This window comes from Phaseolus vulgaris, chromosome 7 (assembly GCF_051622355.1).
Source record: "Phaseolus vulgaris cultivar YP4 chromosome 7, ASM5162235v1, whole genome shotgun sequence".
In the NCBI taxonomy this organism is placed as follows: domain Eukaryota; kingdom Viridiplantae; phylum Streptophyta; class Magnoliopsida; order Fabales; family Fabaceae; genus Phaseolus; species Phaseolus vulgaris.
In genome coordinates this window covers 16,148,730-16,213,972 of record NC_143504.1, presented here as the reverse complement: position 1 = coordinate 16,213,972, position 65,243 = coordinate 16,148,730, and the positions used below count along the sequence as shown (strand labels likewise).

The 65,243-nt window shown below is 33.1% G+C and overlaps 3 protein-coding genes and 1 long non-coding RNA gene across 6 annotated transcripts; 3 read left to right on the top strand and 1 right to left on the bottom strand.

Annotated features, from left to right (window-relative positions):
• Nucleotides 1-17,316: 17,316 nt before the first annotated feature.
• LOC150025812 (uncharacterized) lies at nt 17,317-19,128 on the top strand. The gene has a single exon (XM_090304747.1). It carries the CDS (start codon nt 17,317-17,319, stop codon nt 19,126-19,128), a length of 1,812 nt encoding a protein of 603 aa, XP_090160873.1.
• Nucleotides 19,129-19,350: 222 nt separating this feature from the next.
• On the bottom strand, nt 19,351-20,409 carry LOC137828017 (uncharacterized). The gene is made up of 2 exons (XR_011083805.2): nt 20,346-20,409; nt 19,351-20,263 (listed from the first exon to the last, which is right to left on the bottom strand). It is a non-coding gene; the product is annotated as an uncharacterized LOC137828017 (long non-coding RNA).
• Nucleotides 20,257-24,950, top strand: LOC137828016 (SET domain-containing protein). Of its 3 annotated transcripts, none has more exons than XM_090304896.1 (5): nt 20,257-21,944; nt 22,141-22,513; nt 22,811-23,011; nt 23,700-23,973; nt 24,113-24,950. In XM_090304896.1, the coding sequence occupies exons 3-5, from the start codon at nt 22,992-22,994 to the stop codon at nt 24,791-24,793; spliced, it is 975 nt and encodes a 324-aa protein (XP_090161022.1). In that variant the 5' UTR covers nt 20,257-21,944; nt 22,141-22,513; nt 22,811-22,991; the 3' UTR covers nt 24,794-24,950. The 3 variants fall into 3 exon arrangements, with proteins under 3 accessions (XP_090161022.1, XP_068490513.2, XP_090161023.1); XM_068634412.2 differs by having other exon boundaries at nt 21,565-21,944; nt 22,815-23,011; XM_090304897.1 differs by lacking the exon at nt 20,257-21,944 and having other exon boundaries at nt 22,074-22,513.
• Nucleotides 24,951-58,198: 33,248 nt separating this feature from the next.
• Nucleotides 58,199-59,197, top strand: LOC137828200 (zinc-finger homeodomain protein 4). Its single transcript, XM_068634671.2, has one exon. It carries the CDS (start codon nt 58,465-58,467, stop codon nt 59,056-59,058), a length of 594 nt encoding a protein of 197 aa, XP_068490772.2. The 5' UTR covers nt 58,199-58,464; the 3' UTR covers nt 59,059-59,197.
• Nucleotides 59,198-65,243: the final 6,046 nt, after the last annotated feature.

Sequence of the window (65,243 nt, the reverse complement as noted above, 5' to 3'; positions counted from 1 at the left end):
TGCACTTTAACTTTCACTTCAACCCACTGCATTATACAAGACAATCTTACCCAAGAGAGGATTGGTACAGTTAAAGCCATCGCTGGCTTGTACCTTGTCACTACCTTGCCTGCTTCTAGTCGTTCTAAACCGCATTGTTTTGTTCCTTTTATTAATTGTAATATCACAGACAAAACACTATGGCATTATAAACTAGTACACCCTTCACATGAAAGATTACATGTCTTAAGCAAACAATACTCTTTTATTACTGTTGATACTCATCATGTATGTGACACTTGTAGTCGTGCAAAACAGAGAAAACTTCCTTTCACTTTAAGTAATATTGTTACCTTTGCTATTTTTGATCTTGTACACTTTGATATTTGGGGACCATGTTCCATAATTTCTATGCAAGGTTTTTGTTATTTCTTAACTATTGTTGATGATTACTCGCGTTATACATGGGTTATTCTGCTGCATAACAAATCTGAAGTGCGTCAGCACATCATTAACTTCACTGTTTTCGTTCAAAATAATTTCAAAACTAATATCAAAACGATTCGTACTGACAATGGTGTTGAGTTTGCTATGTCAAATTTTTATGCTTCAAAGGGAATTATACATCAAAAATCTTGTGTTGAAACACCACAACAAAATGGCATTGTAGAACGTAAACATCAACACATACTAAATGTAACCCGAACTTTACTTTTTCAAGCAAATCTTCCTCCTATTTTTTGGGAATTTGCTGTAAATCATGTTGTTTTCTTAATAAATGTTATTCCTACTCCATTACTTAATAACATCACTCCTCATGAAAAGTTGTTTGGAAAACCATATGACATTTCCTTTCTAAAAGTGTTTGGTTGTCTCTGTATGCTAGTACCATTACTGCACATAGGAAAAAATTAGATGATAGATCTATCAAAGGTATTTTTCTTGGCTTCCCATAAAATACAAAAGGTTATATTATCTTAAATTTAAAGTTTCATAGCATAGAGATATCAAGACATGTAATCTTTCATGAAAACCACTTCCCATATAAATTGGACAGTGGCTTGCCTAAGGACCCTAACACTTTATCTCTCCCTATTTCTAATGCATATAATTCTGCTTTTGATTTTTTTTCTGATATTGCACCTCCTGTCGAGCCATGTGCCTCTACTCTGCACCCAATACTGTCCCTCCACCAGCCTCATTATCCTATGATCTTCCAACAAATAGTGCCTCTGCTCCTGCATCCAACATTGCACCTCCATCAGAATTATCACCGCCTGCATCTCCAGGAAGCATCTCACCCCAATTTCCAAGAAGATTAGCTCGTCCTCACTGACAACCTGCCTATCTTGAAGATTTCCACACTGCAACCAACACTGTAAGTAGTAGATATCGTATTCATAATTACTTGTCTTACAATTCCTTATCTTCCAATTTTAGAAATGTTATTTCCTCTATCAATTCTCATCCTGAACCTCAAACATATAACGAAGCCTCCAAACATGCTTCTTGGCAATCTGCCATGCAAGATGAGCTTCAAGCTCTTACGGCTAACAATACTCGACAACTTACCCCTCTCCCTCCAGGAAAGAAAACTATTAGTTGTAAATGGGTATATAAAATCAAATACCATTCTGATGGCACTGTTGAGCGCCACAAAGCTAGAGTTGTTGCCAAAGGGTTCACCCAACTTGAAGGACTTGATTTCTTAGACACTTTTGCACCTGTTGCTAAACTCACTACCCTCCGCCTTCTCCTTGCTATTGCCACTACCAAAAATTGGATTTTAAAACAACTTGATGTCAATAATGCATTTCTTCATGGTGATCTCCATGAAGAGGTATACATGACCCCCCCACCTGGCCTCTCTCTTCCTTCTCCCCAGCATGTTTGCAAGCTTCAACGGTCTTTGTATGGCCTTCGTCAAGCTGGTCGCCAATGGTACGCCAAACTTTCTACTTTTCTTTTATCAAATAATTACTCTATTTCTATTGCTGATCACTCTCTTTTTCTTAAATATAATAATGATAAACTCACACTCACTGTTATTCTTGTTTATGTTGATGACTTGGTCTTAACTGGTGATGACACAGAGGAAATCAATACAATTACTACATCCCTTCACCATCACTTAAAGATAAAAAATTTAGGTAATCTCACTTACTTTTTGGGACTGGAAATTGCTCGCAACAGTACTGGTCTTTATTTAAGTCAATGCAAGTATACTCTTGATCTCCTTCAAGAAACTGGCATGCTTGACTCTGCACCTGTGGCCACTCCTATGACTCACACCTCCCGTCTCTCTCCCGACCAAGGCTCACCTCTCGATGTTGATGCCACTTCCCAATACAGAAGTTTCCTTGGACGTCTAATTTACTTAACCAACACACAACCAGACATCGCCTTCACTGTCCACAATTTAAGCCAATTCATATCTGCACCCACAACTCATCATCAACAAACTGTCTCACGTCTTTTGCGTTACCTCAAGGGCACCCCTGGTGAAGGACTATATTTTTCTCACACTAGTTCACTTCACCTCTGTGGTTTTAGTGACTCTGACTGGGCAACATGTCCTACCACACGCAAATCTGTGACTGGATATTCCATTTACTTAGGAGACTCCCTAATATCATGGAAATCAAAGAAGCAGCCAACTATCTCTCGCAGCTCCTCTAAAGCCAAGTATAGAGCCCTTGCCACCACCACATGTGAGTTACAATGGTTGTCTTACCTCCTTCAGGATTTACATCTTCCTCTCTCTCAGCCTGCAACCTTGTACTGTGACAACAAATATGCCCTTCAAATAGCTTCCAATCAAGTTTTTCAAGAACGAACCAAGCACATCGAAATTGATTGCCACCTAGTTCGTGAAAAACTTAACTCTGGTCTCCTCAAACTACTGCCCATTACTTCTACAATGCAAGTTGCTGACATATTCACCAAGCCCCTTGCTTCCGCACAATTCTCTACTCTAAAATCCAAGCTGGGCCTGACAAATATCTACTCCCCAGCTTGAGGGGTGCTAATATATTTAATTTTCTATTTTAAATTATTGGGCTTTGTTTGTTTGGCCCAACTTTCCTTTTCTGTTTCAGCTAGGTCTTAATCTTTTTCTTATATATACACCATGTATTTTACTCTCTAATATACAAGTGAATAAAAGTTTCTTTTATATTTATTTTTCTCTACAATTAGGGTTCATCAAAACCTCTTTTTCTTCATTACGATTACGTACGTTACATTAAAGCATCACATCAGACAAGGAATATTCATCTTCATTTACTGTAATAACACATACAAACCCTCTCTTTGGACTAATCAAAAAAGTTTTTAACCACAAAGAAGAAACTTCAAAAGAAAATTACATTATTATCAATAAAATTTAACTCTTTATAATTATAATAAGATTCTTTAAAAAAATAATAGAAATTATATAAAATTAGAGGAAAATATTAAAAAAATTGATGTGATTACATTTTTTTTTAATTTAGCAATTCTTTTCTTCAATGGAAAAATTTGAGCAAGTGGGCGGAAGAATTGAAGCATAAAATTCTTAAATTTGTTCTAGAAAAGCAAACTTTAGTAATTTTCACATACTAAAAAAATATGAAAGTTAAGGTGTTTTCGTATAATATCTCGCAACACTAATTTAATATTGTTTCAAATAAGAGTACCAAACTTAAAACATTTAATATAGTTAATAATATGTGAATTTTTAGTTTGTGTGTAATCTTTTTTTTTTTATATATTTTCTTATATATACTAAAATTTCCACTCCAATTCTCTCTGTATTTGGTCTTGTTATTGACATAACTCAATAATAAATATTATATCTTATTTAATATTAATTATCCAAAATTCTTTAATTTGTACTGACATTAATAATTTTAAATATGTATATTGATAGGATAATTATAATGTTATGTGAAAACAATTGATATACTTACTAAGGAGAAGGTTTTGCGTACATATAAAGCAAATGCATGTTGAATGTGTGAGCAGAGTGCGTGCCCCTTTTTATCTGTCCCTCTTTAACATGACTAGATATATTGTTATAAGATCTCTTGTAATATTGTGTTTTGGACTGTAGGATTGGTATGGAGATTGTACTAGGTATTTATTATATAAAGGAAGCACGTTTGAAGTGTCCTTTTTAATATTTTGTTAAAAAAAATAGTAGTTTAATTTTACTAAATTCAGTTGCTAAGAAGTGGTAGATATTCTGCCTGACTTCGTTTCTTGGAATGCATCTCTCCGATTTCATAACATTTTAAAAAAGATTAAAATTTTATTCAATATTAATTAAGGTTTTATTACATAATATGAATAATAATTTTTAATTAATATTAAATATTTTTTCTGATTATTTTTAATGAATTTTGTTATAATTGTTTTTGAAATGATGTTTAATCAACATTATTTTTGTTTAAAATACTTAATCAATTTTATAAGGGTTTTTCCCCAATGTTTTTTAGTCACAAACTTTAAAAAAAAATCAAATTATTAATTTTATGATTTGAACTTAATAATCATTGTTGTTTGAATGAGCAAAGTGAACCTGAATGAGTAATGTGTCAATCTCAACCTTAATACATTAGTGAGATACCCAAGCTATATATGAATAAAATCACAAATATACTAAAACATACATAAATAAAATCATAAAACCATGTTTAGCTCATCTAAGTTTTAAATATCACAATAAACCTTGTTTTTAAATCAAACTATATTTACTAACTCAAGCTAATAATAATTATGCAACACTCAAATTATACACAAAATAACATAACACAAAGACTAGTACCAAATTTCCTATAAACTTTTAATTATCTCTCAAAATATTTAATCTATAAAATTACACCTAAATTGGTCCCTATTATTAAGAGTTTATTCCTCAACGTCAAATGGAATATAAAGTTTCCACGTGAAAAGATAAAGATAAAGAAAACACTACAAAAGAAAAGGTTTTAACGGAGGTTTAATCCTTGTTAAGTTCCAAAGGTTATTAAAAAACCTTAGCAAAATAACAGAAGTGTTTTTAACCTTCGTTAAATTTTAAAAGTTTGTTTTAAAACCTCAACAAAATAATGAAGGTTTTTTTTAACCTTAGTTAAATTCCAAAGGTTTATATATTCTAAAGCCTCAGCAAAATAACAAAAGTTTTTTTAACTTCATTAAATTCCAAAGGTATTCTAAAATCTCAGCAAAATAACAGATGTTTTTTAACCTTCGTTAAATTTCAAAGACTTTTTTCTAAAACCTCATCAAAATAACGAAGGTTTTTTTAACCTTCGTTGAATTCCAAACATTTATTGTAGAACCTTTATAAAAAAAACTCCAGATTTTTCAAACTTTAAAAATAAATATAATTAAATCTATTTATAAATAAATAATTAAAAACTACATAGTTTTAATATATTTTATAACTAAATTCTCTAAAATTTTGAAAGTGTAACTTTACATTACAAATAAGTTTTCTAAAGTTTCAAAATTTTATTTTAAAAACTCGGCAAAATAACCTTGGATAATAAGTATATCAACCTATGAATAGGCTTCCATCTAGTATGTTCTTAGAATTCTTTTATGAATATGTATAATCTACCTATGTATATTGTTAATATATGAGTTTTGGTCTAGTCCTCCCATATTTTTTTTTGTATTTTTTTTAATAATACTTTTTTCATGTGATGACAAATGATTATTGTTACTTGAGGTGTCAGCTTAGCTAATATGTGAAGTTGCATAGTGATGTCTAACACAAAACCTTTTATTAAAAAAAAGTATATCAACCACTAATCTTGGATAATAAGTATTTCAATAGTATTTATATATTTTTTATGATTGATGGTAGTTGGTTTATATAATTCCTACTTTTTTTTGTTACGAGCTCATACTTCAAAAAACTTGACTTATTTTATTTTAGTTTTTGATATACATATATTTTATGTGCAATTTTAGTTTTAGTTATGATTGCTAATATTTATTTCTCATAATTTTGAAATATTTTTAATTAAGACCTTTATTTCAAAATGTATATAATAATTGATTCATCGTGAAAGTGAGAAGTGATAAAGTTAATTTCTTCTCATAATATGTTCTTGCAATCTTTAGCCAAGAACACACATGACTTTCAAGCCCACATTTGATAGATAATGCAGTTATTTAGGATATATAAAGTAGAGATAAACACTAGTTGTTATCAAGTTAGGTGATGAAAACTCATCCAGCCTCGAAACATTCAGCTAAGAAGATTGGAAGTAGGAAAAGGATCTCAAAAGACTCTAATCTCAGGGAGAATTAATTGTTGTCTGCTCTTCCAATTAGAGAGAGACATTTATCCTTCTATGAGTGGAGAGTTTTTAGGGTTAAAGCTTGCACCTTGGCTACCCATAGCACTATAAATACAAGTGCTAGCCCCCTTGTAAATGAGCTTTGAATAGACTATTGAATTGCTACCAAAATTTCAGTCTCCCCTAGTCTCTTAGTTCACTCTTTGCTAGCCTTATTTCTAAGTGTTTTAGCAAGGAACCTCTTAGGAGTTGGCCTAACCTCTCTTAAGCTTCATTATCATTCTCCATACACCAATATTTCACAATTTCTTTCACTCATTTTAGCCACCCAATCTCACCAAATTCTGCACCCAAAATACAAAACAAAAGACTCTTAACAATGCAAGCTAGGATTGCATCATTAGGTAACAATGGCTTGTGACCCAATTAGGGACATTAAGGTGATGGAAGAAACAATATTGGAGTAAAAAGAAGATACTATATTATTTAGTGTTTCTTCTCCTTAGATATAATAGACATAAGTGTGGCTGAATTGTGATTCCTTGTTAGGACTACCTTCGGCGGCCATTGAGCCTGTGCTAGAGAGTAGTGTGTATACAGTTGATACAAACCAAGTAGCTACGAAGATGACCAAGGAATCCAAAGACAAGGCACGTGGTGAGCAGTCATCTCAACAAACAATTCAAGATCTCACCAAGGATCTCATGGACCTCACCAGAGGAGATAGGCATAAACCGGAACACCAATTATTCTTTCGTCTGGTCTTCTTAAAAGATAGAATATGTTGTAAATATTTTGGGCTCACTTTAGGGGTCCAAATAGCAAAGATAGGCTAGAATAAGGTGCCTTTAGCGTAATAGGGGGTGTAGTTATCATTTTAGTTTGTTCCTAGCCTTTTAGGAATGAAATTTGACCTAGTTTCTAGAAGGACAAGCCTAAGGTGCGATTTTGACTTAGTGAAACCCTAAGGCTGCCCCTTTTTTTAGTGTTTCCCATCTTACCCTTCATGCTTATTCTTTAAGGCTCCTTCACCTATAAATAAGAGACCTACATTATTGTATTTTACATGTTGAATTTTGAGAAGTAAAAAAACTCTGCACAATTTGTGTGAGCTTATAGTGAGGCTTGTTTCCTCTTTACATGGTCTTATCTTGAAGAGTGTGAGGCTCTCAAGTGGCGACCCTTCCACTCATCTTGGTGGCCTCCATACCCCAAGTGGCGTGATCATCCTCACCATCCCTTCCCTAAGTTTCTTCTTCCATTTTCCTTTCCATTCCATTTATTCTCTTGATTTTCATATATTGTTCCTTGAATTGTGCTATTGGGTTTTGGCTCATTTATTGAGTATGAATCATCATTTGGTTTGGAAATAACCACCATTGATGCTTACCATGTTCTCATTCCATTTCCGCAATTGCATTCCATATTCACCATATCTTGTTTTTCCATCTTTACCTTTGTGAAGTGAACCTTCACACTTACTTAACCATTAGGTTAAGTTCGTATCCAGTGGGAATCTTCCTTAGGTCCTAACCATTAATTGCTACAATCTCAATCCTAAGTAAAGTGTCACACCTAAAAATGGCTAAATCTAAAATCAACTCACATCAATGGTGGAAGAGAGAAGTTAGGAGGATCGTTAGAGATGGAGGAAAATGGGACTGAAGGTTATTTCAAATGACAAGTCATTTTACTGAGGTTCTTAAACCCATGGTATTTTATGGAGGTTCTTAAATCCATGGTATTTTACGGAGGTTTTTAAACCCATGGAATTTAACAAAGGTTTTGGAACCCATGGTATTTTACAGAGGTTCTTAAACTCATGGTATTTAACAAGGATTTTGAAAGGCTTTTCCTGAGGTTTAAAAAACCCCCGGGAAACATGTTCCCCAGAGATGGTTTAGTGGGGGAAATTGAAACTCTGGGTAAATGACTTAATAAAGGTTTTAACCTTGGGTAATGTAAAAATAAACCCCCGTTAAAATCATTTTTTCTTGTAGTGAAAGATAAGGAAAAAGAATTAGAACGAAAACAAAAAATAACAAGATTAATATTTTGATCACCTTATTTTATGTATAGTCTTCTCAATGTGTGGTCTAATCTTAATAAAATTTGATTATAGAGACTAAAATTTAAATAAAACAAATTTTTTATAGTTTTAGAGAAGTACGAGGAGAAATAATATAAAACAATGTGTGAGAAGGTATTGGTGGATTTGTCTTGGCCCTGGTCGGATTCATGGAGAGGTTTGTGATATGGAAAGGTGCTTGGATTGCGATTGTGAATCATATCTCTTGGTCGGATATCGAAAGATGTTTACCAACACCCGTAGAATTTGACAAGTCGTTATAACCAACCTATATTATTGGCGAATTTTCGATAAACTATCCAAAAATTTTGGAAATTGTTTTTTATCCTCCCGCTCTACACGGGAAATCTTGACATATAAATAGAGAAATTGTTTGATGTGAAAGGGATAGAAAATTCTTTACTCATTTGTGCCCGGTTCATAATAAATGAATAGATAAAAATTGAACACATTAAGCGAATATCCAGAAACACATTTAAACCAGAACAAATTGGAGTTCGTCATGGGGCAGAAAAAACATTTCCTACTCCATAGAAATCCAAACTAGCTCCATTCCTTAGGAAAAGAGCAAAAACCACGTGTTTTACCTTTGAGTTAAGACGACATGAGAAACCCAAGGCAAGGCGTTCCAACAAAAAATGAGGGAAATGACAACCCTCTCTGCAACAAATCATGGAGACCGTGCAAGAACTCCAACGCGAAAATGTAGAGAACAAAAGACAAGGAGAAGACATTTGCACATAGCAAGATCATTTGCGCGAGGAGTCGCGATTAGAGCAAGAGAAGACTAGGAGATGAAGCAGAAATGTTCTGGCAATTGATGGAAAAGGTCGTCAAAGCCAACGAATATCTACAGAAAGTCAATATGAAATTGTGATGATCATCTCGAGATCAGACATCGCGACAAGTTATGGTAAACCCGTGCCAATAGACGCACAAGAAAACCCACCATCGTTCTCCCAGGAAATTATGGATGAGTCGGTTCTCGCATTACCTTAGGCAACTTTTAGACAACCTCGAGGTATCTAGCAAGCTGAGTTTTTCTCGAAGGACCAATCATCTTCTAGGACATCGTCGAGATGCCTGATATGAATTCCACCAAGCGCACGGGCACAATACAAAGAGTTGTCATGTTTTGGCCTCCTAACTTGCCAGACTAGCGGGGGACGGACTTTTGCATAATTACTTGAAGACGTAAAGAGGGGAGAAGCTACTCTGAATGTCACATCTCGCGTTCCTTAGCACGAGATCGCCATTCTGGAGGATTTCAACACCATAACGGGAGGATTTTCGGACAGAGGGACGACCACCTCAAGCCACAAGCTCTATGCTAAATCAATGTTGTCTTTGAAGACTTGTCAGGAGAATTCAACAACCCCATATGTTTCTCATCATCCGATCTGAAAGTGGTCGCCCCACATAAAGATGACCGATAGTGTTATGAGTGATCACCATGGGACACAATGGACATCGGGTCCTAATCGTCTAATGTAATGTTTTGAATTTTAGAAGAGTTGATTTGGAGCTGAAATTGACCCAAGAATCATGGTTTTTTTTTTGTTTGATCGGCGACCCAAGAATCATGGTAGAAGCTATTGAAGAAGGGAAACTTGATTTGCTTCCTCTGAAAAGAAGTAGTCTGAAAATGTTTCTCTGGGAACCCTCTTTCACTTCTTGGTAGAGAGTCTGGACAGCCAAAGTAGAATTCCCAGGAAATTTGAAGCACCCCACTTCTTGATGCACCACTTTAAGAACCACCAACTCACCAAAAGGTATTGTGTAATGGCGGAAGCCAAAAAAAAATAAAGCAAAAAAAGCAAAAATTTAAAAAGCTAAACTCAAAGAGAATAAGATGTGATAAACAAGAATAGAGAGCCAATAAAAGACAAGCAAAAAAAATAAATAAGGCAACCAAGAAAAAGTCAGCACAAGCAAAAAGACCTAATAAAAGCTTTAGAAAAGATGAAAAACAAAAATTCTAGAAGAGACTGGTAGGGACTGTTCCAAAATTTATATCTATTTTTTTCACAAAGATTTGGAATATGAAAATTTTATGGTATATCGTGAGCTTAAAAAGGAACAAAATGCCACAAATTTGAGGGCAAACAGATATGTATACGTGGAGAAACAAATAAACCAAACTTGTAAAAACGCAAACAGTTTAACAGCCAAGGAGAAACTGGTTTCAAAACTGGCAGATTGGATTGTACAATTTATAGTAATTTTTATACAGCAAATTGTAAGCTGAAATTTTAACTGTATATAGGTAACATATGAAAAAATATATGGTAAAAGTTTCAGGCTAAAACACCAAGGGAGGTTCGGAAAATTTAAAACCGAGAGAAAATTAGCATTGAAACAGGTTGTCAAATAGAAAAATGTCATGACTTTTGAAATTTATATCTTTTTCGTAGTTGAAACTAGGATGTGCCTTTTTTTAATGAGAATTGGTAATAGGTTAAGGTCTTTACAAACAAAATTTCACAAGGTTTGGATACAAATTGAGGTCAAGATAAATTTTGCAAACTAAATATAAAACATAAAATTTTGGACACTGAACAGAAACCTAATGGAAGAAAGAACAATGGACAAAACTCTCAAGAAACAGTGACAAAACACCAAGGGAATTAGGTGCAGAAAATTTAAAACTGAAAGCAAAACTGGCATTGAAACAGGTTGTCAAATAGAAAAATGTCATGGCTTTTGAAATTTATAACTTTTTCGTAGTTGAAACTAGGACGTGCCTTTTTTAATGAGAATTGATAATAGGTTAAGGTCTGTACACATTTTTTTTCACAAGGTTTGGATACGAATTGAGGTCAAGATAAATTTAACAAACTGAATGTAAAACATAAAATTCTGGACACTGAACAAAAACCTAATGGAAGCAAGAACAATGGATAAAGCTCTCAAGAAATAGTGAGAAAAGAAATGCAAGAACGCACCAAGGAATGAATAGCAAGTGTGGATACTCAATACTAGGCAACACAAGAAAAACAAAAGCAACACTTTAAGCAAACAGTTTGTGTGCACTAGAGAATTTTAACAAACACATTGTAGACAGCAACAACACATGAATGATTTTGACAAAAAGAAGCAATATTTGGACGTGACAGTGGACATGCAAGAATAAGGAACACTAAACAACACCTAAACACACACATACACTAAACACAACAAACAACAAGAAACACAAGTTGAAATAATAAAAAACAGCAAGAACAACACAGTTTGGCAGGGTGATGTGCGGACAATGTGGACTTGATTTAAGCGAAGATAAACCGAACAAAACTCAAGATAAACCAAGGGATTCACATACAAGACATATTAAATGGTAAAAGTTGAAAGAAGACACCAAAGGAATGAATCAAATGCAAGAAACAACAAGAACAAATGAAGAACAACAAGGTTAGGCAACGAAATGCAGTAGAATGCGTGTGATGATTGTGGCACTGAATTTAAATGGTGAAAATGATGTGTAAGCAGTGGCAACACAGGTATAAACGATAGAAGATGGAAACAACCGGTAAAAATGGAAGAAAACAAGAAGAATATTCCAGAACAAGGACAAATCAAACAAGAACAAATGTTGAAACCAAAAAAAAAAGTTTGTAGAGTTTTGACTTAGCTTGACCAAAGGATTTTTTGTGTGCTCTAATCCACCTGATGCAATCCAAGATCTTGAATGAATGATTGAATGAAGAATGCAGCAAAAATGGAGTGGTGATTGAGGCACATAACGGTTGAGAGGTGTTAGGTTTTGGAAGTTTGATGGTGGTCAAAGAGGCTCACTAGAAAGAGAGATTTGGGAGAGAATGATTGTTCCAATTCATAACTCTTATTCATTTAATTGCAAATCCAAATACATGAGTGCATTTGAGAGTATTTATAGATGAAGGTAGCTTGCTCTTTAAGCTACTATAACTCTAGTTAAGTAAACGTAACTATAGTGAGTATGGTGGCTTAAAGAAGTCGTATGTGCTCTTCTAAGGTGCTTTAGAAGCCCTTACTTGTATGACAAGTTAGGGTTTCTAGAGTATCCTTATTTCATTTATAATAGATAAAAGTATAATACAAATCCTATACAAGTTATTTCTATTATTTATACATACAGTTCATCTATCTTTTATTCTTGTGTATGGTGATTTTGGATGGTCCTCTATCGTGTTATGTTGTCCTTGGATTCGACCTAAGTTATCCCTATACTACATTAGGGGGAACATAGTTTTATTTTGAGACTGGACGCGACTAAACAGTTCTATTAGTGATCGACCATTCCATCAGCTCGGTGAATGTCCATGATATTGATAAGGGACATAAATCAATTTATTTTGTCAGCAAAGTCCTATAAGGAGTCGAGGCGCGTTACTAGATCATTGAGAAGGTTGCTCTCGTTGTTGTCTTCACTATTCGATGACGGTAAGACTATTTTCAGAGTTTCACTATCGTGGTAATGATCGATCTTTCCATCAGGCAGGTCCTCGCTAAGCCAGATATAGCTGAAAGGATGGATAAATTTGCAGTTGAGTTATCAGAAACCTCAGGGGCCTATCAAGCGACAAGCTTTAGCAGATTTTGATAGCGGAATGTTAGGCTCCTTAGAGGAAGGTCAGACTTTGATGAAGCGACCTTTAAAGTTCTTATAAACGAAGATTGAAAAAGGGTGAGCAAACCCCTTCCACTTACACTGCTTAAAGATGCCCTATAGCTGACGAGACAAATTCTTAAATTTGATAAAGTAAAAACACATGTTTGATGTCAGAATAAAACTGAAGTGCGTACAAAGAATGATAAAGGCCCAGATAAAAGCCTAACTGTTCGGATGTAGTTGGGCCAAGGTCATGTTCAAGATGGTCAACACCTCATTCTCAAACAAATCCAAAGACAAACGTAACCTTAATTTAATGAACAATATTGTAGATGAAACAGAAAGGGCCCTCAGTGTCGACATTCTCATCCTTACTCACCAGCTCATCTAGCTCACATACTTGTACTACCCTCACATGTCTCTCATCTGTTTTATTCAAAGTTGTGACTCCCGCAGTGCCCTAAGCTTTTTTGCACAAGTATACTTGAAAATTTCCTTAAAAGATCCGCTCTAGCCTAAAGGTACGCGGTAATATAATCCATGATAACCAAAAAAGACACCAAAGACACGACCTTTACACGACCAAACCCATGAAAACAATTTTTCAAAACACTAATAACTAATAGTACCAATAAACCATGAAACTTCAAGGAAAATAGGGTTCATAGAATCACATAATGTGAAAGGTCTTTTTGTAAAGTCCTCACCCGAATAAATAATTAAGAACGGAGGGAAAAGGTTTTAGACGTACCTACGAGAGTGTGACACAAGAGACAAATTCTTGAAGAGGAGGACACGATATTGGAAGGTTCTAGAATGTGCGCAAAATGTTTTGTATTTTGAAATGAGAAGTTATGAGATGTTACGCGAAGTAAGGAGGTCGTGGGATGTTAAAAGAGAGAGAAATCGCGCAACCACTAAATAGGTGCCACGTGTAAAAGTGGATGAGTAACTGTTAGAGCCACATTGTATAAATGACATCTTAATGACAGCATAAACCTCTTCGCCTACTTGACTCGGGACTGGGCAGTTGTGTGTCGTTCTGACCCTGGTTGGGTTCATGGAGAGGTTCGTGTTGTGAAGAGGTGTTTGGATGACAATTGTGAATCATATCTCTTGATTGGATATGGAAAGATGTTTACCAATACCCGTATGTTGGCCCAAGGCAGATCGCCTCCCCGAACATTAAATTTGGTTAGTCATTATAATTGATATATATTCTTGACAAATTTTCCAAAATTTTCATTTTTTTTTTATCTTCCTACTCTATATGGAAAATCTTGTACTATAAATAAAGAAAAGATTTGATACGAAAGGGATCGAAGATTCTTTACTCATTCATGTCTAATTCGTAATAAACTAATAGAGAAAAATTGAATGCAGTACGCGGATACAAATAACCAAATCAGTAATAAATAGAGTAACTTCAACTATAAATTGGCTTATAGATCAGAAGTTGGGTTACATGTACAAAGCATTTACTTCACCAAACTCCAAAAGATTGTTGCATTTTGCCCTTGAAATAAATGAAGAAGTAGAAGAAAAATAATGATTAATTGCTTGTTTGTTTAAGCTTAAAGTGAAAAAAAGAACCCGTTCATACGAAGCCTAGGAAATGAAAGAAAAAAGTCCAAACATGCATTAAACGTTATCCATAAAATTTGCAACGTCAAGACTTTATTTAAACACCTTAAGAAAAATTACATATAAATTTACAAGTCTAAGATAAGTTCGAGTTTCATTATACCATATTACCATATTGATATAAAAAGATATACACATCCCATTTTTAATAATTGAAATGTATAAAATTGTATCTTTTATCATTTTCCGACGAATTACATACATACATATATATATATATATATATATTCAATTGCAGTATCTATCTTAATAAGTTATTTAAAAATAAGTTAGATATTTATTCATATCTCAATCAATATAAATATTCTTTGTCAAAATTAAAATGAACCAATAAGTAGAAGTTTATCTTTGATCTTATACTTTATTTACTTTTCTTTAACTTGTTTTTATTTTTTTAACAGCATAGAATGTCCGTTTCTCTTTTTCCTTAAATCTATTAATTATAAATTGTAATAAACTATATATACATGTATAACATATTATAATTTTAACCACTCTTATTAAATTTTATCTTCTGTACTTTACATTTCTCATTTAAAAATATATTTCTAGTTTTCTCAATATTCCAATTTCTTAATTTGATTGAAATTAAAATATATATTTTTTAGTTAGATTTAATTATAATTTGCACCATATATTAACATGTACGATTAAATATTGTTATTTTTTTTAATAACCGATTAAAAATTATTTTTTTAATAACCGATTAAACACTGTGTATGAAATTATCTAATTCTCATGTATAGCCTGTTCATATTATTAGTTAAATCTTATTTTGGAAATAATTATGTGTAAAATGTATTAAATAATATGCATTTTACCTATTAAAAATGATAGGATTACTTAAATGTTAAATATTAATATAATTTCTGAAAAAAAATATAATTAAAATCATACCAAACCTTCTTTTCAGGAAAAAAAATCATTTTAATTTTTTAAATTTCAAATATTAAATTTGACTTAAAATAAGAAGAGTTTAGATCTTCTCCTTATCAGAACTTTAGTTTTGTATTTCTGAAAGAAAAATTAAAAAGTATCTATATCTTTATTGTATCTCAGATTCTAATTACACATGTGGAAAAATAAAAATGTATAGAATAAAAAATATAAAATTATTTAGTAATACAATTTTTTTAAAGATATAAATGTGTAAAAAATTAACATAGTTTTAGAAAAGGTGAAGTTAAATTCTTCTTACACTTAATCTTTTTGAACCTGCACCTACATAGTTTTAAATTTATGAAAATGTCCTTCTATCCGAAAACAAAAATCTAGAATTGGAAATAACATAGTATGAAAAAGTAGATCTGAAAGAGATTAATATGTTCTTAAAATAAAAATTTAAAATAGAATTAAAAAATCAAAATCTTATTCTAAAAAAAATCAGCAATACAAAAAATACGTTTCAGAAAAAGAAATCTGAAATGCAGAATGTATTTTTATATGTATTTCCATTTTATATAAAGGCATTTTCGCTTTTTCACACTGAAATTGGGTGCATGATATGGTGCAGGAAGTAATTGCCAAAGGTGAAAAAGAAAGTAGCCCTTTGACCATTAGAATTTTTGAATTAGGCAGTTTCTTCCTGCACCCCTATAATTTTCTTCCTGCACCTCCACAATGTTATGCATAGACCAAACTGTCCCTATTACTTTTTAAAAACCTTAAAATGCACCTGTATTTATTTATTTTTCATTCTAGATTATGGAATCCGGAAAAAATCGGATTGACACTTCTGGTAAAATTTTGGATCCACCAATCCGTAATTCAAAATATGTATTTCACATTCAAAAATCCATCTATCAAAAAAAGTATTCCAGATCTACCAATCCGTAACAGAAATATGCATTTCAGATTCAGAAATTCATAATTAAAAAGAAACATTCTGGATCCATCAATCTGTAAAAGAATTAGGCTTCCAAATTCAGCAATCCAGAAATCAATAATTTATGGAAAATTTGCTTCTGGAACACCCCTCATCCAAAAAAAAAATGAATCAGATCCAGATTGATGAATTCGTAGCACACTCCCAGATCCCGATTTTCGGTAACTACGATGCCCTTTTCAAATAAAAGGTTGATAGAGAAGAGCCAAATGTCCCAAGGAGGTCCAATAGACAAACTAAACAACCCTTGTGGATGAGGGACTTCATAAGGAATTAGGGTAAAGCTAATAGTAAATGTTAAGGGGCTCATGTAAAACCCAAATTTTGTAACCCTAAACATCACTATATAAGTGATGTTGTTTTCGAAAATAAAGCAGAGAACATTTTTACCCTATTATTAATTCCCTGAGTATTTGTTAGTAAGGTAGATATTGCGGCGTACCCTAACATTGATGCTTTCATTAACTTTCTCCATGCCTCCCAAACTTATACCCAAAGAATTGGAAGACCTTCTTCAGGCCATCAAGGACCGCCTCACTTCCATCCAGTCTCAAATGGAGGCTAATGAAGCTCGCCAGTCCAACCTTGAGGCAAGGAATGATTTCCTTCATTCTTCCATTACGGTGTTGCAGGACCAGGTTTCCACTATCCCTAATCCTCAATCATCACCATTTATTAGTTCACATAACACACCACCACCGTGCCCCCACCTCTTCCACCAATCAGACCACCCAAACTCGAAATTACTTTTTTTGAAGGACCCAACCCCCTAGACTGGTTGTTCCAAGCGGAACAATACTTCAACTTTTATCACATTTCCCCGGAAAATAGATTATCCATGGTTCCTTTTCACATGAGAGGGGAAACCCTTAGTTGGTTTAAGTGGATGCACCAAAATCATCTTATTATTGATTGGCCATCCTTCACACGTTCCTTAGAATTACGTTTTGGGCCTTCCTCATACACAAACCATCAAGCTGAACTTTTCAAACTCCATCAACAAACCACAGTCACGGACTACCAAACCAGATTTGAAAAATTATGCAATTGTGTCCATGGCTTAAGTTCGGAAACCATCCTTAACTACTTCATATCAGGTCTCAACCCTGAGACCCGGAGAGAACTTACAATCTTGAGCCCTTATTCCATCCCACAAGCTATTGGCCTAACTAAGCTTATTGAAGACAAAATTAAAGATTTCAAACCTAAACCAACCCGACCCCCTGCATACACCACTGTTCTGAATTCCATCAACACCCACATTAACCGATCTCAAAGCACACAACCTACACCCCATACCCTTCCAATTAAACACCTCAGTCTCATCCAAATGCAAGAACGCAAAGCTCTTGGTCTATGTTATAACTGTGACGATAAATTTCTACCAGGTCATAAATGCTCCACTTCACATTTTCTCCCCCTATTAGATGACACAGAACCAGTCCCTGAAATTCTACACACCCCTCCTGATCTTGACGAAACAGAAGATATGATCCATTTCCACCTATCTCCCCATGCTATCACAAGAAATTTTTCCCCTCAAACTCTAAAGTTCCAAGGCCTCATCCACAATTTACCAGTTACTGTTCTCATAGACTCTGGCAGCTCCCACAACATCCTTCAACCTCACATTGCCAAACACTTACACCTACCCATTCAGCCCAGCCCACCTTTTCGAGTTATGGTGGGAAACGATGCCTTCATAACATGTCAAGGCATTTGCCCAGAGGTACAAATATCTCTCCAAAACTCAGTTTTCACGATTCCCTTCTATCTCTTACCTATAGAGGGTGCTAATGTAGTTATAGGAATTGAATGGTTGTGCACTTTGGGCCCCATTCAACCAGATTTTGCAATCCCCAGCATGGCCTTCACCCACCTCAATAAACAAATCACTCTTACAGCAACAAACCCACCAACCCCAACACAAGATACTTACCATCAACTTTGCCACAACATTTCCATCCACACCATTGCTTCACTTCATTTATTATCAATTGACACACATTCCATGATCCCCATTTCCCTGGAAACTAGATTACAAACACCATCCTCCCCACTTTACCAATTACCCCACTCCATTCAAACTATCCTACGCAAACACCGGTCCATCTTCAAACCACCCCACGGTCTACCCCCACTAAGACCCCATGACCACCACATTTCCCTCTTACCCAAAACTGGTCCAGTTAATGTACGCTCATACAGATACCCCCACTCTCAAAAACATACAATCACCCACTTAATTGCAGAGATGTTGCAGGAAGGGTTCATTAAACCCAGTACCAACCCTTTTTCATCCTCAGTCCTGGTCATCAAAAAGAAATATGGGACATGGTGCTTTTGTGTTGATTACCGGGCACTAAATGTAGTCACCATGCGTGACTGCTTTCCCATACCCACTATTGATGATTTGCTAGATGATTTGGGGTCAGCTCCAATTTTTACCAAAATTGACCTATACTCAGGGTACCACCAAATTAGGCTCAACCCAAATGACACTCACAAGACAACCTTCAGAACCATAGATGGACACTATGAATTTCTAGTTATGCCTTTTGGTTTGACTAATGCTCCCTCCACATTTCAGACAACCATGAATGATCTATTACGACCTTTTCTTAGACAATTTGTTTTAGTTTTTTTATGACATTCTTATTTATAGCCCCACACTGCAGGACCATTTGATCCATTTAGAGCTTATTCTGAAATTGTTACAAACACAACTATTTTTTGCTAAGCTTTCTAAATGCAGTTTTGCTACTTCAAAAGTCAGTTACTTGGGCCACATCATTTCCCAAGTAGGAGTGACCCCTGACCCAGAAAAAATAAAGGCAATCACAGAATGGCCACAACCACAGTCACTCACGACTTTAAGAGCATTCCTCGGTCTCATCGGATTTTATAGAAAATTCGTTCGTGATTACACCACTCTCGCTGCTCCTCTCACCAATTTATTACATTGTCAAAAGTTTACATGGCCACACACGACACAACAGGCATTTACAACAGTGAAGACGAAATTAGCTAAAGTCCCTAACCTACATCTTCCAGATTTCACACAACCTTTTGTGGTAGACACTGATGCCTCCGCAGTGGCTGTTGGAGCAGTCCTCAGCCAAGCCAGTCACCCAATCACCTTCTTCAGCAAAAAGATGTGTCCCCGTCTCCAAGCAGCATTAGTGTATGTGAGAGAGATGTATGCAATCACAAAAGCAGTAAAAAAATGGTGCCAATACTTGTTAGGGAACCATTTCACAATATACACAAATCAAAAGAGCCTCAATACACTGCTATCACAAACAATCCAGACACCAAAACAATAAAAAATGGACAGCAAAACTCCAAGGGTATGACTTTCAAATAATTTACAAATCTGGAAAACACAATGTTGTGACTGATGTACTATCCTGCCAAGAGCCGCCACCCCTCTTGGTATTGTTAGCTGTCTCCTCACCGATCCCCATCATATTCAAAGAGTTGCAACAATATTTCAACACCACAAAGGGCAAAAATTTAATACTTACACTCACCAACAACCAACCATTACCAGTCAATTCTCCACCAGTTAAGGCCTACTCTTCTTCCGCAACCGGATTTTTCTTCCCCAAACTCAAGATTTCCGCAAGCGTATTATCAGCGAGTTTCATGATTCACCCACATGGGGACACTCTGGGTTGAAACCCACAATGTCCAAGGTAGCTGCATCCTTCTATTGGCCGGGATTGACAAGAGACACTAAGGAGTTCATACAACATTGCTCGGTGTGTTAACAGAATAAGTACCTGCCACATAAATTACAAGGATTAATTCAACCCCACGATCAAGTATGGGCAGACATCTCTATGGATTTCATTACGCACTTACTGGAATCTGCTGGCCACACTGTAATTTGGGTGATCTGTGATCGTCTGTCCAAGTACGCCCACTTCTTGGCCTTACCCACTCACTACATGGCCCAAACCCTCGCTCAAAGGTTCCCCCACTGAGACCTGCCGTTTACATGGACTCCCCACGAGCATCGTGTCGGACCGAGACCCTATCTTCACGAGCACCTTTTGGCGGAACCTGTTCAAAGCCCAAGGAACAACACTACGTTTCAGTTCTTTATACCATCCTTAAACCGATTTGAATAGGGGATTAGAAGCTTATCTCCGCTGTTTCGCCAGTCACCACCCCCATTCATGGTACAAATTTCTTCACCTCGTAGAGTTATGGTATAATACGTCTTACCATTCCTCCATTGGCACCTCCCTTTTCCACACATTATATGGACGACCGCCACCCACCGCCATTGACATACTCCATACACCCGAAACGGGCACCACGATTTCAGACCTGCTACACGAGCACACCATCGTTGTCCATCACTTGAAGCATAACCTCCATCGCAACCGCCAACAGATGCGGGCCCAGGCAGACAACCACCGCACTGAATACTCCTTCACCGTCGGCGAGTGGGTGTGGCTTCGTCTGCAACCGCACCGTCAACACTCTGTTGAACGGCGCCACTCACCCAAGCTCGCTCCTCGTTTTTCAGGCCCCTACAAGATCGCGCGTCACATAGGACATGTGGCCTACGAGCTCATACTTCCCTCATCATCACACATCCACCCTGTGTTTCACGTCTCTCTTCTCCGTCAGTTCAAAGGGGTATCTCAAGAGAGTTCATCTACTTCAAGTACGAACCCCACACCTCTTCTGAACTTACCTCCTTTCGCAAACCCTAATAACCCTCCGACAGCACCGCTTGAACTACCCACTCCGCACACGCCACCTGAGAACGCATTTACGAAGACGCATGTGACTTGGTCTCCCGCGACCGCTCCACTTCCCACGTCACCCAACCTCCAGAACATTCCAAGCATTGGTGACACCCTTTCAAACCCTAATCGTGGCCCAATGTTCCAAGGAGGCCCAATAGACAACCGTGCACTTTCAAACTTTGAGGACAAAGTTGAGTGTCCAGCGGAAGGCAATGATAGAGAAGAGCCCAATGTCCCAAGGAGGCCCAATAAACAAACCAAACAACCCTTGTGGATGAGGGACTTTATAAGGAATTAGGGTAATGCTAACAGTAAATGTTAAGGGACTCATGTAAAAGCCGAAATTTTGTAACCCTAAACATCACTATATAAGTGATGTTGTTTTCGGAAATAAAGCATAGAACATTTTCATCCTAGTATTAATTTCCTGAGTATTTGTTAGTAAGGTAGATATTGCGGTGTACCCTAACAAAGGTGAAGGCCAGTTTCGGGATATAGAAAATTGTAGGGGTGCAGGAAGAAAAACGTAGGGGTGCAGGAAGAAGAAGCTTTTGAATTATCCAGCACCAAAAGCCCAAGCCCAGAAAGTCAGAAACTGCACTGCAGCTCTGCCACTGGTGGTGGCAGCTTCTAACTCTAAAACCCTTGCCACGTCTTCCTCAACGAACATCTCTATTCCAATGGCTTCTACGGCTTCCAGGTACGCCTAATTTCTCATTTCTCTCTCATTTTCACTGAAAGCCCAACGAAACTCTCCAATGGGTATGCCAAAAAACCGAGCTTTGACACTCTCATCCAATAAAGTTACAAACTTTGGGTCATTGTTGCTGAACAAAGATTTACACAACGTTTTTCTGTCCGTGAACAACTCATTCTTTTTCTATCTGTCTGCACAGGCGTTTGAGGGCATTCAAGCGGTGGATGCAGTCCAAGGGTTTCCAGTGGAGCGATGCATTGGAGTTTGTGGATACACCCGAAGAGGGAATAGCGGTGAGAGCTCTTTGCCAGTTGAAGGAAGGTGATGTTGTGGCCGAAATGCCAAAAGAAGCTTGCCTCACCACCAAGACTAGTGGGGCACGTGAGATCATTGAAGATGCTGGTTTGGATGGTCATTTGGGGCTAGCATTTGCGATCATGTATGAGAGAAGCTTGGGTGGGGACTCACCTTGGTATGGATACCTTCAACTCTTGCCTTACCAAGAGTGCGTTCCAATTGTTTGGACCCTCGATGAAGTAAACGAGCTTTTGTGTGGTACTGAGCTTCACCAGGTATACCTTGTATTGTTGGGCTTAATCATCATGAAGGATGAATTAACATTGACCATATAGAGCCATGCTACACATGCTACTAATTTTTTATTGCTAATTCGAATGTGTGAAGATGAAGAGGGATGCTTTTGTTTCTTGGTTGAAGTTTTGTTGTTAGATTGTCTTTCATGTATAGTTAACTTAATTGAGCACCTTATCAATGCCTTGTTTTTATTTATTTATGCATTACATAATCTTCATGTATAACACTATGTGCTTTACCTTTCATGAAAATTATCTGATCTCTTACAATTTTAGGCAGACAGTGCAAGAAGACAAGGCTCTGATTTACGAGGACTGGAAAGAGAATATTCTTCCCCTGTTGGATTTAGCACCTTTAAAACTAAACCCAAAATTCTTTGACATAGAACAATACTTTGCAGCGAAAAGTCTTATATCTTCACGATCTTTTGAGATTGATGATTACCATGGTTTTGGGATGGTTCCCTTGGCAGATCTGTAAGTAAAGCCTATTGTTATTAACATGGTTTTCTTTTCTAATCTCAGTGTACACCTTTATTTTCCATTTATTCATTTCAACTTTGCTGCAACTCAAATTTGTAACTGGTTTTAAGAGCGAGAATTTTTAGGTCTAGCTTTAAAGCTTTTCAAGTTCAGTAAATGCTGATAAATTTATTCTGTCTAGAAAATAATGCCATCTTGTGTTTGTATACCGTTTCAAGAACTGCTATAGTGAATACAAATCTTGTGATGCTTTACTTTTTAATTTAAATAAATAGTTATAAATGAGAGTATGTGTAATATGCACAATTTGTTTTTTTGAGCTAGAAAACACAAATACTACACATGTTATGAAACAAGAAAATAGCTGAACATGGCTGGACTATAATACAATATAACATAGAGTAAATATTTAAATCAAAATACGGAATTATTTTATTTGTAAATGATTCATTGTATGCATACAAGTTTATTGTTATTGTTGTTGTTGTTCTCATCCAATTATTATGATATTCCCATTGGCACTGCTATAAAAGTTTATAAATATAAGTAAAACAAAATAAAAATGTAACTTCCTAATGTTCACAACCGACATGACAACTGTAATTTTGAAGAGTCTGTGATTTCCTGTCCAGATCTGAGGATTTTCCCATTCTAATAATGTCTATACTGTCTTCTGCTCTAGATTCAATCATAAAACAGGTGCAGAGGATGTGCATTTCACTGCTATGCCCTCTAATTATGAATCAGGAAGTGATGTAGATGGTAGTGATAATGATAAGAGCATTGTTAAGGAAGAAGTAGCATTTGATCAAATTCCCTCTATAGATATGACTGCGTCAATTGGTGCAAATGTTGGTAACTGCGTTGGTAGTGATTTGGATAGTTCTTCTGTTAGCGAGGATGATACTTCTATGTTGGAGATGATTATGATAAAAGATGTCGACAGTGGAACTGAGGTGAGAATTTTCCTTTCAGTTATATGTTTTACACTTCGAATTGAAACGTTCAATGTCACTAAGCTACTCTTGATGCAACCTCTTAATCTTCCCTTGAAGTTACTCTAATATTCAAGAGTTCCTCTTTGCCTAATAACAGGTATTTAATACTTATGGGCTATTGGGTAATGCTGCTTTGCTTCATAGATATGGATTTACCGAGCCAGATAATTCCTATGATATTGTAAACATAGACATGGAGCTGATACTTCAATGGTGTTCTTCAGCTTTTTCGGACCGCCACAGTAGAGCAAGAGTTTCCCTTTGGAAAAGGTTAGGCTATTCTGCATGTGGCAGCCAAGAGTCTGAATATTTTGAGATCTCATTTGATGGAAAACCACAAATTGAACTCCTCATTTTATTACACATCATGTTATTGCTAGATGATGCTTACCAAAAGTTAGACCTATCGGCATCAGTTGCTGGGAATTGTCCTGAATCAAATGGTGAAACCACCCATCTTAATGGTAATATGTTTCCTAATGAAGCATTTAATATGAGCAAGAAATCCTTGCTGCCTAAAAGGGTTTGTGATGCCCTGTTGTCAATTGCGGACATGAGGGAGAGTCTCTATGGTTTGAATTCAGTTGAAGATGATATTGAAGCATTGGAAAGGTGTAGTTTAACTAGGGAGAGAAAACTGTATCATTCTTTGGTGCTGCGCATCAATGAAAGGAAGATTCTTCAGAAGCTCAGAAATTATGCTTCACAGCCAAATAAAATCAATAAGCACAGTTCACCAAGGAAGAAATTGAAAAGGACAACAAAGAAAACGACTTGATTTTTTGGCGTTCATTATTTTGTTCTACCATGGGATGCTATAACTTATATTTCGGTGCACCCAGTCAATGGCATATGCAAAAGTAGCATAAAAGCCTCCATTTTGTCACATTGAATTTTGGTCAGCAATAAAAGTGATGCATCATTTCTCTTTTTCATCAGTTCTTCAATGTACCATTTGTGTTTCGTAATTTATGCCATTATCTTTCATATTCCTTGCATTTTCTTATATTATGTTTTCCTAGTATTAATGGGAACTGCTACAGACCTAAATGAATCCTTTCAGGGAACATTTCATAATATTATTATTTTAAGCAGACCAACAATTTTGTGGTTTTCTGAGACTTCCATTTCTTTCATGATTTTCAATTGCTGCTGTAGCTAGATTATATAAAATTCAAATGTGTTATAAATTTAAGAAATGCACAAAAATAATTTTCTATAGAAAGCTTATAAACAACAAATGGTCTTTTTTTTTTAACGTTATTAAACCTTAGAAAGCAATTAAGTAATCCAAGGGGAACATTGAAATATGAAATCTTGGATCATCTTTAATGGTAGAACTCATTTTAAGTTTTTGATACACTATTACAAGTTCACTAGTGTTATACGGAATTTAATAACTACTAGTATTTTTAGCTCCAATATTAAAATTTGATCTGAATTCTTATATGATTTTTAATGAGTTTCACAATATATTATTACACTTTTAAATTTGTCTCTTTTATCACTTGTTTATTTGGACAAAAACAAATTAAGCAGTGATAAAAGCTTCAAGTCACCAACACAGCTACAAAGCACAAAGGTAAGGGCGAATTTAAAATCAGAATCTTGCACAGCAAAAAATCTTATCGACTGACAATTAATACATATTTACAAATTAAACTATTAACAGCTTTCACTGCTCATCAAATTTTATTTGAGTAAATTTATTTATAATTTTTTTATGTGAAGTAAAAATAACTGATGTGTAAATTAAAACTCGTTTTCCTTAATAAACTTAATGATTTTAACTTTTTTTTAATAGATAATTTAACTTTTTGTATAAACTAACTTTTATTTTGCAGAATGTAAAAGTTATTTTTAGATTATGGGATAATTTTTTTTTCTTTTTCTTTTATAAATACTTATAAAAAGACTCATAAATTTATACTGTATTGTTTTAATTCATTATAAACTTATGTGTATCTGTCCTTTTAAAATATATTATTATAAATTTATACTAATTGATTATAAATTTATGTGTTTTCATATTTTTAAAATATTATCATAAATTTTATGTTTGTTACAAAAAGTTATATTGATCAAAACACCACCAAAATAATAGTTGTATATGATAAATGATAAATTTACAAATGTCATTACAAATTATAATATATATTTATATATACACATGTTTTAAAGAAGAAAACACTAATTTGATATGTTATAATTTTAAAACAATAAATTCTTGATTAGGTTGGAGACTAAGTAAATATTGGTCTTCAAGATATTTTTCAGCTTTTTTATTATTAAAATAATATTTTTGTCAATAAATATATTTATTAAATTATATTGAAGGAATATTCATAATTTATTGAATTTAAAAAAAACACATAAAAAAAATTAATGTAATGTATTTATGACACATTAATAATATATAATCTATAATAAAAAATTAATTAAATAAATAATAAAAACTTCATAAATAGAATATTTTTGTTTTACATTAATATTATTATAGCGATTATAAATTAATATAAAATCATCTTATATCCTGTTAATGAAAAACAATGAATTAGAATAAATACATTATTATAAATTTAAATAATTAAAAGAATTTAAAAAGTATATATATACTAATATATATATATATATATATTAATTAGAGTACTTTCTTTTTTACAATGCGAAAAATGTAGCTGCACATTTGAATATATTATATTTAATATCTCTATATGTTTTCCGTTAATAAATAAAATAAATAGTTTAATTTACTTTGCTTAAAAAAAATAATATAAATTTTGAACTAAAATAATTAATTAATAAATGAATAACAAATCAAACTATATAATATTATACATTACTTTTTTAAAAGTTGAATAAAGTTGTAACAATATAAGGAAAATTGAGATGTTGAGAAAGGAGAGAGAACAAAAATAAAACATATGTATAAAAAAAAAAACACATTTATACATAGTTATTAAAAGTATGTGTAATATATATTATTAGATACAATATATAACTATAACATATTATGATAATATATTATTATGTTAGAATATGTTATTATTATATGTAATATTATATTATAATAATATTGTAATTATATCATTAGAATTATAATTACATATAAATATTACACATGTAATTATTATTACAATATTATAATATATTATTATATTATAATATGTATTATATTATAATAACATAATATATGTATACGAAACTCACCACATATATATAAAACTCACTAATTAAAAATTTATTATTTTTGTTTTAAAACAAGTTTATTATATATTTTTAAATTGATATGTAATATATTATATATTTTTGCTTAATTTTTTTTTTAATTCTTTCCTTGAGAATCTGAAATAAAAGTGAGGGTAATTAAAATATTTATTAGAAAGAATGTTTTGAATTTTTTTAAAAAATTAGTTAATTAAATGATAAAACTGTAAGAAATTGTTTTTTTTTGTTTTTTTCTCAAATTCAAATTTCTCTAAATTTTTTAAAATCAAAATTTTAATTTAATATAAATAATTTTTAAATTTATTGTATTTTAATATTATAAAAGGTAAAATTAGAAAACGGGACGTCTACCTGTAGAAAAAGAATCTACTTTATATATATTGTCATAGATTATTATTATAAAAGATAAATAAAATTGAAAAAATACCGTGTAAGAAAACATTTTAATAGTTAATTATAGATATATAAAATACATAAATTTATATTTTAAATTTAAAATAAACTTTGTTTGTAATATATTGTCTTATATATAAATATATTATATAAGTAGAGTACAATAAAATTGTAAACAAATATTTAAAGATATATAAATCGTAAACAAAATAGTTACTAATTAAATTTAAATTTAAATATTATATTTAAATATAATAAACAATTTATTTTCACTAAACCAATTTTATTGAGTAAAAAAAAGATAAAAAAGTAAACTTTTAATTATTTATATAATTTTTTTTAAATTTTTTTTGAATCATTTCAGTTTTTAACACCCTAAACTAAGTAGTAGAAAATAAATGTGGTATGTAACACCTTAAAAGTACATCTAACTATTATAATACAAGTTCTAAAGTTTCTATACAAGCTTAGAGTATTTCAAAAGGTTCCTAATACATGATTATGACTTATATAAATACAATATTTACAATACATATACTCAAAATCACATCCTAAGGTCCTTCAAACTCTCTTTCACCTATATAATCATTTGCTTGTGTACATAATATAGTCATTGTAGTTCACAACACAACAAGAAAAATAAGGGTAAGCTAGTGAAAATAAAAATTTATAATATATACAATTAAATCAAAAGAGCAAACCAAATTACATGGATCAATTTCTCAATTATTCAATCTTTTTCAAATCCCAACATAAAACAATCACATAGATCCCACATGGATTTACACATCCAGGATATTTGACAAACATAATAACTATTATTGCCTTCCGAAAGATCTGTATTAAGTAAGTCCCACCAGAGACTAACACCTGATCCAATACCCAAGACTTAGATTACCAGCGAATCTAAGAGAAATGATCAGGGTAAGTTCAATACAACCCAAGTCGTGTATATCATATTTACGATGTTCATGAACTCCTCTATCAACTTCTCACCACCTAATATCTTAGTCTATGTGACTTAGATCATTAGTGAAATTAGGAGATCTCTCTCACCACATAGGCATCAATACTTAATACACAAACAAACATCAGTTTATACATTATCCCAAATGTATGACTTCAACCCCCTACAATTTTCATTATGCAAGGCGATCCACAACATTCAAAAGTCTAATTACCGTAAAAAACAACACTTAAATACTAAACCATCCAAATCTAATAATTCTACAAGATTAAATAATATATAAACAAACAACACAAGATATGAATAAACAACATCCCTGCAAGAGAAATTGAATATTTGGACCACGTCCCCTCCACATCTAAATCTTCTAGCCTAAAGTACTATTTAAAGGTAAAGTTAGTTTCCCTTACCTTAATTGCTTGCTTTACAAACAAACTCTAGAATTTGAGTCTCTGAGCGTCAAAATATAAGGACCTAATGCAAGTTATCAAACAAAACAAAAATTCAGTATATAATAGAATAAGTAGACATAATTACTTTTCTCAACTGACCTCACCAAGATATTGATCACAAAATCCTAAGGAAAAAAAAAGATAATAAAGGATCTTTAGAGCAAATATGAACTTACTCTGTTTGAGAATTTGTTCGGGTAGAAATGTTCCTTAACCCCTCAGTTAGAGCATGATGCATACATATCATTCATAAAGTATCTAATATATATATAGGGAATTTGATATTTACATATATCCAAAAACAAAATGTCAAAATAAAGTAAAACATTTTATCTACTCAAAGTAGAGTTCTATCACTTCCAACATTATCTACACAATCATCAGAAATAAAGAAAAACAATTTTTAAAACTTCTAAGATAAATGTAACCTTAGATCACAAACATAAAATACATCATTGTTCATTTCATTTTTAATAAAGCAGTCAAATGTTTATAAATAATTCACACTCAATATTACTCATGTTAGAAATCTATTTATCAACATATACATACACTTGACTATACTTCTGAAAGAGTCGTACATTGAATTAAACGCATAGATTTGCACCTGTCATACTACCCCTTGTGAACTCCACACACTATGTGTATAATAATCCCAATACCACTTCATCTCAATACCAATGCATCTCATATGACATGGTTAATTCATATAATAGGCCAAATCATTTGTTGCAATGTTGTTCTTGTGTGTTGGAGGAGGAAGATGATGCAGCGAAAGTCTTGAAGGAGAATGGAGGTTGCACCGAAATGGACTAGAGGAGAGTAAGAATAGGCGTTGTATTTTAGGTGCAAGGGGCCAAGGAAGAGGTTATACCACTTTCCTTAAGTTTGCTCACTAGGATTGAAAGCATCTAATAAAGAGAGACTTGGAGAAATGTGTTGAAAATTCATAAACACAATTCAATATTCATTCAAGTCTAAAGATTACAAGAGAAGAGCCTCTTATTTATAGGCTCAAGATCTCCTAAATCATGCCTATTGGATGCCTTCACCTTATTTAAGTTAAACTTAACTATGGTGAAGGTAAAGGCAAGCTAAAATTGGGTAGACTCCTTAAGGTGCTCTAGAAACCTTTGCTTAAATGCTAAGTGAAGGTTTATAGATTTTCTTGGAATTATTTTCAACCTATTCTAAAATTGGCTAAAAAAATACAAAGCACAAAGAAAGACTATTCTGTTATTTACAATTTTATACAAGATTAGAAGAATTTAGTATTTGATTGTGCTGTGAGGAGAGTCTTTTGTATGTCCTTTCTCCTAGCCATGGCACGAGTGAGAGAGTCTTTCAAATCGCAGACACATTCATATGAACCTCTTTCGACTCAAGACTGACTCAAAGAAATAAGGAGCAACAAAAATGAACTTACTCTAACTAAAATTTTGATCCGATAGTATTACTATATTCACTACTAAGAACTTAGTTGATGAGAATCAAATAAAGGAGGCTTTTATTAATGGAGGAAGAGGACATCCACCCTCACATTTGAAGTTCTTCCTTCTAGTCTTCTCAAAATTAAAAGAAGACATAAAATAAAGATGAGGCCCAAGCCCAAAGCCCAAGCCCAAGCCCAAGAAGGCCAAAGCCCAAAGAGCCCAAGTCCATCCCATGAGGGGCAAGGCCAAGCTTTGAAATACTCTTGTATAGTTTTAGGAGGTGTGGTTATTAAATAAAGGAGTGTGAAAATGTAAAATAAAGTCACATTACCCATGTGACTTAGGAGAGTGGTGTATGTGTAGTTTTTGGGAGGTGTCATAGTAGAAAAAGGTCACACCTCCCATGTGACTTGTTTTTGGTGGGAATTTCAAATGAGTTTATTTGAAATTTCCCACCTATTTTTCAGCACCTTAGGCTATAAATAGAGGTGCTTCCTTTGTAAAATTCAGATTTGATTTTATCTAAAGAAACTATACTCAAAATTGGAGTGAGCATTTGGAGAGCTTTTGAGCTTCTACTCTAGTCTTATCTTGAAGGACCATGGTTTCCTCAAGTGGCGGCTTGCACACTCATCTAGGAGCATCCATTCTTCTAGTGGCGTGATCATCCAACCATTCCTCCATCTTCATGAGCATTCTCTTCTCCTTCCTTTCTTCTTCTTCAATTTGTTCATGTAGCCTTGAGTTTTGAGTTGTTTTTGTTTTGGTTCCTTTAATTTTCCAGCACCTATTTTCTGTTTGCTTCTTAATTCTGTTCGGTACTTTTGTTTTTAATTCAATTCTGTTCGGTCTCTTCTTTTCATTCTCCTTTGTTGATTCAATTTGACAATATTTGGTTCATCCAAATGAGTTTGGGATTTGGTACTTGTTATTGGTGAGTTCTTGATTTTAGAACCATGATCCAACTTCTAAGAAAGTGCCTCTATATTTTCCAGCTCAAGGTGATTCCTCAAAGTGTCAAGAATCTTGTTCTATGTGGCTATTGGAATCACATCATGTGGTATCATGAGTCTTAGGTTCATTCTTGTTTAATTGTTGAGTTGTGTGCACTTTATTTCAAGAGCTTTTTAATTTCTTGCAATTTAAGTTTCTGTTTTTGCATTTTTAATTGAGTATTCTTGCTGTTTTTTTTCTTTTGCTCCAAGTGTTTGTGGAAAGGTTTATAGCACTCATAATTCTTATGAGTATGGTTGCTCTTTTGGAATGGCATTATCCTTCCTAGAGTTTACCTTAAGCTTCCTTTCACTTGTTACAATTTGTGTTGTGTCTTTTAATTTTTGAATCTTGTCAAGTTTTGTCTTAGTCATGTTATTCCATATATGTCATTACATCTAGTAGTACTTTTATTGTTTTGATTGTTTCTTGCTTTAGTGTCATATAATTTTCTGAATTGATGTTGATCCTTTGTGCATTTTCTTTTTAGAATTGAGTTCATACTTGTATTCTAGACCTATACAAGTTCCAATACATCATTTTCTATTATGTCTTTGCTAGTTCATCATTCTGTTTTTTATTCCTATTAGGATTCCTCTGTTTCTGAAAAAAGTGCTTACTGTTTTTCCTTATTGCAACTGATTTACGTACTGTAAAATTCTGAAATTCTGGATTTGAGATATTCAAAGTGTTAGAAAAGAATAGAAAAAAGAATCATTCAAAAATATGAAGTACACAAAAAATGATAAATAAAATAAAAAAAGTGTACATTCCTGCCGAAAAAAATACGGTAATCTGGCAGTGATTTTAAAAAATTTATTTCTCTCAATTGGCTTACTGTTTTTAATTGATTCCAGTGCCATTTTTGAGTTAACATCTTGAAGTTTCTGTGGTAAAAATTTCATAATCCAGTTCGCTCTACAACGTTCCAGTTAAATCAGTGAATATCAAACACAGTTTGCATAAAAAAAAAAAAAAATTTCCAGTAGCTAATTTTTTGTTTTCTTCATCTACTCTAGTGCTTTTCCTTAAGTATTCTTTTGTGTGCCTACTTTTCTCATTGAGTTCTTTATTTTCTTGATTGTCTTTCATTCTTACTCTTTGAGTTTGTCTTACATATAGTATTCCTTTTGCAATTACCTTTCCTTGCTTATACCTTTTCTTGTTTGTCTTTATTGTTTCTTTGGTTTTGTGGTGGTTTGCTCTTAAGATTGGTGTGCTTGCTTTGACATATTTCATTTGAGGATTCCAAGGCCTCAAGATCAGATTGGAGCAAGAGCATTATTTCTTTGAGAGTGATATCTTTTTCAGCCTTAAATTCACTTCGGCAGTTTCAATTGCAAAGCTCACTGTTTTTGCTAATTTTTAACTTGTTTGCTGTTTTTGTGTGTTTGCTGTTTTTTATTTGCAAAATGGCTGGCTATTCAAGTGGTGCATCTTACAAACAGCATTCTCCTTCCAAAGCTTCAGTCCTTGGTGAAGAAGAACATAGAAGAAGGAGGCATCACCATCATTCTCATGAAGAGAGCTATAACCGTGACCAAAGATATCACCAAGTGTTCAACATTGCTTGTAAAAAAGTCCCTAGTTTTAATGGTGATAGTGATCCTAATGTGTATTTAGAATGGGAGACTAAGGTTGACCATTATTTTCATGTGTATAAGGTCCAAGATGACGATAAACTTAGGATAGTTTCTTCATCCTTTTTGGGCTATGCCAAAGAATGGTGGCATAAAATTGTAATGGACATTATATATCGCAAGAAACCTCCCGTGGTTTCTTGGAATGCTTTGAAAGAGTGTATGCGCGCGAGGTTTGTTCCTCCTTCTAGGAAGGAACACTTGTTGAAGTTCCAAAGGCTTCCTCAAGGACATAGGATGGTAGATGAATACTTTAAAGATTTTGAAACAACTTTGACTAAAATGAATATGCATGCTAATGAAGAGTCAAAGATTAAATGGTTTGTACGTGGTTTGAGAAGAGATATTAGAGACTTTGTAGAATTAAAAGAATATTCTTCTTTAAAGAGAGTGTTTCACAAAGCCATCAAGGTAGAATCATATCTTTTGAAAAAAACTTGCAAAAATACTCATGATGATGATTTGTACAACTCTTCTAGGAAGGATGCAAACAAAATTTCTACTCAAATTTCTCCTTCCACTTTTTCCAAACAAACCATGTTTCCAAAAAAAGTTTCTACTACAAATCCTTCTACTCCTAAATCACCTACCAAAACTTCAAATATCAAATGTTTTAAATGTTTAGGTTTTGGGCACATCGCTCTTCATTGTCCACAAAAGCAAATCTTAAAGATAAAGAAGGTAAAACAAGACCTAACTCACCCACTTCCCACAAGTAAAAATGAAAAAGACAAAGAAGGCCAAGTTGACATGGATCTAATCCTTTCACCTCCAAGGTGTTTTCCTTCCTTATCTTTTTCCTTACCCAAGGTTCCTATTTCACCACCATCTTGGTTAAAAACTGTTAGGGATAATTTGTTCATACCTCCTAATGGTTGTCACCATTTAAGAGGTCTTTTTCCAAAACATCACATCATTCCCAAACAAATTTTACCAACTTGGTCGATTAATAGAACCTCCTTTTCTGAAATCCCATTATTTAAAAATACTAAGTCATGTTTACATTTTTCTTCCACTTTTAATTGTAAAACTAAACTGACTTTGTTATATGCAGGGATTCAGAATTCGTGGACGAATTCTCTCCAACTCGAGGAGTATGATGAGAATCAAATAAAGGAGGCTTTTATTAATGGAGGAAGAGGACATCCACCCTCACATTTGAAGTTCTTCCTTCTAGTCTTCTCAAAATTAAAAGAAGACATAAAATAAAGATGAGGCCCAAGCCCAAAGCCCAAGCCCAAGCCCAAGAAGGCCAAAGCCCAAAGAGCCCAAGTCCATCCCATGAGGGGCAAGGCCAAGCTTTGAAATACTCTTGTATAGTTTTAGGAGGTGTGGTTATTAAATAAAGGAGTGTGAAAATGTAAAATAAAGTCACATTACCCATGTGACTTAGGAGAGTGGTGTATGTGTAGTTTTTGGGAGGTGTCATAGTAGAAAAAGGTCACACCTCCCATGTGACTTGTTTTTGGTGGGAATTTCAAATGAGTTTATTTGAAATTTCCCACCTATTTTTCAGCACCTTAGGCTATAAATAGAGGTGCTTCCTTTGTAAAATTCAGATTTGATTTTATCTAAAGAAACTATACTCAAAATTGGAGTGAGCATTTGGAGAGCTTTTGAGCTTCTACTCTAGTCTTATCTTGAAGGACCATGGTTTCCTCAAGTGGCGGCTTGCACACTCATCTAGGAGCATCCATTCTTCTAGTGGCGTGATCATCCAACCATTCCTCCATCTTCATGAGCATTCTCTTCTCCTTCCTTTCTTCTTCTTCAATTTGTTCATGTAGCCTTGAGTTTTGAGTTGTTTTTGTTTTGGTTCCTTTAATTTTCCAGCACCTATTTTCTGTTTGCTTCTTAATTCTGTTCGGTACTTTTGTTTTTAATTCAATTCTGTTCGGTCTCTTCTTTTCATTCTCCTTTGTTGATTCAATTTGACAATATTTGGTTCATCCAAATGAGTTTGGGATTTGGTACTTGTTATTGGTGAGTTCTTGATTTTAGAACCATGATCCAACTTCTAAGAAAGTGCCTCTATATTTTCCAGCTCAAGGTGATTCCTCAAAGTGTCAAGAATCTTGTTCTATGTGGCTATTGGAATCACATCATTAGTGGTGACCTCCGATCATTACTATGATAAAGGGGGTGGTCAAAATCTTAAAGAAAAGGCATAAGAGAAAAATAGAATGGTTTTTAGAGAGATAGTGGTTATATTAAAATGAGACCTAAATAACTTATTTTTCTATTTATATCTCATTTTAATAATAAAATATTCAAGTACTATTTTAATTATACCACTTCTATTCTAAAACTATTTTCTTACACTGGTGCATAAAGGTTTAAAGAGGGCAACTATTTTCACTTAAAACGACAACTTTCTAGCCTCCTTTGATGTACGTGTAGTCTTATGTCAAACAGAGAAGAAGACAACTATTTAGCCGCCTTCTTAAATTCAGATTTATAAGGATGGTTATGGTAAAAGCCGCCCTTATAAGTTGTACGTATTCAAACAAAGAGGGCGACCATGGTAAAAGCTGCCTTTTTACACCTCCCTTTTGTAAATCATTCTGAAGCATATAAGAAGACGACTATTTACCTTAGTCGCCCTTATAAGCCTTTGTTCTGTATATAAGATGGCGACTATTTACCATAGCCACCCTTATAAATCTTTGCGCTGCATATAAGAGGGCGACTATGGTAAATAGTTGCCCTTGTAGATGGTTATTTTTTTTTAGTACATTCTATTTAATGCTAATTCTCATCTAAATTGACTTGTTCAATTATAACCCAGTCATACAAATACATAAATTCAAAGAAGCAAATTATATATATTGATAAAAATATATTACAAACACTAATAATATCTTTACCTATATTCCTATCTATCTATCTAATTCCTACACTATTGATTAACTATCGTAGAGTTATAAAAATTTAGGAAATATGTGAACCAAGAATGTCTAACATATTCTATGATGTTCGAAGACATTGGTTGCTCATCCGTGAAGAACTGCATTACAAAATAAGGTTCACATAAATTAGTGTTAAGATACATACATGTTAAAGAATTATAAAAATAATTTAGCATCATGCTACCTGATCCCAATCACTTTTAAGGCTTGGTCTTACAATGATAACCATCCATTGCATAACGTAATAGCCACACTCATAGCTTCCTGGTTGTCTATTACACTATAATTCAATAAAAAGTAAAAGTTAATATTGATAAACAATGAAAAGAGAAAGACAAAAACTACAAACCTTTAGTGTCATCCACTTTAGATTTTGAAAATTTGAATTAGATCGACCTTTTAGGATGTTATATCCACTCGATGAACTGATTAATACAAAAAACTGCCTTAGTAGATGCTTAATTAGTAACATACAGAGTTAAGTTTGTACTTACTTATCAATGATATTCTTCAGATGTGTGGATGACTTCTTGTGTAGGGAACAGAACCACACAACAGTCTTATCAACCCTGGATAATACAAGTAACTGCCAATGACCCCTATATCATCCATCAAAAGAGTTAGTAAATATTTAAAACATGAAATAGTAATAATTGACGACATATAATTAAACTTACTCATTAATGTAAGGGCATAAATAAATTTGTTTTCCCTCTTTTTCGAAGGTGTTAGTGATTTATGATTGGGTTTCACTTTTCTTTGTTCCAGTGGGATTAGTATATGAGGGATCTAAGAATCCATACACATCTTCATTCCCATCATTGATAGAAACTCCATGCAAAAACCTACAAGTTATTAGTTAAAGCATAATCAATAATAATTTAACATAAAGTAAATTGAAATATAGGTAAAGATACTTACATCATAAAAAAATGAATTATATTTATATTGAACTTCTGATCCCCAACTTCAAATTCTAAGACATGTATATGTACAATGGAATGTCAGTGTTTATTTTAAAAAAATGTATCATCCCATAGAATGTTGAACACCCGCAGACTCAATACCAACACGTATCAATTGCTTTGGGTTGAACACCTTCGGAATCAATACCAACACTCAATACTAAAACGTATCAATTGTCGAGGGTCGAACATGTTGGGTCTATTAGTGTCTAAGTTCAAGAGGGGAGGGGTGAATTGAGCTTATAAAATTTTCGCAGGAGCACACAATTTTCAGTATACCAGAGGCAAAAAGAACATATTGTTTTTACATGAAACAGATTGATTCTTCAGAGCAGTCTAGCACAATTTGAATTTGTTCAATGTAAAATTGTGATTAACAGATAATTACAACAGAGTCAGATCAGCTGAATATTATGAGGATGAATGATACAGTTATGCTTAGAAATCAAACAAATTTACTCAACACAAGGTTCTAAGGAGAATGGTTTTTACATGAAACAGATTGATTCTTCAGAGCAGTCTAGCACAATTTGAATTTGTTCAATGTAAAATTGTGATTAACAGATAATTACAACAGAGTCAGATCAGCTGAATATTATGAGGATGAATGATACAGTTATGCTTAGAAATCAAACAAATTTACTCAACACAAGGTTCTAAGGAGAATGGTTCTTTCTCAGATTTTAATGAATAGACTGTTTGTTCATAGATCACTTAAACCATCATATACAATTGCCTTGTTTGTGATTAGAAAACTTTAACAAATCAGGAAGAACAGTTTTTACTTAAACCCAGAATTAACAGATTCAATTTCAAAAGAACAGATTTAGTTCTTGACAGAATTAAGCAAAACCAAAAATGAGTGTAGGGATGAGAAGAAAGGCACACAAGTTTTTATACTGGTTCACTCATACAGAGCTACGTCTAGTCTCACCTTACCCCAAGGTGGAATCCACTAAAAACAGTACCAATTACTTACAAACTCAGCAGTTCTTGAACACTACAAGAACAACACCAACAATGCTGAAAAACCCTATTTCAGCACACCTTTGCACTCCAAGAAACCCTATCAAGGAGTGACTAACACATACACCTTTACAAACCATAATAAAGGAAAGATTACACCTGAAAAGAAGATGCAAGAACTCAAAACCAGTAGTTCAATTTGCTGCAGAACTGCACCAACACCTTCACCAAGATCAAAGGTTTCCTAGAACAAGCACACTTGAAAATCTCTTTGGAAAACCTTTCAAAAATCTTTTGATCCTTCTTCTCACATGGAAAATGTTTGATCTCTGTCAAAAACGTAATTGCTCAGCTCTTTTTCATGAGAGAGACTTTTCTTTATATAGAAAACAATTTCTAACTTCTTTTCAAAAAATAGTTGAAAAACAGTTATGAAAACAACAAATTCATTTTTGAACTTAACAGATTTATTTGTAAAAACTGCCAACTCAGCTAACTGAAATAACTGTCTGAGTTGTACCTTTGGTGCCCTAACTAACTTGTGAAAAACCTTTCAGCTGACCAAAGAATAAACCTGTTCTTTCACAGTGAAACAGATTAAAATATAGCAAACAGGCCAGCTCAGCTTTAACTGAAATAACTAACTAAGCTTTGCCTGTGGTGCCTTAACAGAATTTTAGAAAAGCCTTTTAACAGAGAAGAAATAAACCGATTCTTTCTCCATAAAACAGATTTATTTGTGTACTAATTTAAAACTTTTAAGAGCACTTTAAAAATCTTTTCAAAACCATTTAACCACATCATGTGCTTGATCTAGACTTAGTTAGGCATCTAGGATGGATCATGTAGCAAAAGGCAACCTTACAGAAATACAAGCCTACATACAAGATCATCTAAACCTATTACAAACATCAAAGCAAACTAGCTATTTTTCTACATCAAACACACACAACACTAGGTAGAGAAGAGACTTCATCCATCTTCAACAATCTCCCCCTGTTTGATGGAGACAAATCCCCTTTGCACAGCATAGTTTGATGATCACAATCTGTATTAGACTAGCTGCCAAAACCTGCACAGAAATTTTAGACATAAAACCATAATAGAGCAGTTGTGAGTTTTGTGCTACCTTCATGTACCATGTAGCTTTCTGTGGCTGTTCTTCTCCCCCTTTGGATTCATCAAACAGAATAAAGCATGGGATAAAACATACAAGCCATTCATCACAGTTCAAACTATAAATCTAGTATTAAGTTCTATTACAAACCTCAATGAAATCAACTAAAAAACCAGTGCAGAATAAAGACAAACAGATTAATTCCAAAATGTTCAACATATAAAAGCTAAAGACTTAGATATAGGATCACTTGTCATTGTAGTAGAGCTCAGCTAGCTGCACTTGAACTCCTTCAAGTTGGTCATCCAAGTGTTGAAACCTGGCATAAGTAATTTCATAGTGTGCTTTCTGCTCATATGTGAGTGTGTCCAGCCTGCTCAACACTTGTCTTTCAAACATAGACAGAGGTTCACCTCTGTACTCAGGTTCCTCATATGCAACCATTTCATTTTGACTTGTAGCAGCAACATCTTCATGTCCAGCAGAGTGTACTGGTGATGCATCCATGTTCTGCACTCCATCAGCATTTTCTTCTTCATTTTCTGGATCAGCAGCTTCATTTTCAGCTCTGTTTGTAGCATTCCTTCTAAATATTCAGCTGTCATCTTCCTTTTGAAAGCCCATCTTCAAGAGAGTGGAGTTGTCTATTTCACTTGCTGCCTTAATGGTGTCATTTCTCTCATTTGTAGTGTCAACTACAAAGTAATCAATTAGCTTTGACACAAAAATAGCATATGGAAAACGATAGTCTGGTAACCTTGTGGATTTGAGCATATGCTCAACCATTGTACTCACCCAATTTACCTTGAGTTGGTTCATGATACAGTATAGCAGAATCAAATCTTCTTCATGAAGAGTTGCATGATTACTTCCTCTTGGAGTAAGCTGCCAAGCAATGATGTAGGCAAGAAGTCTTGGAATGATTGTGAGATTTCCAGCATGGAATCTAGCCACTGGTTCAGCAGGGTTTCTCACACAACTTCTGTAAAGTTGCATCTTGTTGAATCCCTGAATTCCAACAGTGTTACCTTTGCTTACCTTCATTCCAGAATACTTGATTCCTCCCACATTACTCCATATTTCTCTTGTAATCTTCAGCTTCACACCTTTCACATGGGAGACCAAATTTTTGCCATCTTGAACCAAGTTGCTGTAGAAGACTTTCACCAAGTCTGGATAGACATTCCAATTATTTCTAGGAAGTTCTTCAACTTTTGATGCTTGAGCAAGGTTTTTGCTTCAGTCAGATTTTCTTCTCTCAACCAAGAGAATTCCAACACTTTGGGCGCATTGACTTGCTTTCTGCTTGTCTCATGGATGTACCTTGTCATTGCTTCAGAATCTCCAGCAAACCATTTCTCCAGAATACCTTGGTTGCTGCTGGATTGCTCCTTGGATTTCTTCCTTTTGTGTGATGAGGATGCCATGCTCAATCTGTTTTTCCCTGCACCAGTTTATTAATATACAGTTCTAAAAAAAATGCAGTACAGATTATCACTTAGAATAGAAATGAAACCTGTGGTGAAACAAGTGTGAACCTGGACAGCTTATAGCACAAATGAGAAGGTGTGAGAGAATAGCTGATTTGTGCTAGGTTTATATAGAACATTAAACCAAATTTTGAAAATCACAGATTTTAAAGAAGAATGATTTGATCAGATTTTAGGAATTATGGGTTTTGAAGAAAAATCAAATCTATTAGATATGCTACAGATTTTATTCCAATGGTGCAGTAGGTTCATGTGTGGATTCACGTAAGAATATCTTGGAACCTGATTTTGGCAAACCAAATCTGTTGCACCTCCACAATATCCAATTAGTTAGGATACCTACACACTAATTGCCATAGGCCTGCTGGTTAATAACCGAAAAAGTAGTCAAAGATAAAGTGAGAGAGAGAAAAGTAAATCTTTCTCTTTCCTAGTCACAATTGTGATTTCTGAAACAGGGAATAAAACATGTTAAATCATAAAACAACAGATTGAAATTTTCACTGCAGAGGACAATTTAAGCTAATAATACCCAATTCATTTAAAAGAAAATAAAACCTGTCTTTAGCAAGTGGTTTAGTGAATAGATCAGCTAGTTGAAATTCAGTACCAATGAATTGTATATCACAAGTTCCATTAGCTATATGTTCTCTTAGAAAGTGATGTCTAATTTCAATATGTTTAGTCCTTAAGTGCATGACAGGATTCTTAGACAGATTTATGGCACTAGTATTATCACAATTTATAGGTATCTTGTTTAACAAAATTCCAAAATCACTTAGCTGCTGCCTTAGCCATAATGTTTGAGCACAACAACTTCCAGCAGCTATGTATTCTGCCTCTGCTGTGGAGAGAGCAACACAAGCTTGTTTCTTGCAATGCCAAGAGATTAGAATTGATCCAAGCATGTGACAAGTTCCACTTGTGCTTTTCCTATCCACTTTACACCCTGCAAAGTCAGAATCTGAAAAACCAGTTAAATTTAAGGATACCTTGTTAGGATACCATAATCCAACATCCTTAGATCCTTGCAAATATTTCAGAATTCTCTTTGCTGTATTGTAGTGTGATTCCTTTGGATTAGATTGATATCTAGCACATAAACACACAACAAACATAATGTCAGGCCTGCTGGCAGTTAGGTATAATAAGGAACCAATTAAACCCCTATACTTGGTTTGATCCACTGATTTTCCAGCAAAATCTTGATCCAGCTGGCAGCTTATTGAAATAGGAGTGCTGATTGCTTTGCATTGGTCCATATCAAACCTCTTAAGCAGTTCCTTGCAGTATTTTTCTTGGCTTATGAAAATTCCATCCTTGAGTTGTTTAACTTGTAGTCCAAGGAAGAAATTCATTTCTCCTAACATTGACATCTCAAACTCACTTTTCATGGTTTTCACAAAGTCTTCACACATCTCTTCATTTGTGGATCCAAAGATAATATCATCTACATAGACTTGCACAAGTATGATGTCTTCTCTTTTCTTCTTTAGAAAGAGAGTTTTATCAGAATTGCCACGGCTATATCCTTGAGAGAGCAGAAATTCACTTAGCCTTTCATACCATTGCCTAGGTGCTTGCTTCAATCCATATAAGGCCTTCTTAAGCATGTACACATGGTCTGGATTTTTGTGATCTTCAAACCCTGGAGGCTGAGATACAAACACCTCTTCATTGATGTAGCCATTTAGAAATGTACTCTTGACATCCATCTGAAACAGCTTGAAACCTTGTATGCTGGAAAATGCTAGAAGTAGTCTGACAGCTTCAAGACGTGCTACTGGTGCATAGGTTTCACCAAAATCAATACCTTCTTCTTGGTTATACCCTTTAGCAACCAGCCTTGCTTTATTTCTAGTGATAGCTCTATGTTCATCCATCTTGTTCCTGTACACCCACTTGGTTCCTATGATGTTCATCTCATGCTTTCTTGGAACCAAAGTCCACACTTCATTGTATTCAAACTGGTACAGCTCTTCCTGCATTGCTGTTATCCAATTGCTGTCTTGCAGTGCTTCTTCCAGGCTTTTAGGCTCAATCTGTGACACAAAAGCTACTGTTCTGCAGAAGTTGTTGAGTGAATTCCTTGTTGAGACTCCTTTCTCAATTTTACCAATTACATTGTCAAGAGTGAGATCCCTTGGAGTCTTCCATTCTTTAGGCAGTCCTGCATTCACAGTAGATTCTTTGACACAATTTGGATTAGTAGCATCAAGCTCACTAGATTGATTCTGTTGCATAATGATTCTTAAATCATCCATACCAGGTTCATCCAGAACAGATTTGGGCACAGAAAAATCTGTTTCATCAAATACAACATGTATAGATTCTTCAACTACAAGCAATCTTTTGTTATACACTCTTGATCCTGTCGCCAACTCGAGCGTGGAGGAATTGCTTTGTCGCTTCCTTACCCCGCCTATGCAACTGTGCTATCCGCAAGAATGCTCTTAGAACCTTCTCCGGGAACTTCAAACGCAACCTGCAAAACACACAGACGGCGCCTCTAGCGGCCGTTTGCACTCCGACGCTCAAGTTAGGTCACAGAACCACCAACAAAAAATGTCACTGAATCTCTCTCTGATTCTCTTTTTTTCTCTCTCTCTGTGTCTGTGCCTAACAGAATTCTGTTACGCTATCCTCTGCGTGTGTCAGAATTTTGTTACGCTATTGTGTGAAGACGTACCACAATGAGTAAAAACGTGGGTGTGTGTGTTTCACGACGCGGAGTGCACTTTTATCTTGGCCGCGCCTCTCTCAGATGGTGACACGTGGAGGCATGCAACTCACATCTAACCGTACACGTGCCACTACCTGAAGGGCTCTAGCGCATCTCTTTGTGCGCCTAAGTTATTCCCTTGCGGAGTAACTTAGCGCGTTTCTTCCATCTGGGTGAATCGCACACTCCCAGGAGAACGCCAGGTGTGGCTGGACTAGGCACACTCACCAAGCATTGCTCTCTGCATAAACGATTTTCCCTTCACGATGTCATGCACGTAATGGGTTAAGAGAGTCACCAATCACTGACCGGTTTACTAACTCCCTCAGGCCACTCTCGTGCACGATTCTATCGGTGAGCAGCTCCTCTTTCTCTGAGATATGATCATGCGAGGTCCATGCGTAACGCTCTCGCTGGGAATCTCAGTCCCAGTTTAACTGCGTGTAACACGAAACCCCGATGACCATGCACCCGATGACTGATCGGTGCTCTATTGCTTCTCGCGTTCTCCCCCCAAGTGTTTATCTTGGAATTGATTTGTCGGTGGCCACTCGGTTACTGACCACCGATCACCGTTCTGGGTGATCTCCTCCCTGATTTCTCTGCCACCTGGTCCACGTGTCATCCTTAGTCTTGTAGTTGTAAGAAAAAACATTATTTATATTCAAGAGCGACCTGAAAGAGTAAATAGAATCTTGTTTGTCATAAGACGCAACCTTTTTTCTATTGAGCAATCTAATGATCTTTTAGATTAGTTTCTTTTTAAATCTTTTGGTTTTAGCCAGGTTTGGTTATTGTCCAAAATATACTTCGTTTAAATTAAGAGTGATTGCATACAAATAATACTCACTATTATGAGTGATTGGGTTATAAATATACTTAATGTTTTAAGCCAATAGTGATTGTTGTTCGAATAATACTTGAATTTTTAGGTAAAAATTAATGAGTTTCAAAATACTCGTGTTACTTATAGTATTAACTAGATATTGAAATTTGATCAACTGATAAGAACTAGATGTTGTATGTGTCTGCATGCAGTTCGGTATAAAACTCCAAGCATAAGTCTTTTTTTCTGTATATCTTGTTCTTTGAATATTATCACTTTGTACTAACAAAAAAATTGGGTATAGTCGAATTTTCTTGATAGATTTCACTTGAAAGACTCAACGATGATATTATAGTTAATGATTTGTCTTGCTAACCGTTCAGACTATTGCAATATGAATTAGATAAAGAATTTTTATATATAAAAAATCTTCCTTACCGATACTATTTAATAGTGAAATAATAAATTTTAAAAAAAGATAAAAATAAAACAAAAAAATGAAAACAAAAATTATGAATTTTATAAATAAATAAAATAGTTAATATTCTAATTTATTTAATATAAATTAAATTTTTAACCTTTATATATTTTAAAATAATTTTTTTAAGAGAAAACCTAGTATGATAAAATAATATATGTATTAAATATTTTTTTCAAACCATTTTTAAAACAAGAAAATGATAAATAAAGGGAATTGAGTTTCTTTTAGTTAAAATTAAATTATTTTATTTTTTGAAAATATGTACATTCCAAAATTAAGTATAGAAATCTATTTTAACTTCAAAATGTTCATTTGAATTTTAATTTTTTTCATATAAACATTTTTATATATAAAGGTTTATATAAATATAAAAATCTAGAAAAAATTTAACTAATTTGATTTTTTTTTATAAATATTTTAGTTAATGAGTCAAACTTTTCAAAAAAAAAGAGTATAGTCGAATTTTCTTGATAGATTTCTCACTCAACAATGATATTATAGGTTAATGATTTGTCTTAATAACCACTCAAACTCCTATAATATGAACAAGGTGAAAAATTTCTTTATATAAAAAATCTTCTTTACCAATACTATTTGATTTTGAAATAATAATTTTTAAAAAAAGATAAAATAAAACAGAAAATGAAAACAAAAATTATGAATTTTATAAATACTTAAAATAGTTAATATTCTATTTTATATATTTAATATAAATTAAACTTTTAACCTTTATATATTTTTAAATAATTTTTTTTTCAAGAGAAAACCTAGTATGATAAAATAATATCTGCATTAAGTATTTTCTTCAAACCATTTTTAAAACAAGAAAATGATAAATAAAGGGAATTGAGTTTCTTTTAGGTTAAAATTATTTTATTTTATTTTTGAAAATATTTACATTCCAAAATTAAGTATACAAATCTATTTTGACTTCAAAATGTCCCCATTTTGTTTTTTCTAATGGAAATTATTTAAATTTAGATTTAAACCCATCCAGTATTACATATACCCACTGACATCTTTTTACATTAATGAAATTTGAATTTTAATAAATACTAATTTATTAAAATATGTGTTTTCAATTATAACAACTATAAAATTTTCAACCGTCAATACAACTATCAATTTGTAATCAAAATGAAATTTCAATCACTATACATGCACTTTTTTTCAACAATCAATCCAAATTTCAATTTGTAATCAAAATGAAATTTCAATTATAACACCTGATTTTATTTTGAATAGTCAATCCAAATATCAATTTAATCAAACTGAAATTTTAAATATAACACATGCTTTTTAATAGACAATCTAAAATTGAACTTGTAATCAATGTGGAAGTTCAATTATAACTCCTGTAATTGGTTTCAAGTTCCAAATCAAAGTAAATAACAATTAAATTTCAGTATACTTGCACAATTGATTTCCAAAAAAGTTAAAATGAAAAGTTAATTGAAATGATACCAACGGTAAAAGAAAATGTCATATCAAACTAGAATAGAAGTTGTTGTTTATGATTTTAATTGACTAAAAGTAATAGAAATGTAAGGGGACATAAATATAAGATGACCTAAGAACGAAATACTGGAATTTTGGTAAAGAGTGTTGCTGCAAAGATGATAGAGTAATGTAAACTAGAAAAAACCTTTGAAAATCATGAGAATAAATAAAATAAATTGAGTATTAATATGCGATTAATGAATATAATAATACTAAAAAAAATACCGAACTGGAAGTATTAAATTTTGAATTAGTCAATTAAATTGATATACATGTTAGTTAATTTTACTTACAAAATGATGAACTTAAGGTAGGGGTTGATCATCAAAGTCCTGAGCATAGTGAGAGTGAATTTGACTTGTTCCTATTGAGATGTCACTTTGTTGTCGCTCCATCATCATGGCTAATTTTTGCTCCATGAACTTTATTTTATCCTCCAACATTGTATACTTTTGATTTGCTTCATTTGCTATTTGATTTTCTTGATCAACTCTTTCATTTTCTTGCAACACTTATTGATGAAGTTGTTCATTATAAGGTAAGTAATCGCTGAAAGGAGAAAATAATGAAGGTTGGGTCAGGGAAGACACTCCAGGCTGAAGGTTGGGGGCCAAGTCTATAGTGCCATAACATCGACCTAAACTTAGTACAACAACATCCTTCCAACATTGAAGTTTTGTTGTTGGAATGATCTGTTGGAGGTTGGAAGTTGATCCTTCAGAGCTGTCTGATTGGAGGGCTTTCAACTGGTCATGGTAGGTTTCCTAGTGCATTGTGGAAATTATAAGTTTGGTAGTACTAAGTTAGAAATATCAATCATATAATAGACTATATAGTTTCAATGTTTAAGCATATGTTGACACCACCACCAGTTATAATTTTTTTTTCAAACTGATATACAAACGTTCTCATTGATTCTATTATGAAATTATCATTTCATGACTGTTGATAATGGTCTTCCAATTTCATCATGTGGCGTAGGGAAAGAATGCAAATTACTACAAATTTTCAAAGCAATAATATTCCAAGCACAATAGTAACTGATGAGCCAGGTTTTTTTTGTGCTCAATGAAACTTCTAATTATGCTTGTTAATATACTTACTCTCATCCAATCAAAGACTAGTCATGCATGTTAATAGTATGGTTATACTACACCATATCAACTCTTAATTGTTAAAAGAGTTTGATATCCAAAAAAATAAATCATTTGATCAATCTAAAACAATAAGTGGTTCTAGAATCTTCATTTCAACATTGATTTGTAATGTGGGTGGAATGTGGGACATTATGGGTTTGAAGGTTAAAGGTTCAAAAAGTAGTTGGCGTTTTATGGGTAGGAACTGAGGTAAGAACTATCATGTTAATACTCTATTACACAATCAACCTCTTTCTTTTGAGGTTACTGCCAATGGAATAACAGTTACATCTTACAGTGTTGCTCCTAAGGATTGGACCTTCAACCAATCGTTTCAAGGAAAATAATTTCACCTTAGAAACATCAATTTAACATATTCCTTTTCTTCTCCATTGCAATTCTCATTCATTTCCTTTCTTTTTTAACTACTAATATTTACAAATTAAATTACAAAAATACTGTCTTCCACTTTTGTGGTTGCTTTTACAAAGGCTCATGACCTCTTAAAGGAAATTACTTTAAATTTGTACAATTGAAGCTAAAATATCAAAATATTGTAGTAAAATATCTAGATCATGTAAAAGAATGGACAATTCCTTTTATTTTACCTTATTATTGGTATATTATATAGATTGAGATAAAACAAGGATTGAGTCAAATAGGCCTTAATATTATCCCCAAGTTAATCAACCCTCAATAACTCATGGATATAAGGTTTTCTTTTTCTTACACAGTTACACATTTTCTATATTTTAAGTAGAACGAGGCAAGAAAAAAGAAAGAAAAAAAGGAGAATATGATTTCTAATGTGATTTGGAAAATTAAAAATACAAAGCTATGTAATGAGCACGTGAGAAAGGAAGAAATTGACTTTGAGAAAATTTGTTTATAATAATATGAGAATAAAGATAATGAAATATTACTTTATGTCTTGAGAATAATGAGCTTGACCATTGTTCTGTTTGAACACCTTCTGGAGCTTGACCACACTTATGGAGGTTGACCACAGTTCATAAAAAATCATCAAAAACACAATAATTTTATAAAGGAAATATAAGACTATAACCAGATTGCAACACTCACTGCAATTCAAACATTTTGATAAATGATATTGCATTCAGAATCTTACAAAAGGAACTAAAATTGAATAGAATGAACTCATCACCTTTTAAATATGATAATTGTTCACACCATTGTAGCCAAAACCTCTTTCGCCTTCTACCTAGAACCTCCTCATTAGCTTTCGATTTCGAAGATTGGAATCAATTAAGGTTTCTCATCGATTAGGGTTCCACACTGATTAGGGTTCTTCACTTTCCAAGTTATCCTTCACTCACCACAAAAATGAAGTTAAGGAGAGCAGAGTTTTTGGAAGAAGAATTTCGGGATTATGAGAATGAACTTGCGTGAATGTGTGTTTGAAAGTGTAAGACAAAAAATGAGAAATTGAAAGTGTGAGAAAATGAAATTTTGAGACAAAAATATTTTAATATTTTATTTTTTTTCCTTATTTAATAACCTAGCGTGGGTTAAGGTGACATAAACATTCATGTCACCTTAGTTCCGCCCAAACCTACGCTAAATGTAATAAAATATCATTCTGCCATTTACTTTTTTTTATTGCATCAACTTTGAGTTTCCATTCTAGACGCTACCTTATTATTATTATTTTAATAATTTTTAACTTGCATCCACTTTGTGTCCCCAATTTAGACGCAATATTATTCTACCACTTAATTATTTTATTGCATCCACTTGTGTCCCAATCTTGACGCAATATCATTCTACCACTTAATTTTTTTATTGCATCTACTTTGTGTCCCCATTCTATACGCTAACTTGTTATTATTATTTTAATAATTTTTAACTTGCATCCACTTTGTGTCCCCATTCTATACACAATATCATCTTGCCACTTAATTTTTTTATTGCATCCACTTTTTGTTTCCATTATAGACGCTAACTTATTATTTTTATTTTAATAAATTTTATTGTGTTAAATGTCTCCATTGTCGACACAATATTTACATTTATTTTTGTATCCAACTTGAGTAGACTTTACCGACGCTAGTGGCATCTCTTTTATAGCCACAACTTTCTGTTGGCAGCTAAAGTGAATTTTTCTAGTAGTGAAATTTGATTAGTTAAGCAAAAACCATTAATGAATTCAATAATTTAATTTATTATAATTCTATTATAACAGTTGTCGGTTACCTAACCTTAGGTTTATTTCGGTTACCATGGTTAGTTTGTTTCCTTGTCTTTTCTTTAAGTCTTCCTTTGTTGTTTGTAAAAGAACACTTGAAGGAAATAATAATTCTAAGGGATGAACATTATTGATCATTTGCTACATGATGATTTCGTTTTTCCAGCAAGCTCAAGCACTGTTATATTTGATCTTTATTCATTTGAGTTTTTCATTACTGATTATTATGAATACAAATTGTTTCTTGTATAATCTTGGAAGGGAATATTGTTTTCTTTCTTTATCAGAGCAGGTAAAAAAACTAGCCCTGCTTCTATTGTGCTCCTTTTCGTTAATCCTCTTGTTCATATTTCTTGTTCATCAATTGTGTGCTTTTCCATGGATTGAATCACACAATTGATGAATGTTAGGCAAAGCATGGGTATCATGGTACAAGCAAAGAAATGATCAATCCGAAGGAGACAAAAGCAGTGACCAATCGTGCAATATCACTAAGAAATGATGGTAGTCAAATTCATAACAACAACAGTGATAAAGATATAAGACAAAATAATCCTTTTACTACTGCACAAGTCCAACAACTTTTGAAATTGCTGCAAGAATCACCAAACCACAGTGTAAACCAAATACACAGTGTCAACAAAGATGATTATGTAATACATCATACCAAAGGTAAAACAAACTCTTATTGGATTCTTGATACAAGTTCCACTGATCACATTACTTACGATAAAAATCAGTTTATTAATTTTTTAGAATTAAACATGTTTTCATAAAACTGCCTGATAATTCATATGTCACTGCTGAATATGTTGGAACAATACAATTTTCTAATAATATTACCATTTATAATGTTCTGTACATACCAAGTTTTGTGTTTAAATTCACTTTTATGCCTAGGTTGATCAATGATTCTAATTGCAAATTGATATTTTCTTATAAGAGCTGTCAGATACAGGACAATACTACCTTCAAGACAATTGGTCAAGCTAAAATGCATGGAGGATTATATTGTCTTCATGATTCTGTTAACATACATGAAGAAAAATATTTGATGAATTGTAATGTTCTTAATTCTAAAGGATATGATATTGACATATGGCATTTTAGATTAGGCCACCCTTCCAAACATGTTGTTGAACAAGTTTGCAAAATTTTTCCTTATGCTAATTCTAATTTTGATAAACTGTGTGATATATGTCACCTTGCTAAACAACATAAATTGCATTTTCAAATAAGTGATCTTGTTTCTTTAAATACCTTTGATCTCATACATATAGATATTTTGGGACCTATAACTATTAGTTTTGTTCACGGTCATAAATACTTTCTTACTACTATTGATGATTTTTCTAGGCACTCTTGGATTTTTCTTATCAAAACTAAAGGAGAAACTAGAAACTTGTTGCACAATTTTATTATTCTTGTTAAAAATCAGTTTAATCAAAACAACAAAACTATTAGAACTGATAATGGAAAAGAATTTGATTGTAATGAATTGTATGAGAAATATGGTATTTTGCATCAAAGAACTTGTGTAGAAACTTTCCAACAAAATATTGTAGCTGAAAGAAAACACTAGCATATCATAAATGTCACACACAATCTTCGTTTTCAATTAGGTTTGTCAAAAATCTATTGGTCTTATGATGCTAGCCATGCTATTCATTTAATACACTACAAGAAAATAACAATTTAGTCACCAAATTCAACGACCGAAAATAAGTAGTCACAATTTGCGACCGAAATAGCCACCGAATACTCTTAGTGTCAAATTTGTGACCGCAATAGCGACCGAGTAAATTCTTAATGATGTTAGTTAGTTTTGCGACCGAATCAGTGATTGAACATGAGAGTGACAAAACCATTGGTCGCTAAAGTGGTGGCCGTTTTGAATAAATTGGAAAAAATATATTTGCGACCGAATTAGTCACCAAATATGTTTATGTTTTAGCCACCAATTTGATTTCGGTCGCTAAATATTATTGCTTATTTTTTGCCACTGAATTAGTCACCGAATATGTTTATCTTTTAACCACCGATTTTTAATTTATTTATATTTGGAATTTTCTCTGTATTGGGTTTTGAATTTGTTATTGACTTGTACTTTGTTTGGCTAACAATTTGCTGAATTTGGAACCACTAGATCCATTTTGCTGCTTCAAACTTTTTTGGATCACTATGGTTATGCCATAAGAGATACGAAAGACATGCAGCATGAGCCAATTCTTGAGGAAGTCATTAAATACCTCTTCAAAGAAAGGGGACCAAATACGAGTTCTTCCTTGCCTCCATGAGTATAACATGTCATGTGTGGACAAGTGGCTTAAAGAAATACACGGGTACTGTCATTATAACCAAAACTAGTCTTGTATCATTCTTATTCATTTCATACATAACCACTTAGCCAACTTTCCTCTTATACAGTGTATGTCCTAAAAAAAATTGGAATGGTGAGTCCACCTATCATTGGTAGAGATATAGAAATAAGTTTATGTTTGATTATTTGAATTGATGAACTCTGTTCTCTAGATTGAGTGGAGAAATTATTTCTTTTAAAACTGTAATAATCAACCATGCAGTGAGAATGAGGTATATGGAAATATTTGTTAGTTCCTTATTTCATTGTTTGTATTGATATAATTTTAGGGTGAAGGCCACACACTGTAGAGTTCCATGTACAATAGATGGCTATTTAACAGGAACAACCAGACAAAGCCATCTACTATGTTGGAAAGTACTGAGCATTACAAGCCTCATGGTAGATTTATCACTGTCAACCAAATGAAAATAGTCTGTATCTTTCTAAAAGATAACATGCAAGAAGGAGATGTTCATTTCTGAAAGAAAATCTACTAAAGTGTGCAGTTGAGATTACAAGATGGGGAAGGTTAAATTTTTATTTATTTAATTATTTATATACAAGTGAAAAGTGTTCAGTTGAGATATGGAGGCTTAGGCTTGATTTATTATGCTTTGTGTTGGCTTTGGCTTAGACAACACAAGCTATTATTTGATGGATACACTTGTTTTGGTTTATTCGGAGTGTATATATCATATTTTATTTTATTTTTTTCTTTAGCATGTTCTATTCTGAGTGTGCATGTGTTAATTTGGAAGAACATTTAAATTAGAATTTAAAGAGATGAGATTTGCATTCTCTTCACTTTTTGAATTATATATTTTATAAAAATAAATCTTATATTTTCATATAAACTCTTTGTATAACTAAAATATTTATCAGATTTTAAATTTACATTGAGAATGAGTTAAAATTCTACCTCTAATTTAACTCAAGTCGCATTTAAAATTTCCATTTTTATAATTTTCGTAACTAGATAGATGCTAAAAGAGATCAAATTGATTGATTTTTTTTATTAAAATAGTTTATTTAACTACGTTGTGAGTTGAAAATTCACTTTAAAAATAGTTTTAATCTAATTCATCTTTACATTATTGAAAGTAAGTTAGTTACTGTTTTAGAAAAAAAAGTTAGGCTAGGTTGAACTAATTTAATAAAAAAAATATTTAGCCACCGAAATAAAATCGGTTGTTATAGGAGTCTCCATTTAGCCACCAAAATCATATCAGTCAAATCAATCGCAATGGAAGTCTCTATTTAGTCATCGAATTAGCCACCACAATATTTTTTTAAATTAATTATTAGCGACCAAAAATAGTGGTCGCTATCACCTTCTATTTCAGTCACCAATTTAGCCATAAAAAATGGTGGTCACTAATTTGGTTACGGAATTTTGGTGACAAAATTTTTTGCGACCGATTCTGCCACTGAAAATGGTGGTCGCTAATTTAGTTACTAAATTTTGGTGACCAAATTTTCTGCAACCGATTCAGTCACCAAAATTTCGGTCGCAAATTTGCGACCACTTTATAATTCAGTCGGTAAATGCTTTGCGACTAGGATTTTCGCTTCCATCTTTATTCGGTGGTTGTTTCGGTCGCAAATATGATTAGCGACCGATTTTAGTACTTTTAGCGATCGAATTTGGTGGTTGCTAAAAGTGATTTTTTTGTAGTGATAAATATACTTCCTTCTAATGTTTCAAAAGGTAAGTCTCCTTATGAGATGTTGTACCGCCAACCACTTACATATTTAAATCTTAAAACTTTTGGATGCTTATGTTTTGCTTCTACTTTGCAATTGTAGTTAGCTTGAACCAAGATCTAGAAAAAGTGTTTTCAATGGATATAAAACTAGCATTAAAGGGTATGTGCTGCTTGATGTTAAAAGCAGAGAGATTTTTATGAGCAAAAATGTTATCTTTTATGAAAGCATTTTTCCTTACAATTTTTCAATTCATCACAGTAAAAATAGTGATAATTTGATTCATGATGATGTTAATTTCTTACTTAAACCTATTAGTTGTTCTGGAAGTACAAAAGCTCATGATCCAGGTAATATTGTTCATGTTCAAGATTATGATAATACACCAGAAATTACTCATAGTGTTGATTCTGTTTCAGAGATTACAAATTGTGTTGACAATGTAACAAGAAATAACAGTTTCAATAATGTAGATAGTGACAGTAATATCTCTGCTGAAGATTTTGATATTGTTATTCGAAATGGTCTTGGGAGTGATCTGAGACGCTCGAGAAGAATAAAGAAAACTGCTTCATATCTTGTTGATTATCATCATCAAGTTGTCAATACGCACAAAGATTCTAATTCTAATTTCAAAATCAAATATCATATATCCTCTGTTTTGACATGATTTTCTATCTGACAAACATTGGAACTTTACTTTGGCTATTTCTTCACATGTTGAACCCCACACTTATGAGGAAGCCATAAGAAACTCTAGTTGGATTAAAGCTATGAACAGAGAAGTTTGTGCTCTTCAAGCTAATAAAACATGGTATATCATTGAATTACCTCCTAACAAGACTCCTATTGGATGCAAATGGATTTAGAAGATAAAGTATAAATTGGATGGTTCCATAGAAAGGTATAAAGCACAGTTAGTTGCTAAAAGGTATAATCAATTAGAAGGTATAGATTTTTTAGATGTTTTTTCTCTAGTTGCTAAGCTAACCACTATCCGTTTATTGCTTGCTCTTGCTTCTACTTATAACTGGCACCTACATCAATTTGATGTGGACAATGTCTTTCTTCATGGAGATCTTGATGAAGAAGTATATGACTCTGCCTCCAAGTCTTTGTATGGGCTGAAACAAGCAAGTAGGCTATGGTTTGCCAAATTATCTTCATTTCTTATTTCTGTTGGATTTATACAATCTAGTTCAGATTATTCCTTATTCATTAAAAATAATGCATGTACTTTCAATGCTTTACTTGTTTATGTAGATAACATCATCCTTGCTGGAAATTCCATGGATGAGATCAATAATATAAAGAACTCTCTGCATTCCAGCTTCAAGATCAAAGATCTGGGTCAAGTATTTTCTCGGGTTGGAGATTACTATAACAACAAAAGGTGTACATTTATGTCAACAAAAGTATGCTCTTGACATTCTCAACGAATGTGGAATGCTTGTCAACAAGCCATCCTTTACTCCTTTGATTAAAGACAAGCCTCTTCTTCACGATGCCAAGGCTTCTCTACTTAACCAAAACACGTCCTGACATCACCTTTGTTGTGCATCTCCTTAGTCAATTTGTTCAACAACCAACTATTCATCACCATCAACTGCTTTACATATTCTCCGGTACATGAAAGACATTTTTTTTGTTGCTGGCAATAACATTCAATTGAAGGCCTTTAATGATTCTGATTGGGCTTCATGTCCAATGACAAGGCGATCCACGACTGGCCTTTGCATACTTCTTGGCACTTCTCTTATTTCTTGGAAGTCCAAAAAGCAAACCACTGTCTCTCGTTCTTCTCCTGAAGCTAAATACCGTGCTCTTGCCACTACTACTTGTTAGGTTCAATGGATCACTCATCTTCTTACTGATTTTCATATCAAACCTAATGCTATTATAGTTTTATACTGTGACAATCAAGTTTCCACCACATAACTTTCAATCCTAGTTTTCATGAAAGAACCACACATATTGACATCGACTGTCACGTTGTCCGAGAGAAGATAAATGCTCAAATTTTCCATCTTCTTCCCATTTAGTCTTATGATCAACCACATCCATTATCCACCCTGAGGGAGAGGGTATTGTAATTATATTTTAACGGTTGTCGGATAACTAGGCTTAGGTTTATTTCGGTTACCATGGTTAGTTTTCGTTTCCTTATCTTTTATTTAAGTCTTTCTCTGCTGTTTGTAAAAAAAACACTTGAAGGAAATAATAATTCTGAAAAAATGAACATTAATAATCATCTGCTACATGATGATTTCATTTTTTCAGCAAGCTCAAACACCGTAATATTTGATCTTTTATTCATTTGAGTTTTTCATTAGTGATTTATTATGAATACATGTTGTTTCTTGTATAATCTTGGAAGAGAATATTGTTTTCTTTATAATTATATTTATATTTTTTATGGATTATACTAGTTTCTTAAAAATCATCCAATAAGAAACAAACTCTTTTAAGTTAAGGATACTTACAACTAAATTAAGTCATATCTTTATTATTTAAGTCTTCTGTCCAGTAAAAAAAACTTATTAAATTGTGATGACAATATAGTTACCTATTTTTTCTTCTTCATGTTATTTAATGTAGAACTTTATGTTATTTAATATATAACTTTAATAAATAACTATTTGAGAACAAATAAAATCCATTTTACTATATACTTATTGAGTAGAGTTTGAAGGAGAGTTTACACTTTATAAATTATTTTTCTATCACTATTTTTCATTTTCGTTATTCTTCATAGTTTTGGAAGGTCAAAATTTTCATCCAGTGATATAACGGCTCGTATACAATTAACTCAAATTATCTCAACAAGTTAGTGATGGATTTATGACAAACATAGGCTATGATTATTAGAGGTGTTGGATCTAGTGGTTGTATTGATGGAGGAGGGCCAAGCACACCACACTATGAAAAGCCAAGCTCCAAGTCTAAGCCGTCTAGAACCACATGAGGAGCGTCTAGCCCATGATGAGGAGCGTCTAGACTTCATAAGGAGAGCGTCTAGCCATGATGAGGAGCGGCTACATAAGAAGCGTCTAGGAGGAAGCCTAGACCGTCTAGGACCAAGCATATTCACGTTCACATGGGTCAAGCTACGGTTTGGGATAAGAAGGCCTTGTATATGTCACATGGAGGCCCATTAGGGGTGGCTAAGTAATTAGAGTAGTGTAGAAAGCATAAATGAGTGAACATTCTAGAATCTAGTTTGCTTGGCCGGTCATGTGCCATGTGCATTGTGAATTGCATTTCATTTTGGCTTCCATTTCATTAGGAATTAGCTTAGTTTTTACGGTTCTATAGCCTATAAATAGGAAGGCCATCTCTTGTATTTTGCAAGTTTATTGTGAGTAAAGTTATGCTGCCATTTTGTGCCAAGCTTTGCTTCTCCCTAGAACTCTAGGCTCTAAACTTCACATCCTTCACCTTTCCTTGGGCTGGCCGAACCTTCCAATGTTCATACACATCATGCACCTTCAAGATCAACATCACTCTTAGGAGGATCTTGCTCACACACATCCATGGCTTCCGCACCATCTCTTACATGATTCAAGAAGAACTTCATGAATTTTGCCATTATGGAGAGGATTTAATTGTCACTTGTGTATGGTAAATGACTTATAGCAGCTTCTTGTTGTTGGGCATAATTGTTCAATTGTTATACAAAAGTTGTACATTCACCGTAAATATATGCTTGAACTATGTACTTTTTATGCTAATGAATATATTTAGTTTTTATGCTTGAACGAGTTGTTTAGTATTGTACTTTTGTAAGAACTCCTGATATCGTTCTGTACTTTAATTTTGTAATTTTAGTCTTTTAATTTTTAAAATGATGTGATTTTAGTCTATTTATTAATTTGTAATCTAACACTTAATTAAGGATATATTAACTTAACAACAAAATACTGACATGAGTGTGATACAAATAAAGATAGAGTTATATTGACAAGATTGAGGCATATATATGGAATTGATGTGCCCATAAGCTATGTAGTTCTGGAGAGCTGAGAAATGAATACTGAGACACATCATCACCACACAAATATATGTAAGCTTATTTGTTAAGTATAAATGACATCCAATCAATACAATTTTTAAAATACCATTTATTAAGTCGTGTTTCTTTTATAAAGAGGTTTGATATGTTTGAATTGATTCAGATTATATTATAAGTGTTAAAAATAGAAAAAAAAAATAACATTTTAATGTTGTTAAAGTGACATTTTTCTTTTAAAAAACATAGCCAATCTTTAGAAAATTGACAAATGGACGAAAGGAAATATAAGACTAACATAGAAAAACTTGCATATTGACAAATCAAGACTTTTCTATTAAGCTTTCCTAATTGCTTGCAATTGAAAATGATATCCACCTTTTTATAGTAACTTATATAGAACATGGGTATGCAAATGGGGAGTGGGGACAACCAACCACAGTCCAAATCCCCTCTTTCGAGTAATGCACTTATTGCAGTTTGCAAAGCAATGGACAGTCTTTTCTTCTAAGTGGACAGTTCTCCACAAATGTTCATCTCTTTCGGCTTCCTGTTTAACTTTTCTTCTTTTCTTATCTTTGTTTGCCAATCCTTTTTCACTAATTTAATCTTTTTAAAGGACAACATTCTAATAGCGTAAGCTTGATGTCCAACAGTGTATGCAAAGCAAAGCAACAATGGCATGCACCCAACTTTTCAACTCTCTCCACACACTCTCTAGTCTAAAATAGTATATCAAACCCACTGAACATTCCATATTTCTATTTCCATCACACTCTCACACCCTCAAAGTCATATATCTGTTGCTTCACTTGCAAAATTCACAATCAAGACACCTCGTATGCCTTTTTCCATCAACTTCACCTTCCTTATAAATACTGGCAGCAACCTCTTACAGCTCTCATCAGTCTTCCTCATCTAATAAACACCAGTTGTAGAAGCTTCAACAGATGGAGTCAAGCAACTTACATGCTGATAAAAGGGCAGATAAAAAGGTAATAAGATACACGGAATGTCTGAAGAACCATGCAGCTAGAATTGGTGGCAATGCAACTGATGGGTGTGGCGAGTTCATTGCTGATGGAGAAGAAGGCACCCTTGAGGGTCTCAAATGCTCTGCTTGCAATTGCCACAAAAACTTCCACAGAAAAGAGATAGAGTCTTCTGATTCCTATTTCACTCCTCTGATGATTATGCCGGATACTACTCAGATAGGGCCCATTTGGGCTCATTTATCTCCCAACAAAAGTGGTTCAATTAGTCCTTCTGATGTGTCTGATGAGAAGGACTGTGAAGATGGGATGACTAAGGAGGAGGGAAATCCAACTGAAAAGGTGAAGAAGAGGTTTAGAACCAAGTTCACACAAGAACAAAAGGAGAAGATGTTGCTTTTTGCAGAAAGGGCAGGGTGGAGGTTACAGAAGCTAGATGAATCTGTGGTGCAAAAGTTTTGCCAAGAGATTGGAATCAAAAGAAGAGTCCTCAAAGTGTGGATTCACAATAACAAGAACACTTTTGTCAAGAGAAATCCCTCCACTAGCTAGCTTAATTAACATGAGGCAATATCTTTGCTTTAAATTTGCCTTATTATTGCTATTTGTCTTAAGATTTTTTTCCCCATTGTTTTGCCCCCCCTTTTTCCAGTGCTTCAAAAGAGGAAATGTAACATCTGAATATTAATTTTAGGGTCATGTGTCGTTGATCTTTCTTTGTTTAATTTTGAGAGCAAAATGGTTTAGAGTGTTTCAAACACCAATCTACAGATTTAGATGTTTAAAATCTCATATTTCTTCACTGATATCAATTGAAAAAATAATCATTCGCAGTTCAGCTTGATGCCATGCAGCTTAACTTTAACAGGATCTTGCAAACGCGATGTTTAAATAAGCAACAATGGCGATAATATATTGTCAAGAAAATTTGATGGATGAATTCATGAGGTGCACTAAGACATTTCCCTTCATCTACCTCTTGTCTGCTACGTATAGTTGCACTAAGATTACAGATTCAGACCACTGTCATTTTCTACCTATCGTATATGGTTAACTTTGTTATATAAATAACAAATAAATATAAGTGTATGTACAATTTTGATCCACAATTAATTTATAGTATCATGGGATTATTAATCACACGTAGTTAACTAAATGGATAAATATAATTTATTCGGCTTCATAAGTGGTTTGATTGGAAATATTGATATGTAGTTAATAGTATCACGATATTATTGAAATGTTCAATATTAATTGATTTTACTTGACAAGTAATTAAAAACATTATAAAGTTATTAAATGTTTAATAATGATTAACTTTATCTCACAAGTAATTAATATTAATCACATATTACTATTCATTCAATATTAACCATATATAAACAAACTAAATATAGTATAATATAACATTGGATGGAAAAAGTTTATCTTTATTCTTGTAATTATGTGACAATTACAACCCCAAAGGAGAAAAGGTGGTATTTTCAGTTATTTTTTCCATATATATATATAAATGTTAATTTAATTATTAATGATTGACTATGAGTTTTTTATTATATTATTAATATGAAATTATCGGAGATAATGACTAACATTTTGGATGCCTCAATGCAAAGGTACACTCTTCCCAATGTTAAGTACGGATTTTGAACATTGAAACAACAATCTAACATTATTTTGTTAAAGATCTCACATCGACTAGAGATTAGAACATTTCATTGTAATTATGTGACAATTACAACCCCAAAGGAGAAAAGGTGGTATTTTCAGTTATTTTTTCCATATATATATATAAATGTTAATTTAATCATTAATGATTGACTATGAGTTTTTTATTATATTATTAATATGAAATTATCGGAGATAATGACTAACATTTTGGATGCCTCAATGCAAAGGTACACTCTTCCCAATGTTAAGTACGGATTTTGAACATTGAAACAACAATCTAACATTATTTTGTTAAAGATCTCACATCGACTAGAGATTAGAACATTTCATTGTATATAAGTGGGTGCAAATCTCACCCATGTGTCGGTTTTATGGGGTTGAGTTAGGCTTAAAGTTCAATTTGTAATCAATCGGTGGAACAATTGAACTTGATGAACAACAAGGTGGAGTTTGTCCTTGGCACGTGCCCATGTTCGCTCAAGAACCATCCCACTTACTCAGTTTGGTACAGATGCAACAATATAGTCGTTTCATGGTTAGTCCATTTTGTCTCTATTCCCATTAGACAAAACATTGTATGGATGGATATAGCTTTAGATATATGGAATGATTTGTAATTCAGTTTTTTTTTTAAATTCAATTTCATAATACTATTTCACGTTTTCCCCTTCTCTCTGGTCTGATTCATTCAACCCTTTTAGGGTTTATCTTCCCTTCATCTCTGCATCTTTCTCATCATAGGTTCTTTTCATCATTCACGGAGTTCTTCCGCACAATCAACATAGAGGATTTATTTCTATTATGGTATCAAAATCATTTAAAGCCTATTCTAGTGAGTGTTTGGTGGACTTATCAGGTCACCCGCTATCGGACCACCCATAATATGTTGTCCCACGCACGAGCTGTCACTCTCGGCGTAAGGGGGTGTTGGAGATCCCACATCGACTAGAGATTAAGACATTTCACTGTATATAAGTGAGTGTTGACCTCAACCCATGAGCTGGTTTTATGGGATTGAGTTAAGCTTAAAGTCCACTTTGTAATATATTTTATACCATCTTATTATTATTATTCAAATATAAGTCCTCTTCAACAAAATAATTAAAATTAAGTTGAAAGGTATTTTCTATTTTGTTGCAAAAGTTTGACAAATATCTGTCGCAGTGAAATGGAAATAATAACTATTATATTGAATATTTTTTTAGTTTTCGGTATGTATATGACAGGATTTGAATAATAAATTCACTACCTTCTATACGTAGAAATTGAATTTTTTAAAAGAATCTAAGTTGTTTCATTTTTACGTGTAACTGATGCTTAACTGAGAATATGACAGCAATTATTTTGTCTTTAATTTCATTTGACTTGCTCACGTGTTATGAATAAATATTTAGAAGAAAACAAATGTTTGCATAGACAAAATGCATATCCTTGTATTCTTGGACCAAAACATTTGTATTTTGTTAATGCAAAGTGAGTGAGTAACTAGTGTAACTTTTTTAATAGACTGAATATTTTGAAGATAGATTTTTTATTTATGAAACTCCGCGTGCATAAGGTCTTATAATACTTGAGATTTTTGTTACACTTCCTTGACTAATAGTTGAAGACGTGATGAAAAGAATTGGTGAGTGGGATTCATAAAAATACTTTGAAGTGGGGCGCATGCGCAGAAAGAAATTAACTTTCGTAATTTGAGCCCCATTATGGAACTTAGTTAAGCTTAAAGCTTAGGATATCAAGTATAAAAAGGGGTTTAAAATACAATTAGATTCTAATTATGATAATCATACATACGCATTAATTGATGTTTCCATGATTCTTGTGTGGTGTGGGAAAGCGCAGCAATTAATAACAAAGACAGTCATGAGTAATGTTAACAAACATATATATAGTTTTTTTTTCTTAAGTATATATGTACCGTTAGGTTAAATTTTTAGTGATTAGTAATAGAAAATGGTTACTTCAGTTATCTCTATGCCTGAAAAGAAAAAAAAGGTGGCCGGGGGGTTTGGTTGGAAGCAGATCTTGATTTTTTTCTTTATTTTCAGCATGATGATATGATTAATCCTAAGACCATTTAGCTGCTGATTATTAAAACATAGTTTAGAATTGAACAAGATTCGCATCAAGGAAATTATATTAAACTTCTCACTAATGATAAAGGTGATAGAGAAAGTCAATGGGAAATTAAAAATGTTAAAGGAGATTATGTTATTCACTGTACTAAATATAGTAAGATTCATTATTAATTGTTTTTTATTGGCAGCGAATACATTTAATAAAAAAAAATATTTAAGAGTGTCACAATTCTTATACAAATCACGGTAAAAGATCATCAAGCCTCTTCTACACAGCAAAGCCAAAATTTCAATACCAAAAGTGAAAAACAAAACTCTAAAGAGTGTAAAACAAAAAAAAAAAAATCAATCTCATTTTCCATATACTAAACTCCAAAAGGTGTTCTTTGGCTTTCTAGTGATAAGCAGACTCCTCCCAATCCACTGACAACACAAACTTCAAACTTGCCAAGCTATTTTATAGCTAAAGAAAACATGGATAATCGTCTCTTCCTCAATGCTGCATATAACACACCTATTGTTTTTCAACACCACTCATCTCCTCCCCAAGTTGTCCCTAGTTGTCATTTTATTATGTAACACTCGTCATGCTATGACATGCGTTGACGGTAATCCCTTAAAGTTCCAAAAAAATACCGAACATGCATCTAAGATTCTTACTCAATTCATTCCTAAGGATTCTATATGTAGAGTTAATTGTATACACTAAAGAAATATTTTCCTTCCATTCTCATTGGTCGTAAGATTCCTTAACCAACGACTTGCCCTTAATCTGTTGCATTAACCGATTTAGGTCTTCCACGTTCTACTTAAACAAATCTCTCCTCCAATACAACTATCCCATCTCCATTCTTGTCCTACCCAAAATCATACTTGATGTAAAGTTGTTTGACTAGACAAGGAAGCCAAGAAATAAGGAATTGTGACATGAGGAATTGATAACACTTTAATTTAAAAACATTGACTAATATTTTAGTGAATTTTTTTTTCTATATGTTGTTTAACTTTTTTACTTACTTATTAATGTATAATCCAGAATTATAGGTGCCAATATTAGTTATTCTCTCTATTTTTGTCTTATCTGTATTTGATTTATTAAAGATGGATTGGGACGGACTAACTTGCATAATACTTTGGATTAACATCTTTGACTCCCTTGCATAATTGTGGTTTTACTGCTTACATGATTGTCTGCATAAATTTTTTTTAAAAAAAAAAAAGTCTTGCTGTAGGTTTTTAATCTCAAATTTAAATTTCTTATAAAAACAAACTTTTACTTAAGTATAACAATATTTACCAAAAAAAATCTTAAAAATTAATTAATTATTATTTATTATAAATAAATAAGGAAACATACTATAAAATAAAAAATAGATTTATACTTATAAATATAATATTAATAGAATAATAAAAAAATATTTAATCATATTTAACATATAAAATCACATTTTACTGATAAAAAAAATATAAAATCACATTACAAAACAATAAAAAATTAAAAAACATAATGCAAGTTGTGGGGGAAGGTAGGTCAGCGTCCACTTTGACCCGCATGTTAAAAAACGGGCATATACAGGTTAACAAACTTAAATATTAAGTTTGGGGGTGTTTCTTCAGCACCCCAACAAATGGCTTTTTGCACCCCGTTATTTTTGGAAAAGACTATTTTATCCGTTTTAAAAATGACTTTCCTCTTACTCATTCCGGGATATTTTCAGAATATAATTTTCAGGAATAAATTTTATGAATTCCAAATTTACCATTCTAAAAATTAAAAAAAAAAGTGTGTTCTAAAGAAATATTTTAAAATAGTTTTTTTGCGTTTCAGATTTCCTTTTCTGTAAACAGACTTTACTTCCGGAAAGACCTTTAACTTATGGAATTTCTATTCCGGAATCACCAAAATTATTAAGGATGATTCTCATATTTCAAAGAATGTAGGGTGCAGGAAGAAAAAGGTAGGGTTGCAGGAAGAAATTTGGTTCACTTATTTTACTGCATGTTACTTAATGGCCCGTTCTACGTTGTCATATTCTACCCGTGTTTGTTGTTAAACTTTATGGAATACAAGAGACTGCTACTCGGTCTTCTTTTTAGAGCACTCTTCTTCCTACTCTTTCTTTCAACACATGTATATGTTTCTTCTCCAACTACTTCTCCCTTTTCTTCGTGGCATGGGCTGAAAAGTTGTACTATTTTTATTGATTTATTTGAATACAACCTGTTATATTTTGAGAGAATTTTGTGACCAACACTAGGATTAAAATTAGAAAATGATGATTATTCTCAACGTTTACAAATGACTAGCTATAATCATATGGCTAAACTACATAAGCCTTGTAGTTCAAATAATTGATTGTTTCTTCCTGCACCATCATATTTCTCCTGCTACTACATAGGTCAGATAAAAAGACTATTTTATCCTTATAAAAAAGTACATTTTAGATTGTAGAATCTAGAAGGTATATATTTTCAGATTCAGAAATATCTTATGGATTTATAATCCAGAGTGTATTTTTTTTCTGTTTACACATTTCAAATTGTAGAATTTTGAAGGTATTTATGTATCCGAAAATACTTTTCGGATTCTACAATTCAAAATGTTTTTTTTTCTTAAAAAAGATTATGGATTATAGGATCTGTAATATATTCCTGGACCAGAAATAGTTTCTATTCTTGTCGTGTTGACCTGCTCGTCGGTTGACTCTGATGACAAGTTCTAGCTCCGTCTTCTGCTGGAATCTGCTATTCCCTTTGTTGCGTTGGAATGCGTCTCCGTTAAAACAGAGGAGGCCCTACCTGTTGGTTGCATTCCGACGATCAAATCAGTACATGGCTTATAAGAATCAAGAAGTAACAAGTTTTAGTCTTAGAAACAACATACCTTAACCTGGGACTCAATCCCCTTTTATAGCTTACCTCTTGCAACAACTTTCTATCACGATAATCTAATCCCAACTGAAAGCATATTCAACTGGAAAATAT

What these genes read in the sequence shown, in the direction of transcription:
- LOC150025812 (XM_090304747.1), top strand. Translation starts at nt 17,317, where the DNA reads ATGGTTCCTTTTCACATGAGAGGGGAAACCCTTAGTTGGTTTAAGTGG.
- LOC137828016 (XM_068634412.2), top strand. Translation starts at nt 21,925, where the DNA reads ATGGCTTCTACGGCTTCCAG. An exon ending in GTGGTACTGAGCTTCACCAG is followed by an intron (nt 22,514 to 22,814) that starts GTATACCTTGTA and finishes AATTTTAGGCAG; the next exon opens with ACAGTGCAAGAAGACAAGGC. An exon ending in ATGTCGACAGTGGAACTGAG is followed by an intron (nt 23,974 to 24,112) that starts GTGAGAATTTTC and finishes GCCTAATAACAG; the next exon opens with GTATTTAATACTTATGGGCT.
- LOC137828200 (XM_068634671.2), top strand. Translation starts at nt 58,465, where the DNA reads ATGGAGTCAAGCAACTTACATGCTGATAAAAGGGCAGATAAAAAGGTA.